We start from the raw sequence: 69246 nt of genomic DNA, 5'->3' as shown, positions 1-69246 counted from the left end.
GAATTTTGTTTTAAAATACTCTTAAATTTTCATGAGTATTTTAGTGTATTTGAAAGTTGATGTCTATTTGGTCTCTAAAGTTTCAAAAGTGACACTTAAGTGTCCGAAGTTTATTTTAGAATATTAGTCGATGAATTGGTAAAATTAGGTGAATTAAAATAATACATATTAATTTGTATGTTAATAATACTATTATGGTGCTTATACTTGAAAGGAATTGCTTTAAAATGTTAACTTTTTGGTTCCTACTTCCTGTGGAATTAATAAAACTCGAAAATAACGTTTGTGTTAGATATATCTTACCTCCTTTCTCTCCTTCTTCTCCTTTCTAACTTTCCTCTTCTATCAAACCATTCAAATCCATAAAATTTCTCAAAAATCTTCAGACCCATCATTTAAATTTAGGAGGAAAGCTATGTAAAGTTTGTTGTTTTTTAATGGATTAGAGTTTGGTTCTTTGCCATTCTAGGAGCTACACATAGAGATCCATTGTCCATTGAAGAAATAAAGGAACAAGAGGAAGGAATTAAAAGAGAATCTCCATTTTTCCATAAATATTTGGTTTCTTTGTGAACTTCACATCAATTTATACTTCCTTCCTCAACTCTACTGGTGATGGGATAATTAGAGTTATTATAATCATTTGATAATTGGATGTTATAGTTGAGTAATAATAGTTTGTATATAATGGATAGATTGTTTTAGTTTTAGTTTGAATTAAAATTTGGTACACGACTTTCCTTAAAAAAGAATTAATCTATAAGTTATCATTTGAATTTGAAGTATAAATGATAATTATTTGAAGCAACACATTTGTTTATACATTTTAAACTATTTCAGTTGACAATTTGAAAAATAGAAGAGAAAATTATACATCTTTTAAGTGACATTTTAATTTTCAAGATTTTTTTAAAAAGAGTTTCTAATATATCCATGATTTTTGTGCAAACAAGAATTCAAATTTGTATAATTCTACATTCATAATTGAAGTTCATTAAAATTAAAATTTACAATTACAAACTAAACATAATTCTGATCTCCCTCTACAACGTAACATCCTCACCCTTCCATCGTCTACGTCGAATACGTCTTCTATCCATGTATGCAACTTTGAGTTGTCTTGTTTGATGAATAATATGTTCTATATTTTTCAAGGTTTGATCACACATTGAACTCAAGCCTTGTAAATCGTGTCCACCGAGTAATTTATGTACGTTTTAAACAAAATTATTTTGAACGATTGCAAATAATGTAATTAAATAATATGCATGATATAAAATTAGAAAACAAATCATATTAAAATTCTTACAATGTAATAATAGTAAGCGTCATCAAATGCGATACAGTTGACTCATGTGTTCTTCTCCTTGTGCACAATGATCATGACATGTATGACACATCGTGATATATACTCTATTAACGATCGTGCAATAGGCTCCTTGTCCACCACTAACCCCAACTAGATCACGACATCCTACAACGTGATGATGCATTTTCCACAAGACATATGAAATGTTTGGAGCTCCAGTTTCCAATAACATTCTACTAAAGTAGTAGTGAGGCGTCAATTCAATTGCATGAATCCCATTTGAGAAACTTCAAGAAATCCAGCAACCTCTACATATGACGCAATAGGCTAATCAAAAGAGATAGTATGCTGTGATGTTGCCTCTCTCTCTTCCGACAACTCAAACCCATAGTAGAAGAAGTATCCCAGGCAGATTGTAAGCAATAGGACGATTGTTGATACAAATTAATAAGATTAATAGGACTAGATTTCATGTGCAAATTTCCTAAAACAAAAATAAAATAAAGAACAGTTAGAACATAGAAATATTTCATTAGTAACATAAACAATTTCACATCAATGTCTTGTTGTTGTGTATCCGACTTAACCTAGTCGTGGATGGAATACGGGAGGTGCTATCATATTTTTACTATACTTATTCCCTATATAATTTTTGACATTATATTTTTAAAAAAATGGATTTAAAATTGATGGGAAAAAAATGAGAATGAAATTAGTGAGAGAAGCAGATTTTCATTCACGTGAAAATTGAACTAAAGAAGAGAAGAAGAAGAAGAAGAGAGAGAGAGAGAGAGAGTCGGCAAAAAGAAAAGAAAATTAAAAAAAGAAAAAATCCATTTTCCCTCTTCTTCGTTTGGCTCTAAGAAAACAGACACACAGTGAACATTCATTCATACACCAACACTGCATTGTACTCTCTTATCTCGCTTCAACCAAACCCCATTGTTATTTCCTCATCTAACCAACACTTTCTACCTCTCCTTTCAATTTCCCTTCTCACTCTTCTTCTCCTCCGTTTTTTCCCTTCTTTTTACATTTCTTTTACTCGATCCCTAAAATGTCGTATGTTGTCATCCACAGTGTTTTTCCAGCACCACAAAAATTCAACTCCTAGTTTCTTCATGCCATTTTCTCGCTTCGCTAACTGGGATGGGGGAAACAGGTGGCGCTGCCTTTAGGGCGGAGGTTGATACTTCCGCTCCCTTCGAGTCTGTCAAAGAGGCCGTCAGTAGGTTTGGCGGAAGCGGATTTTGGAAACCCTCTCATTCTCATACTCCTACTCATACTCAAAGTTACACCCACCTATCTGAACCTGAGGTTCTTTCTTCTCATTCTTGAATGTGGGATTTTGTTTGTATTTACAGTTTCTGTTTCAAATATTTCTGCTAATTTATGCATTGTTATGTATACTGGCCGTTCTTGTTGACCGTTCTTGTTGTTTTTTTGTTGTTGTGTCTTGGAGGTATTCTTTTGAGGTGTTGATATGCTTAGTGGGGAGTTCGTAGATAGGGTAAAACTAGAGGTCTGATTTCCAGTTTGAGTTGTTGTCTATTTGCCATGTGCTCTTTGCATGCTGTGCAAAAGCAGATTGGATTGTTCTTATCTGAAAATCTTGGATTGCTTTCTTTTGACTGATTTTCCGATGACTCACCATTGAGAAATTTGTAAAGCTTACTTCTCATTCCTAGAAATGATCAATGATTCTACATCATGAAAAGTTTACTGCTCTTTCTTAGATCATGTTCTTTCTTCTCCCTGTTTTTTTTTTTCCAAACTTTTTTTAGGTGGGTGTCGGCTTGGGGGTCTCCGTTGTAGTGGCAGTGGTAATTGGTTAGGATGTTTGAAGGTAGCCAATTTTAATTTCAACTCTTTGATTTGACTGTTAAACTGGGGTCTTATTTCTATGGTAACATCATAAAATCGAAGTGATTTTGTGTTAGAGCCTTGAGGTCTAAAGATCATAAGGTGTTTGAGGTGAGGGTTTAGATTTGGTTAGGTGTAGCTTAAAATGCTGAACTCATGTTTGCACCTCGAGTTTGTCAAGCTGTTTACATATCATCTACCAAACTGCTCCGGGTGCTCCACCCAAATTCAGATCATCATAGTTTTCTTAAACCTGGGCTTCCTCAACTTAGATTCAAAGCATAGGTTTTCAGAGTCCTTCCAGGCTTAAGTTTAACATTTTCAATCCTAAGATGCCAAACCTCCATGCTCAACATTACAAGGCCTATGATGCCAAACACATACTCCTAGGGGTGTTTGAGTGAGAGTTTGGGTTTTGGTGGTTTCATATTGAGCATGTTTGTCTAAAACCATGTTTGTCTCGTGCACTTCTCAAGCCTTGAGTTTGTTGGACAAACCTATATGACTCTGCAATACTTAAGTGCATATTTGGTATTGATTTTGAAATTGTTAAAATTACTTTTGTCATGTTCAAAATTACTCTAAAATATGCTCCTCAGTTCCAGTCACACAAATCAATCTAGTGTTTAATTTTACACTTTTAAATGCAATTTTCATATCAAATCAATTTTGAGTGATTAAAAACTGTCTTAAAGTGATTTTAAAAATGAAAAAAAAAAGTGACTTTAGCAATTTTAAAATCACTCTCAAACATGTCCTAAACCTACTCCAAATGGTTCACCTTAGAATTCCGCAAAGCTCAAACTAGGTTTTTCAACCCAAGGCTTTTTAAACACTTCACTGTTTCTCTCGAGCATTACATTGACAGGCTCAATTCTGAATCCGCACCCTCCAAGGCCCCAAACACTCTCTTAATGTTCTTTGTGCTTGGAAATGCAATGTGCCTCTGTGTAGATTAGTGGGTCTCTGAAACGGTTGTAAAAGATTTATTATTGTGATTGATATTACTCAGAAAATAGCTATATTTGCTTCTCTCAACAATCATATCCGCTAATCCAGCGTTTCTCTTTTCTCTTTTCTCTTTTCTCTTTTCTCTTTTCTTCTTCTTCATCATCAATAGGATGATAAAGACGAGGTTGACATTGACGCTACAATACTGGAGAAGCAGGCAATGAACATGGAGAGTGAATTGATTGTCAAAGAAAGGGAGACCCTGGAAGTATTAAAAGAACTTGAAGCAACCAAGAGGATCGTGGAAGATTTGAAACTGAAGCTGCGGAAAGAAGCATTTGAAGTCAGTGTGACTCAAGACACAAAGAGAGATGATATAAATGCAACTGCTGCTCAAGAAGCAGTTAAGGAAAACCTTCGGCCTACTGACAGTCAAGGTCAGAATGAGCAAATCTCCCCTCCAGCACCCGGTTTAATTCTTATGGAATTGGAACAGGCGAAGTTAAATCTTACTAGGACACCTAGTAATATTGCTGATCTTCGAGCTTCCGTTGAATCTTTTAACAAAAAACTAGAGAAAGAAAGAACTGGACTTGAGAAAATTCAAGAGAGATTAGCCCAGAATTCGTCCAATATATCAGCCCTTGAGAAAGAGCTAAACCAAACGAAACTGAAATTACGAGTGGTAAAAGATGCCGAGGCAAAAGGTTTTCCGGATAACCCTTTAGAGATTTCAAAGGAGCTTCATGAATTGAGTGAGGAGGCAGAGAAGTTTAAGAAAATGAGGGAAGCAGCCAGACTTGAAGTTTCGAGAATGGAAATTGAGATTGAACAGAACAAGGCCATGCTAAAAACAGCTCAAGTCAAGTTGGTTGCAGCCAGAAAAATGAAGGAAGCTGCTAGAGCAGCAGAAGCTGTTGCTCTCTCTGAGATCATGATCTTAACCAAGCATGGAAATCCATCGAGTGACTTTTCACTAACTCATGGAGGTGAAAGGGTAACACTTTCGTCAGAGGAATATTTTACTCTTACTCTTAAAGCTTGTGAAGCTAAAGAACAATGCAGAAAGAGAGTTATAGACGTCATGCAACTAGTTGATGCTGCAAACACATCGAAAATGGACATCTTGAATCAGGCAGAGAGAGCTTCTGAGGAACTCAAAACAAGTAAAATTGCACTGGAAGCTGCTCTGAGCAGGGTGGATGATGCAAATCAGGGAAAGCTTGCAGTTGAAGAATTGCTTCGCAAATGGAGGTCAGATCATGGTCAGAAAAAGCGTACCGTTCAAAACTCTACCAAGTTTAAGAATGCTTGCCCTTCTCACTTGAAAAGAGATTCTAGGCTACTTGATGTAAACGGAGTGAACATGGTGAGTGACGAACCAACACCTGTCTTGAAGCCAACTCTTTCTATAGGACAAATACTAAGCCAGAAGCTACTACCTTCCGAAGAATTTGAAACAGTAACACTCCCTGAGAAAAGCTCGGTTGGAAGAAAGATGTCTCTTGGTCAGATGCTGAGCAAACAAAGTGGTGATGCATCTTCTTTTAAGAAGGTTGAAAAAGATATTAGCCAGAAGCAGACATTTGGAAAAAGAAAGAAGTCGGGATTCGCTCGGTTTACCCTGCTGTTGGCGAAACAAAGTAAGAAGAAGAAGAAACCTGCAGTTGGTAAGAGGTAACCAATTAGTTTAATTTAACGTTGATATCAGGATCATTATCCATAGATGGCTTCTAAGTGCCCTCTCGTTTTTCTTCCCTCCTCCTATTAGGTTAGGTATTACTTTAGGATGGTGTTTATATTTTGGATAGTTTCTAGATGGCTTTGTCTTATATATTTTGTATGTGTTGTTCAAAGATTGTTATTAGCATAGTGCAAAGTTCACAACAGAAATGCAGTCTTAGAGTTCTAACCATTTCAGCTTTGTTGAATGGATAAGTAGCTATGGCTTTATTAATGTTTTGTCAAGGTCAACAATATGGGATTAAGTTGACCCTTCGTTTTGTATAACGCCTTCGTCTAAGTTAGTGAAACAATTTGCCATGGGCAATGAACGTTAGACTTGAAAACAGGTGAATTTAGGCTTAGGGCTCGAGCCGCTCCTCAATTTTAGACTTGTTATATAATATATATTTGAAGAAAATCTGATGTATTAATATTAATAGTTGGCTATAATTAAATTAGTCTTCCAACCCCTCTAGAACATGGTTTAAGTCTCACACTTGACATTTTATTTTTCATATTATTTGTATAGAATCATAAAGACCTTCAACAAAGTTGCTCATTTTTATGCATGTACAAAAACTTAGGCCTATTTGGTTGGTAATCTAAATTTTATTTTATGTTTTTAGATTAGTTGTGTGAAAATTGTTTTTAAATTTCGTGATCCTTAGTGTAATTTTTTAAAAAATAAATTATATTTTTATTTCCTCATATTTTCGACTTCAAATTTTGCAATGCAAAATTATATAAAAAAAATGTATTTAGAAATATAATATTATAAATCCAGCTATTTTTTTAAATTTTAAATATATTTAATTTAAAGATGTTTTCAAATATAGTAAAAGTATAGCTACCTTATTTACAAATATTTTTGAATTTTACTTCTCATATGTGATAGATCTAGATAGAGTTTAACATTGATAGATGTCTATGTGAGTTTATCTTATCATGGTCTATCATTTATAAAAAATGTAATTTTGTAAATATTTTTAACTATTTATGTATATAAACACACATGAATAATTATCTGTCAGATTTCCTACCAAGCTCTTTGAATTCTTGTTTCCTCCAATTGAAGAATTGGTGAGGAAGGTTTCTCCATTAATTGCTCCAAATAGTGCATAATCTTCCAAGGTGGGTTGTAGAGTAATTGCTTCAAGACATTGATTGCTTCAAGACATTGAGTATGGAGTCGTGTTGATTTGAAATTGATAGCGATTTCTCAAAGATGCGTATATAAATATGAAACATACTTTTGTATAGTTATTTTATTTTATTTCATTTACCTCCAACTACCGTCGGAAAGAGCCTTAACCAAATCTCCATAAGTAACATTTCTTTCCCTCTATTTCTTCTATTCCTATCATCCCAAATACCCCAACACAAAACACCAAAAGTTCCAAATGAGGACGAGAATGTGACATGATTGTGTGTTGTAAAATAGAAGTTACAAGTAGGGTTAGAGTTTTGGTCAAAGTTTTGTCATGAGTCGATGCGTGGATGATTTTGAAATGTAATCTCAATAAAGAGTCTAAATTGTTCACTTACAAGTTTAATTAACCAATTATATGTTAATAGGATTTTTTTAAAAAACTAAATTTGTAGGAAAGTATTGATTTATACCCTTAGGAAAGTTCAAAGCTTAAAGTTATATAATTATTAATTAAAAATTTTAATGAATACAATCTTCAAAATTTAGAAAATAATTAGATAGATTTTGTTGTATCGAACGGATAATTTAAGTAATATTAGGACTAAGAAGAAAATCGAATAAACGAAATGATATTGAGGGTACAACTGAAACAAGTAGAGTAGAAATCTAGCGAAGCTATTTTGCAAGACAAGATCCTAAGAAAATGGAAGAAAGGCATTTGGGTAAGAACGTAAATGCCCTCTTCAACCTCAACATATGAAGCCAATGCCCATTTTTCTTCTGTAGGCTCTTAAAACTCTTTTAACTCTCTCTCTCATTTGCCCCTACTATGTCTTCCTAAGTCTAATTCAAAAAACGATCAAAAAAGGAAGATAAAACATTATATGTATAGAACATAATACCCTAGGATCATCTGCTTTATATAAAACATAATATCTTAACTTCATTTTTCCTCTTAAATTACTATATACTTTATGTAACAACTAACTTAAGAATCAAAATCTCTGCAGCCGATACCATATAAGTATATTAATCTTGTTGTTTTGTAGGTAACTTCTTTTCTAGAAGATAAATTTACGTTAAATGAACTTTACCCAAATTCTGCTGGAAACAAATTTAATTTGGTTCACCTAAATCATTTTTGCAATTAGAATGTATTTTTGAAATTGAATTCATTGACATACTATTTTTCTACAAGTATAGTAAAAAAACATATTTTAGTTTAACAAATGAAGATGGAAAGTTGTAACATTCGTTCGTTAGATATTCAATTACTGTTTACATATCAACCTTTGTATTTACATTTTCATTTGATCTACATTAACATAAGTGTTTAATCAACATTTTTATTATATCATATATTTAAAAAATCTACCAAAACATAACTAAAATACCAGCAACAAAATTGTACTCAAGTAAATAATAAACATGTTAACTCGCTTAAACATTTTAAAAAATAAATAAAATTTAGACATTATTATAAAAGACATTTTAAATAATAATAAAATATTAAAATTATTTATCAAATATAACAAAATTAAACTTTATAGTTATATTTTATAAATATTTTGATTTTTGAGTTAACTGTAACAAAAATATATTTTATAAATAGTTTTTCTCGGGAACACGATTTTAAACTCGGAGATAAAAGATTGTGAGGAATAGATAGATATGCTCAAGTTAGCACAAATCCAATTTGGTTAGAGTCTAATTTAGAAATTGATTAGAAGAAAATTTGAAAGTATAATTAGATATTGTGAGGAGAGAGATTGTGTTGAAATTGAAAGTTGCAATTTGTCAAACCAATAGTTGAAGAGGAATTCATTCTATCGTCGACGAAGAAGGGACAATCATAGCCTGGCTGTCTAAGCGAAGGTATGTATGCATTTCTCTTCATTTTGATTCTTATTCTTTTCGTTAATCCACAATTCTTCATTCCGCAAAGCGGATAATTCATGTGAAGAAGAAGAATAAGAAGATTTAACGATCATCCGTGTTCAATTTTCCGATCATCAATTTCTTTTTCCTTTTCTAGGGTTTTTTTTTGCTTCCCCCATTTCTTTCCTTCTCTTAATTTTAGCCTTACAAATATCTTTTAATCTTTTTGTTGCTGTTCGTCAGTAGAGTTCATATTGTGGTTGAATCGATAAACGTTGACTTCGAAAACGTTATCTAATACATTTGAGATTTATTCTTTTTTTTTTTTGGTTAATTGTTGTCTTTACAGGCATCAGGCGCTATGGATTTGAGATTTGCAATTGTTTTTCTTCTTGTTCTGGGTGTTGCTTGTGGTTGTGAGGCTAGAAACTTGGCGTCATTTGGTAATTCTTTCGGCGTACTTTTGATGATTCTTTTTGTTGTTTACGATTGGCGAAAGTTATGTTTCAGTTTCGGTTTTGATCTTTTAGAAACCTTGATTTTATTGTACCAAGTCCTCGTGGTTACTAATTCTTAAAAGAAAATTGTTATGATGCTTAATGGATTGAAAATTGATGTAATAACAAAGAAGTCATTTAGGGGTGATTAAAGTTATTTATTATGTGGGTAAGATTACAAGATGTGAGTAAGCTTTTGATTAATTTGGCGGATAGGACTATTTCATAAAATTAAAATTGAGAATTTCTAACTCAATGGATGTTGTCTATTTAATTTTTCATATCACTTTGTCCATAAATTTAGATGTGATCACAAATATTTGATTGAAAAGACTTAGCTAAAGGATGAAATTGAAGCTTTGGCTTTGGCTACTTCTTGTGGGACTTCCTCCTTTTGGAGAGAGTTCTTTTCCTCCCTCTGTCCTATTCCCAATCCTCAATAGGGTTGACGTATGGTTGTTGAGTTGCTCTTTTGGTTTTAATAAATTTCACTATTTCAGTTTAAAAATAAACAAATAAACAAGTAAATGAAGCTTTTAAAAGTTTTGGAATGAAGTTATAAAGGGATTTTAACACAAGAGACTAAATGATATATTCTAGCGTTAGAATTCAATGGTTCTGGCTTTTTATCCTGATTTTTGGTCATTTCCCTATTACTCACTACTCGGTCTTTAAGAATTCCAACAAATACAAGGGTTGTGTGAAGATGATTTTCAATTTGAAAAGGCATTCAGCCTTCTGCTTTGAATGATATTTTATTGCATCAGAAAAAGTTACCATTTCTGCTTTTTCAGATTCTGAGTTAAGTTACCTGGAGCAAGAGAAGGACGTTGAGGCTTTATCTGAAGCTTCCAGCAATTCAAAGATATGTACGCTTTGTGAGAGCTTGATCAGTCAGGCAGTTGAATATTTTGCTGATAACCAGACCCAGAGTGAGATTATTGGTCTTCTCCGGCAAACATGCGGTGTGGCGGGCGTGTTCAAGGAAGAGGTACAACTTCACGTTCCCATCTTACATTTTTTATCACACAAATATTCATGAGTGTGGGTTTGAAATGATAGATAATTATTTCCCTTTTAAAACGAAGGAAATCTTCTAACCAATTCTACTAGGGGTTGTTTGGCTGACCGACTCTTAAGTTGGCGACTTGGTGTTAACCACTCAACTTCACTAATAAGTGTGGGTCATTTATCGAGAACTCACCCCAAACTTCAACTTACTAACTCTAACATATTAATCCTGTGCTTATTAACCCAACTCAGTAGGCCAAACACCCGCAAGTATTTATATCTTCCCCATTTGTCTGAATTGAAGGGACAAGAGAGAATATAATTTTCTGTTAATAATATTATATTGTCTTCAAATCAACTTTCAGTGCATCAGTCTGGTGGACAGCTATGTGCCTCTCTTCTTCTCGAAGATTTCCTCAATTGAACCTTCTAGCATCTGCCAATCAGCCCACATCTGTGAGCAAGTTACTATAATCTCCTCGCTGTTTCAGGACCATAACTGTGAATTCTGTCATCAGACTATTTCAAAAATATTGGATAAGTTGAAAGATCCTGACACACAGGTTTGATATTACACACTCTGCTAGTTATGTTGTAACGAACGTATGTTATGGTGTTTACTTTTGGTCAATAGGAAACAATATTTAAGGATTATAAATTAACATACTTACACAGATAGATCATAGGGAAAGGTACCATAGATGGAGACAAATCTACAACTTTTCCTTGAAGATAGTAATTGTAATATTTGGCGAGGGTAGGAGAATTAACAAAATATTGTGAAAACTAAGATGTATGTGATGGCGTTCAAATTTTACAGATATGCAGTGTGGTCAGTAAGAAATGAACGGACTTAAAATTTGAGTAGGCTGAAAGAAAACAATTTAGTGCTATCCTGCCATTCTGTTGGGGGGTTTTGTGTGGTCTTCACCATTTTATGGGAGCATTGAATAGAATAAAATTGAATGGCTTTTGGCTATCAACTTAGAAGTATGGAGGATATGGCTTGCCAAACTATTCAATACTCATGATAATATCAAACCTTGCCACAGATTCTATTATTGTTAAGAAACATATATCTCTTGTGGGCAGTAGTTTCTTGAAGTATTTATGTATGTGCATGTGTTGCATTCTCTTTGCTATGAACTAAACTTTATCATTTACCGGGGGGGTGTAATGAATGATTAAATGATGTCCTGTGTACTGAAGGTTCCTGACATCTTGCTTATTTGCTTTCTGTCTATCAGATAGAGATACTTCAGACGCTTCTGAATATGTGTGACTCTATTAATTACCGCGTGAAAGAGGTAAGAAAAATTTTCGATGTCAATGCTTCCATTACCTGCCCACATATCTTTTCTGGTTTTCCTGTTTGAGAAGAGTAAAAAGCATATATTGTTCATGTCTGTGTCTATTCCCCATTTTTATCCATTTGAAGTTCATAAGTCATCTAAAAGATAAGTCCTTTCACATTTATGTATCCAAATGTAACCCGGCTGAGAGGAGATTATATTCCTCTTATATCCAGTCTTGAGTCTAGATCCCACGCCTTAGAATAAGTTCATGATCACCCTCATTGACCTTGTGGGCAGTGAGCAGTGTGCAGAGTTCTCTAAACCAAACCATGAGGTGCACTGAAGCTTTAAGTTTAGGGGGGCAAGGTGCAAAAAAGACAATTTCTTCTAAAAGTTTGTTGTTATTTTTGTTTATTTTATAAATGATGTGTATGATTGAGAGATAGCAACTTATTTTCCTTTAAGTATACAAGGATTTTGGGGAAAAAAACAGAAATTAGAGGTAGGGAAAAGGTGATTCGGGATATTTGGAGTGAGAGGAATGTTTGGGTGTTTAGAGGTAGGGAAAGAAACCCTTATTATTATTGTCTATCCTTTTTTTCCCCTAAAAAACAGACCTCCCACAGCCACGATATCCCTCATTTCTCCATGCCCAAACCTTGACGCCCAAATGGTCACACCCAAATCTTACCCATAAAATCATGAATTTTATGGTGTTTAACTTGTTATTTTGATGTTTTCATATGAAATATTTCACATACATATTTATAATTTTTAATAAAAATAATGCATCTCCAACATGCCGTGTCATACTTTTTGAAAATTGGCATGTCGGTGTCGTCGTTTCGCATGTCGGTGTCTGTGCTTCCTAGCTCTTACCCATGTGTTTGACATCAACACAAGGGGTAGAATGACATCTTTAAACCTTACTAATAAGTCTCCAAGCTTTCAGTTTTGTGTCTAACATGTCATTGACCCATTTGACATTTCTAAAATTCAAAGTCTATTAGACACAAAATATGTTTATGAACTTATTTGACAATTTTTAAGTTAAAGTACATAATAGACACAAAATTGAAAGTTTGTAGATGTATTAAATACTTTTAAAAGTTTAGAGACCTGTCATATGTCTGAAAGTTCATGGATTGAATTATAATTTGATCTATTTTAAATTATTAAGCTTTCCACTTGAAGGCTTGAACAGATGACTTTCGATATTATACTTCTAAATATCCACAAGTGTTTACCATCAGCTTCTAGTACTGTTTCCCTCCCCCCAAATCCAAAAACTAGTTCAATCACTGTGATTCTCTCCCATTCGTATCTAAAATATCTCACAGCCCATTACATAACTGATGTGGGACAATAAATGACCAATATGTTATATTGATGTTGTGACATTTTTTTTTATCATTGAGCAGTGCAAGAAATTGGTATTTGAATATGGGCCTCTGATCCTTGCCAACTCGGAGAAAATTCTGGAACAAACAGATATTGGCAAAGCAATACACGCTTGTCCAGCCAAACCTCTTGGTGACAACGCTGTATCATCTGTTGGAACTGTGCCTTCGCTTGCCGACGCCTGAATTCGCGTGCCAGACATGATGGGGGGATCTACATATTGTGTATGAAGGAAAATGGGTAAGACAATGACTTTTTGATTGCCCCCCTGTCTGTTTACGAATCTGATATGATTCACATCTGTCCATGGTGGTCTGTGTAAACATGTACATTGATATGTGGATATATATGATTGGCTGTTGCATTGTCGAGTAAATAATTAAAGATGCTTTGTTGGTAAAGCTGTTCAATTTGAATTTTTGATGTAGACTTTGCTTGAGATGGAACTTGGAACTATTGTTGATAATGCTCTGCTTAAATTAGAAATTAATGTTCTTTTGCTTTTAGTTCTTGTGTTGTTTTGGTATTTAGCCTTTTGAACTTTGGATCGGAGGAATAACTATTTTTGTGATTTTGAGGCAGAAATAGATATTTTAGGGTGATAGGTTTTCTACTTCTTCTAACGTGTTAGACGTGCGAAAACTTGAAATGTGTTTAATTTCGATCAGATCAAATCTGTAGACAGGTTGCACCAATTTTCATATGATTATTTTAATGAAAAAAAAATTTAAAAGAAAAAGACTTTGATATCTGGTTTCGCATTTTAAAATCCTTCCTAGTTAAGCACTTGGGTCAAATGCACTATATCAGATTGTTTCTCACAAAAGCACTTTATTAGTGAGGTTGTAGGTCTCATAGTGTAAACACCTTGATTCAAAATGAGGAATGAAGTTCACTAGTGACTCCTTGAATCAAACACCTTTGTATTTTAGAAAATTAGAAAAGAAAGTTCTAGAGATGTAACTTAGTTTGAATATGATATTTGTCTTTTCTTAACGTCTAAAAATTGTAATGAGTTGCAAATTCTTTAATTAAAATATTATTTTGAAGTAAAGAATGAATTGGAGTTGGAGGTAGAGATAGAAAATGGAACAAAAAGTGATATCCATCTCCACCGCGCATCTATAACTTCTGAAAGGGAATGGCGGCCACGGAATTTAAGGTACACCGAGTGGTTGGTTTCGTTGAAGGAAGAAAACAAAATTGGAAAAATAGGACTAAAAGGGTATTCAAGTAAATGACTCACACCATGAGGAAGACGACAAAATAAGAAACAAATAGGGTAGAGAAATGGAGAAAACGGGAAGGAAGAGACGTGTGTGTGTCTGTTACCCAATACGATGAATGGTGCAGCCTGGAGCTTTCTCGTTGTCCTTACGTGTGTTTTGATGATTGGTGGGAGTCATCAAGTTAGGTGACGGGTGTTGAAGCCTTCTCTCATAAACTGCTCACTTGGTCACTCGTAGTACCCAAACCCAACACCTCTTTCTTTCTTTCTTTATTATTATTGTTATTATTTTGAGGCAACAGCGAGACAGTACTCTACCTAACCACACCTCATTTTCCTCTTCATTTTTTCTTGGAATTACCTTTTTCTACTCCCAATCCTTTCATTTGATTTTTTCCACCAGTATTTATAGATATGTGAACCTTTTAATACTCGGCACATATTCAACCATTTTCTAGTTTGAGGGGACAATTTAGTTTTTCTTTGATCCTAGTTCAGTGCATGTTTAATAAAATAAATCAATTTTTACTATATCATATAAAATTAATTTTTTAAAAAATTAATAACATGTTTCATAATCATTTTAACTATTTACAAGTTATAATACAAATTTATATATATATACAACTAAGATAAATGTCGATAGAAGTCTACGATTGAAGTATGCTAATAAAAAACTATCAACATTTATCGGTGGTAGAAATTAATAGAATTTTATAGTTATAGAGGTTGATAGAAGTATGTCAAAATCTATCATTAATAAATAATATTGATAAAAGTTTATCGGTAATAAATATGAGACCAACAACGTGAACCATATGTTTTTTCTTGTTCATTTAAATGAATTTGTGAAAATTTCTCCATTTTTTTTCATTTTTTTCCCTTATATAAGAAAATTTTGTAGTGCCTAAAGAAGTTTAGACATGTGGTTTCCACCAGAGACAAGATGTTGAAATTTGTTTCTATCTCATTTTGTTAATCTTTTTTAATCCAATTTGATTGACCACAACTCTTAACAAATCTGCTTTACTTTCTACTTTCTACTTTCTAAGCCAAACAATTATTGAATGTATAATCAATAAGTTATAATATTATATATTAAATAATTAAAGCTTTTACGAATCTTCTTTTGTTTTTCTTTTGTAATTAAATGCACTATTTTAACTCTTAATCTATCTTTAATTTTCTCATTAAATTAAACCCGGACTTCCCAATTATCATTTTTCTTTACAAAACCAAGCTTTTAAATATTATATATCTACTTTTATTTTCAAATATAATTAAATAAACTAAATATTACTATATTTATAAATATTTTGAAATTTTTTATTATCTAAAATAAAATTTCCTATTTCATGTCATCTAAGTTTATTTACATGTTTTTATTTTTTTAAGAAATGATGTCAAGTTTGAAAATATTAATTTTATGTTTTAAAATTTGAATAAGAACGTAAGGTTGTGTTTTGAAGTGATTTTGAGATCAAAATCATTTTTTCTTCGAATGATATTGTTTCGAATGAAGTAAAAAGTTGATTTTAATTAGAAAAATAAAATAATATCAAATTGATTTGAGAAAAGATAAGACACCGCGGGACATTAAATTGTGAATAACACAAACAATTATATACGTTTTGAATTTTCTTTTAATATCTATATATAACATATATCAACTATGCATATAAAAACTTATCTTTAATTAGTTAAATAATTATTTTTCAAATAAAAAATACAATTAGTAACGGAATAATTTTAAATTAACTTTTGAAACTAAATTGAAAGGAAAATCAGTTATAAGAGTTTGGTAGAAAAAGAAATTATGTTTTGTTATTTTGTTTCTATTTTTAGAAAAAGGAAAGTTTGGTACATAATAAAGTTTTATTGTTGAAAAGTCATTTTACAAAATGAATGATAAGCTCAAACTCTTTTTTTCTAAAAACCAATACCTCTCACTATCACTTCCAAACAAACCAAATCTTATAAAATAAAAGTGATGAGGAAACAAGTGTACTTTTAAAAGATAGAAACAAAACAATAAATTGGTCATTAAAATGAGTATAAATTTCGTAGTTAAATTTAGGGCAAATGTTATTGTTTAAAAGAATAAGAATATGTTTTTTTAATAGATGAAAAATGTTGGATGTTCTTTTATTTTCTTTCCTATTTTTTTTTCTTTTTTAACATAGAGAAAGGCATCCAAAATTGAAGAAGGAAAAAGTCCCAACACCTCCTAAAATCTTTCAAACTTTAAGAATTAAAAAACCAAAGGTATTAGAAGAGTTTTTTTTCCCTTCAGCTATTAACTAAATATCTGTAATTGTTAGATTTAATGGAAAATTTTAACTATAACCTACAGTTTTTTTTTCTTTGAACAATCGTAATGTATATATAACTATTCATACCTTCTGTGTGCCTATTTTGAACACAATATGTGATTATTATAGTTATACGATCTACATTTCATAGTCGTCTTCTTTTCTACCGTCTTTTGAAACTATAACTTAATTATAACTTTTTTTAATTAGAATTAAAACTTATTAATTTAAAATTTAATTTATATAGAACAAAATAAAAGATCTAACATTATCGTGGGTTGAGTTACATGTCGATTCAATTAATCATGACTCTACCTCAAAGCTTGATAGTAAAAACAAATAACAAATGGTGGACCATGCACAATAAATAGAGGAGATGAAGAAAATGATCAAGGAGATGAGTTAGACACAGAGAGATCCGTGATCACTTGGGGTATTCACTTTTCAATGTTTAATTTGCTTAGTTTTTGCATCTGTGATATTCTAATTATACTTTTATGTTATTTGTAGGTTTGACGTCTGTTAATTACAGTGCACTAGAGCATTAACTTTCGAGTTTTTTTTTTTTAATGTATTTGTTTTGAATTATGTAATTGTTTTTTTTTGTGTTGAACATATTTCATGAATCATTTTGTAATGAATGAAAATATTTTCATTTTAATCATTTTACTACAAATTTTACTACATTGGGGCTTAGTTAAAATAAAAAGAAAAATATATTTAATAATAAAATAAAAAAATAATAAAAAAAAATGACAAAATAAATAAAAGATTTAAAGCCTTCTGCGACGCCACGCTGCGGAAGCCTTTTGCGACGTGTTGACGCATGCGTCAAGGAAATCTTCCTCGTTGTTGACGTGGTCTACGTCGGAGAAAGTATCATCGATGGGCTTTCCTCGACGTGTCTGCCGACATAGTCCCTAACGTTGCGGTAACCTTCTGCAACGTTGGTGAGGGTTTTCGGCAACGTGTTGCTGCACAGAGAAAAGTCTTATTTCTTGTAGTGAAAAGACGTACCAAAGTACAACTAACTCCTAGGTAGTAAACATCATAAAATAGGTTGAACGACAAACCTCAGTGTTCCTTCTATTGGCACTATTCGCACAAGGTTTCTAAAGAAACGTATTTCGTAGAGTTGAACTTGTGTTGATGTTATGTTTGTGTTTATTTGATGCAAAATAGTTTGATCTCTAGTACTTGATTTTTTGATTTTTTTTTTTTTTGTTGATTGCTTAGGTTTGATATTCAAATTGAAGTCTTGAAAGAATATTTGTATCTCCAAAGAACTTGAGCTTTAAGGAGTAGTTTAAAAAGTTTCTCCCAATTACAAAAAGCAATTTGTTAGCACAAGGTTTTCGAAGAAATATGTTTCGTAGAGTTGAACTTGTATTGATGTAGGTTACAATGCGATGTGGTTCGATTTCTAGTACTTGATCATCTTTTTCTCTATAGGTTAAATGCTTATACTTGATGTAGTTCAGTTTCAAGAGCTTGGAAGTTTTTTGAATGTTGAGAAAATTCTCTTTAGGCTCTGAGAAGTCTAAATTGTTGGACCTTACAAATGGAGATAAATTTTAGTTATTAAGTGGACTTTATCGGCTTGGGCTTGGTTGACCTTTGGATCGAACCCCTGAGTCCAACCATATAGATTTTGACCTTATTTAGTATTTGTGCTAAATTAAATCTAATTTTGAACTCAATTGAACTTTAGCCTAAATAAATAATATTTAATTGGATCAAAATAATTAATTTTATCCAACAATTTTGATGAAAACACGTGGCTTCACTAGAATTTATCAGTTTATGTATTTAATTTCAATTTGGAGCACATATTAGCCTTTAGTTAGTCTAGATTTCCATAGTTAATTTGATAAATAAGGTTCACTAAATAAAAGTGTTAAATGTATAAATAGAAAAACATCACAATCCATAAGATATACATTATCTCTTTACTGGATGCTTACCATTCTTGCTTGGTACTAGTACTAGCATAATGTGTGTGAAATGAGTACCAAATTGATATTAAGTTATAAGAAATGAGCATCACATTGATATTAAGATAATGATTTATAAATACATGCAAATCCTCCACAATCAAGTCACCTTAAACATGATTCAAGCATATCATGAAAAAGTCATACAAATAAGGGGCGTAGATCAAGCATTAGCATACATATTTAAATGGTTTGATTAATTGAATAATGAGTTTTAAATGGCCACGTTTTGGTTAGCTTTCATTTTATTATGTACCATTCCAATAGTTTCTTTGTACAAAGTCTAATTTAATTTAGATGTGAAGAAAAGGCATCATCAATCCCAATGTTAAATCTCAAATCCCAAACCACATATTTTAAACTTAAAGAGAAGAAGAAAGTAATAATTTAGTCATCAAATTGACAGAAACGCGTAATAAACTATAAAGTTAGATCTTAAACTTCCAACCATATATTGTTTTTCCTTATTTTCTTAAAAAGAAAATAAGTTTAAATACCGTTGAACCCTAAAATAAAAAAGAAGAAAAGAAGAAAAAGCAAATATTAAAAGTTAAAGAGTAATGAGTGATGAGCACCACACAAATTCAAATGATGGGAATGAGATGGCAGAATCTGTACTTTGATGAAAGTTGGAGGGTCTTTTCGTCAATTCATTACATATGTATGAGACGGTTATGGTGTCTTTCAAAGGACCACACTATTAAAATCGAGTCCTCTGTCCTCTGCTTATCAATTCCAAACTTGTGCATTTTCATTTTCATTTTCATTTGCGTTTAGGGTTTGAGTTTTTCACAATTTCACCTTTACCTCAATTCCATTACCTACATTCTCAACCTTCTTCCCTGTTTTCTACCTAGTTTTTTCAAATTTCATCAACTCATTCTCGATTACTCCAGTTTCTCGGTAAGTCATTGTAATTAGATGATTTTGATGTCGAGTTTTTTTTTTTTTTTTTTTTTTTAATTTTGTTTCAAGGTATTGAAATCTGATTTCTGCGTCTATTTATTGTTTATGTTCGATTTTTTTTTTATTATTATTTTTTGGTTTTGGAGATTGAGAGGATATGAAGTTTCTTGATGTGTTCACTTCAGCTCACTGTGTGTATTGGCCAATACGGCTTTGTTATTGTATTATTTTCAATTAAGCACTGCAATTATATGATTTTGTTTTGGTGTTCTTCCTATTGATTTTGTTTATTAGATGTTTTTTTTTTTTTGAAATATTGTTTATTAGATGTAGATCTCGGATTAATGATATTTGATGCTGAAGTTATGAATCGGCATTTCTTTTATTTCTTGTTCTCTTCGTGTTCTGTTTGGTTCCGAGAATGAGTGGATATTGATTTTTCTACATCTCTTCTCTCTCTCGATTTGTCAAAGTTATGAATCACTGAGTACTTGTTAATTTGGCTTCTGAGTTATTTTTATTTTTTAATCGGTTTAATACTTTCCATCATTAATTGGAAACATGTGACTGTGCAACCTTATTCTTGCACCATGAGATTTTTCTAGATTAATATTTTCCTCTGTCTGCATCTATATCGCTATTGTTGGCTTCGCCGTTTGGTTTGTGTTTCAGGTCGCGAGTTTTCTCTCTCCTGGGAATTGGATGGTTCATTCATTCTTATTTCATGTTATATACGTGATTATCTTGGACTTTAATCAGTTATATCCATGTCAACTACATATTTGAATATAAAAATATTAGATTTAGTGTTATGTGATTTTCAATTTTAATTTCACCCAATTCTTTCTGACTCGTCTCATGTTCTGCAGTTTGATTCAAGGCACTTGGGAATGCTGAAATATGTGTGTGCAAGTCGAGCCTTTCTTCTCTGACGTTGATGATGAGGCTATTCACCATCGTGGATGCGCTCTTACGCCCTTCATGAAATTGGTTATTTAATTCGTCAACCGTACAGATTGGGATGCCAAATGCTCACTGCATCTTGCAATACAAGAGAACTTGTATTCAAGCATAGCGATAGCGAAGATGGTTGAGTTTATATCTAAATATTAGTTGACTGATTGTTTTGTCCAGTGGTAGTAGCTGTTACTATTTTGTTTTAGTGAAGTACTTTTGTCATGGAGAACAAAGGGGCTATCTTGATGGAACGTTATGAATTAGGAAGGCTGCTGGGGCAGGGGACCTTTGCCAAGGTTTACTATGCTAGAGACATTAAAAGTGGCTTAAGTGTGGCTATTAAAATTATTGACAAAGAAAAGATCTTGAAGGTTGGAATGATCGATCAAATCAAGAGGGAGATCTCTGTCATGAGATTAATTAAGCATCCCAACGTCGTTGAGCTTTATGAGGTTATGGCAAGTAAAACCAAAATTTACTTTGTCATGGAATATGTCAAAGGTGGCGAGCTATTCAACAAGGTATCCAAAGGAAAGCTTAAAGAATCTGTTGCACGGAAATATTTCTGGCAGCTGATCAGTGCTGTTGATTATTGCCATAGTCGAGGGGTATGCCATAGAGATTTGAAACCGGAAAATTTATTATTGGATGAACATGGTAATCTGAAGGTTTCTGATTTTGGGTTGAGTGCTCTTGCTGAATCTAAACGCCAAGATGGACTTCTCCATACTACTTGTGGAACCCCTGCTTATGTCGCTCCAGAAGTCATTAACAGGAGAGGTTATGATGGATGCAAAGCTGATATTTGGTCGTGCGGAGTGATTTTATATGTTTTATTGGCCGGTTATCTCCCTTTCCATGATCCTAATCTAATGGAGATGTATAAGAAGATTGGAAAAGGAGAATTTAAATTTCCCAACTGGTTTGCGCCAGAAGTGCGCAAGCTGTTGTCAAAGATATTAGATCCTAACCCAAATACCAGGATATCAATTGCCAAAATAATGGGAAGTTCTTGGTTAAGGAGGGAGTTGAATGTGAAACCACAAGTTAATACAGCAGAGGAAGTGAATGAAGGGGATCCTTTGGATCTTGATGCAGTTTTTGTGTCGACAGCCGAGGACAGAAACTCTGTTAAAGATCAGAAGCCAGAAATGGAAAAGCCATTGAATTTAAATGCTTTCGACATAATCTCCTTGTCATCAGGTTTTGATTTGTCAGGATTATTCGAGGAGGCTGATCTAAAGAAAGAAGTGAGATTCACATCAAACAAGCCTGCTTCCGTGATCATCTCAAAACTGCAAGACATTGCAAAGTGCCTGAAATTGAAAATCAAGAAGAAAGACAGAGGCCTACTGAAGATTGAAGGGTGTAAGGAAGGTCGAAAAGGAGCGGTATGTATTGATGCAGAGATTTTTGAAGTTACCCCATCATTCCATATAGTGGAAATGAAGAAGTCAAACGGAGATACATTGGAATATCGGAAGATAATGAAAGATAACATAAGACCTGCCCTGAAGGACGTTGTGTGGACCTGGCAAGGTGAACACGAACAGCAACGGAGACAGCTATTACCAGCAGAACAACAACAACAAGGACATGAAGCTCAACAACAATCTTCTAGTGATTCATTATAAATAACGCAGGACTGGTGGAGGCGTCTTCCTAGACTATGAGGTACCATATTCTCGGCCCTATCTTTTGTGTGTTATGGAACAGGCTATATAGGAAACATTTTGTAATAATAATATGTTATTTGTTAACATTACTATGTCTGAAGGATTATTGATTTGTTTGTGTTTTAAGTTTCTTTCTCCATATCTTGACTTGTAAGAGTAGACTGGTAGAATGATATCCAAGTTCATAACATTATGTATCATATGGAGATCTTGAATAAGAGTAGAATCAAGGGGTCCAAAATTGTAAGCTTTGATGGAAATTAAATGATTAATAAATAAATAATTCTCTTATGAAACAATATAAGCACTATCAAATATAACCTTAATTTTGCAATTAATGGCTTTATCTTCAGAAATAATTTGAGAATTATTATTATTATTATTATTTTAATTAAAACTTGAATCTATTCGTTTCACAATATCTTATGTAAAATTGTGATTGCCTGAATTCTTTTAGATGCTGCTTTACTATTTGGTTTATAGCTTCACAGTTCCATTTGTTATTATTATTATTTTCTCAATTCGATTTTAATAATTTTAGGTCAGATTAATGGGGTGGAGGTTTAGGGTAATGACATTATCATTGGAAACTACGATAGTTTTAACCTACCATCATGGTATTACACCCCTTTTTTTCTTTCTTTCTCCAAACCTCAATCTTTCACTCCCTAAACCTCCAATTTTTCTTTCTTTCTCAAAAACTTCAATTTTCAGGTTTTTTTTTTGTCCAATTTTCTTTCTTTTCTCCCAAATCAATCACTTCAATTTCATGGCTGCCTATCTTCTTCTTTACCATGAAAGTTTCATTTTTCTTTCTTCTTATCTCAAGCTCCACTCCCATAACTTTCATTTTTTCTCATAATATATTTGCAAATTGAAAAAAATATTACTCTACACTACAAATCGAAAGATTTGATTCAGCCAATTAGGTTTTCTTCTATGAAACTTGTTAGGGTTTTAATATACACATAATGAAAAAACTTGAATTTGGACGGAGAAAATAGAGGAATTTAGTCCAAGAGCAATTAAAGTTGCAACAAAGAAATGGGCTAGAAGTATGGAAATTTCCTTTCAAAAAATGGGAGGTTAAGATTTGGAAAATAAAAAAACCAATTGAGAGTTGGGGAAAAAAAGAAAAGCAAATAAATAGAGATAAAAGAAGGAAACAATTTTTTTTGTATTTTGTAAACTAACTCTATCACTTTGGCTCGTCGAAAATTCTCGCTGGCAACATGACTAGAGTTTTGTGGAGATTTGTTGCCGAGAGTTGGAAGGTTGGTTGATGAGTGGCTTGACTTTGGTTCAGGAGAGCTTGAAAATTGTCTTCGTTAATTTCAGAAATTAACAAAAAAGAAAAAAAGAAAAAGGTGCAATCCATCATTTTGTGTTAGTCAAACTAACTGTCTATAATTTGAGAAATCATTTAAAACTATTTTTCAAATTTTGAAGCTAAAATATTTATTTTAAAAGTTCAATAATCAAATAGACATCAATATCAAATCTCATGAGTTAAAAGAGTCCATTTTATCCTCTAGTAAATTTAAAATTTTAAAATTAAATAAAAATCTAAGTCTTAACTGATATCAACTTTGTCTCTTCCTCCCACCTCCTACTACTACCTCCTCACTCTTCATATTATCATCCCTTTTCTTCTCCTTTTTCCCATCTTCTACTCTCTTTTTTTGAACTATCTCCTTTTAATGTGTTTATGAGAAAAAAAATTATAAAAGACAACAAATTCTTATTATAATTTCAAACAACCGCTAAATTCTTCAACCACTCCCACTCCCACTCCCACTCTCGCTCTTAAATTTAATATCCAAGAAAAATCGTGAATGACATTTAAAAGATTCCAATTCTTCTTGACTTGACTTTTGACAGTGTTAAAATAACAGTAAAAAAAACTATGAAATCATTTTCTTTCGTAACTAAAATAATACAACTTAGTTGTGTATTCCAGTATACAACTTTCATGTGGTGATGTGGAGTAAAGTCGTAGAACCTGTACACAATTTATATTAAAATATTAGACACAGTATACGACTTTGAGTAATTGTGTACGGGTTACACAACTTTATTATCCTACTTTTGTCAATTCTCTTTCTTCAACCCTATTTTTGTCGATGACTATTAAAATAACATCATCAAATTCCCTTTTTCAAATTCACTCCTCGTTGATGTATGAAAAACAATGATTGAGTTCGGTTTCATACTTCGGTTCCTATGGCCCAGCCCAAATTTGACGCCAAAATTCAAGGGCCTATTAGAGGAAGCCCGGCCCATTAATCCAATGGTAAGCACGAAATGTCTCTTTTCTTTCGTCTTTTTCTTTACTGCAATATGGCATTGAGTTAAAGCTCCCTTCGATAATCACAAGCCACAATGATTATATTTATATATGTTGAAGCATTTTAATATTTAATAAGTATTTAAATTACAGTTTGGTTTTTGAGAAATTAAACTTTAAATTTCTGTACTAGAGAGATTAAAAGTTCATATTCTAACTATTAAATTTCTATATCTAAAAATCTCTTTCAAAACACTCTACAAATACACATAATCTATGTAACATCTTAGACAAATGGTAAATGAAAAATTGTATATATAAAGAATAAAATTGTGTTTATTTTCTCCTCATTTCCAATTATATTCTATATTTTTTTAAAAAAAAATTTGAATTCATAGCAAAATTTCTACACCAAAAAGTAACTTGCATTTTAAAAATATCTATAAAATTGTAGATCTATGATTAAAATAAAACCAAAACAAAAGGTCAGTCAAACGATGGCAAAGTCTACCTATACAACTTTTATTAAAATTTATATTTCTACATATTTTATTTCTCCTATTATAAAAAATGAAGGTTAATTATTTCATTTTTTATAGCAAAATAAAAAATTAATGAGACATTATACAAAATCTGATGTGTGATGTGTCACATATTTATGTAACTGAAGTGGTGTGACGTGGATTCCACGTAGTGTTAGGTTAATATTAAAATGTAACTGTTAATTTCTTTTAATAAAATTAAATGATTAAACTATAATATAATGTAGATATATAATAATATTGCCATATAAAATAAACATATATTCAAAGTCAAATACATTGCTAACCTTATGGATATTGACGTAAGTTACGTGTAAAAATATAAGACAATTTTAAATGATCAAATGTGAATCTTGTAATTTTTTTCTTATTTCTCGGACAAATAGTGTGAATCGTGTTTTAAGCAATGTAATTACACATATTTAAATATATATACACTAAGTAATACAAGATCAAGAATAATACAATCACATATAATAATCAAATCGATACGTAAAGAAGATTAAAAAAAAGTGATATATGATTGATCTTGTTAGAGAATCGAGACTTGAACATGTAATGTTTCTAAATCACCTATTATGATATCAACTTAAATAATCAATTCATCCAAAATCTTAAGTTAGTAGTTAAAGACAAATTTAATTATATACTACTAACAAAATCAACGTATGCGTATTTCAACTAATCTTACGAGAGAACCCACATGATCTTATAACTAATAGAAAAATTCAATTAGATAATAAAAGAATTTAGAAAAAAATAGCCTCTAGCACTTTTTTTTTTTTTTTTTTTTGCATATTATGAATATGCCACCTATGATAAGTAATTAATGATATCTGATGAGTATTAGATGGATATTAGACGGTTATCGAAAGACTATCAGAGTACTATCGGAGGGTTATCGCTTTTAAAGTTACTACTTTTGCAAATTTAAAAAATGTTGTAACATAAGGTCTATTGTTATAAATTTTTTTGCAATTGTTATAAATCTTTTTGCTATTTTTGCAAAAGCTTCTAATTAGTAATCTCTTTTAAATCAGAAATACTACTCATTCAGCTATCACTATTACTAATAACTAACAGTAGAATAGGAGTCGCACTCTACCCATTCTGCCTAGAAGAGATGTCTTCTCATTTACTCATTTTTTTTATTGGGATACAATACAACGTTCAACCTTTTAGTACATTTTGCTTTTTTGTCGTAGCCAACTAAAGGTCAATCAAATGTTCTAATTCTATAATAGAATATGATTAAGTACTTTTCCTTCTTTAGTTTTGGAGAAGAGTCCTTCGTAATGAGATTGAAAATAGTATACTAGAATACTATCAACCAACTTATAATATGGTTGTGTGATGATTAACTAATTAATAACTTATTTTAGTTAATGAGTCCGACACTATTACTAATTGTTAGAAATTGTCATAATTATTTCTCTAGCAAACCCAAACACGTCTAAAAGTTAAACACTTGGACACAGATTTTTCTTCATGGTCGATCCATAGCTTAGCCTTCATACTTAGCTGAACAAAAATCTTCTCTTATTCCTAATTAGTCCTTGACACAATAGTTTCTCTCTTAGTCAACGTTATTGGTCAAACCTTCGTGAATTCTACAAGTACGTCCTATAATCTTATTGTAATTTTTATGATGTAAGTTGATCACTTTAACTCTTATATGATTGAGTCTATAAGTCGATTTTTCATACTAACGGTCAAATAACTCACTTATCTAAAAATAAGCTAATTGACAAACATCCTCTTAAACCTAAATACTTAACTATATTCCTTACCCACTAGAAGAATCAAATTGAAAGTGGTAGAATTCATGTTAAAGTTTTTAGATCATCTTTTCTATCATTTAATCCTTACTTAAATTTATAATTTTTTAGGAGTCGGACTAGGTTTGAAAAGATTTAGGATGATAATTTGTAAGGATGGAGGTTGTGTGACAATAATATAAAAAGATGATAAAAGTTTTCATTCTAAATCACCTGTATCCAAGCAAAAAAAAGAAATAATAATTGAAGTTTTTGTTAAAGTGATCTCAACTTTCGAAATAAAAGAATGAGAATGGGAGAAGTTTGCCCAATGGGGAATGGAAGGCATTAATATTACCGTCCCCATCTCCTTTATCTTCTTGTCATTAATAATTGTTATAAATGCATGTGACATAAATTCGTTGCCATTCATGAGGGTTGTTCAAATAATGGGGGCCAAAAAGTTGACTCAATTTATTTTACCCAAAGGATATATGTTATTTCCGATATTCAATTTATTTGATGGAAAATATTTTATTTCGGATATTATTTAATTAAAAAATCTTGACTCTTATAAAACTGATATTGTTATATGATAGATTTCTACTTCTTTAATTTCTATATTTTTGTATAATCTAATAATCACTTATATTTCTCCATAACTCATTATCCACCCAAATCCCAACTCCAAGAGACAGATGCATTTTTTTAACTATTAAAGACTTTTTCTTTTGTTCATTTAGATTCTAGTTTAGGTAAAATCTATTTTTATCATATATATATATATACTCTAAGTCGTTTTATAAAAATATCTAATACTATTCCAACTCATTCAAAACTTATATTATTATATATAATATCCAACTTTTATAAATGTAATTTCAAATCTATTTTGAAGTAAAAATTTTATAGCTAAATTAATTTTAACAATACAAATTTAAGGATCACAACAAATATAAAACAATCTATTTTTGAAATAAGTGGCGAAAATCCAAAGATAATCCGTTTGTTTCAATCAATTTTAAGATGGAGCTTCATGTTATCCAAACCAACCTATGGTATCAAAGCTTCTAGTTAAAAGTAATCCACCAAAACACCTAAGAATGATATCTTGTGACATAGTTGCTTGAATTGCTCCTTTTCTATTCATAAGGAAAAGAAAGTTGGTAACAGAGTTATGTTAACCCTTGGTGAGCATTAAAAGTTACCTCTTGCATGTTTGTGGAGAGAAGTATAAAGTTTGAATGAATTATTTAATGAAATTTATGATGATTAAGTTATTAAAATATTTTGGCCCCCACACTTTGTAAAAAATCTTCATATCCAAATTATGAGGCTCTAAGTTCATCAAACATGATTCCTTCAATTATTTATTACCTCGTTTATTTATTTTTAATTATAACAGATCCTAAAATCCTTCATTTCTTATTCATTTTAGTCCCCACATCTCCCATAAACTCCAAAATTAATAATCCTTTCCATAATATTTATCTTTTTAGGTTTACGTCTCCTTATATTTTTTTTTTCTTTTTTTGACTTTTTTTTGACTTTTCTTTAAAAAATGCGAAAATAAAATATATATTTTGTATTAATCTAATTTATTTAAAAACATCCTATTGTTAAAATGTCATATTTCTTGTTTTTTTCTCTCTTGTCCTTCTAAATTTTAAAAATAAGTTGATTGTTTTTTACTCAAATTTGAAAATATATATACACAAAATAACCATATTTTATTCTCTAGATTTAAACAATAATGTTATATTATTTATTGTATATTATTATGCCCATTAACATTCATTAACCCAAAATGGCCCCTAATAATTTAGGTCATATTCGTTTTAAAACATTAGTGCACATACGGGTAATGACAAAAATGATGATTCTTTTTTCTTTTTAAATTCAAATATTAAAAAAAAAAAAAACATTTCAATCCATATAGTTTGAAACTACTTGTGTCTATCTAATTTTAATCAAATCTTAAAATTAAATTCCATCGATTTAGTCTAGATTAAAAATTTGATTTATGTAATTGGATGAAAGTTTGAATTAGTATTTATAATTTTTAGATTTTAGTTTTTATGATTAACTTTCTAAATAATCTTTATAATTTGAATGGTAGGACTAATTTCTAACTTTCTTTTGATCACCTGAGCAACATTTGCAGTTACTTTGTTTTTTTTTTTTATCTTTCATCTATAAATTAATTTCAAATACATATTCATGGTTGAATTAAAATTTATCGTCATTATCTTACTAAATTTGAAAAAAAAAAACATATTAATCATCAAACTTACTATAAATACTAACTTTTAAACCAAATTTATAATTTGAAAGATTTATGAACTATATAAAACAATATAAGTTTGAACATGAACTCGAGGCTACCAAAATAAGATTTGATCATAAATAAAACAAACAGTTATCTTTCTTCTTCTTCTTCTATTTTTTTTCTTTCAATTTTTATGGTCGGTGGATGAATCACTATGCAACGTCATCTATTGGCTATTTTCTACTCATTCTAAAAATGTTAGATTTAGAAGATATTTTTGTAGAATATTGAACACAATGTGTCTCTGACTTCAAAATAAATATATATTAGATTTGAATTACCATTAATTTACTGTTTCCTTATTTTATGCTATTGAAAGGGAGGTTGAATTGGTATTTTTTATGACAAATGAAATGGACAACTAGCAAGAAATGCATAAAACATATAGAAGAGTTAAATAAAAATGTGTTAGCTATATCGTATATGACTAGAGCACGATTTTAATGGAAATTAAATACAAAAAAATATATAAATAATAAGGCACCAATAATATAATGAGAGAGTTTATATGTATATATTGAGTTTATATATATAGATAATCAGTTTATTTTATGATTTATTATAGGTGTGTTTAATTAGGTTGAACATTTTAACCATTTGATACTGATGTGAGTAATTTTAACTAAATTTAAAGTGTACAACCACTCAAAAAATTATTTATAAAAGAATGAGTTAATCGAAAATAAATTATTTTGAGTGAAACATTTCAAGTATAAACTTTATTTAGAAAAAAAGAATTTTTTTTAGTGTGTTTGCTTTCGAATCACTCTCAAATTCTCATAATATATATATGAGAACATTCAAAGTACTCTAATAACGCTAATAATCTCTAGTTTTAAAAAAATGCACACTTAATTAAAGTTGTATCATATGTTGTACAATGTGTTAAAAACTAAGAGAAAAACTAGGGAGACGTTATAAAGAAAACAGAACCAACACAACAGAAAACTTTGGTAATCTAGTTGTCGATGACACAACATCTACATCCGGAGGACCTTAGATCCATGATAAGAGATCATATTGCTCGTGTAGTAATTGACTATTACAATGTTATGACCTAGAGTACAACACTCTAAAAATAGGTCACTGTGCTGAGTATGAACCAACTATGTGAATTATTTGTACAATAACAATTGTCATAACATTAATAGGATCACTCCCCCTTAATCAATATTCACGTCCAATCATAGGTTCAAGCATTCTTGAATAGCTTTTTGATCTCTTATACTCGAGTATGCAGTATCGTAACACATATGTTCTTGAAAGCACAAACCGAAACGTACCACTCGCCTGAATATATCACCAGCCATGCAAAATCAAGAATAATCTTTTTCTCTCAAAACCCTTCGTTCAATAATCTGAAAGAACGGTGTACTGAGAATAACAATCCAAACCGTCCGAGAATAATGGGATATCACAACAAAACATTCGAACAGACTCAACAACCAAATCTAAAATCCAAAATAATAAATAGAATACAATAAAAGAAGTATGACGATATCATAACATAGTTTACCTTTTCATTTTCAATATATATAGGTCACAAACAAACATCACCTAATACTAACGACCAACCGCTATTAGTTATCACCTTTTCGACCCGTCATACCATCGTCACCACTCATACATCATAATCCTATCTATATAACCATGGCAAAAAATGAAAGAAAAAAACAATAAAAAGTAAAAGCTTATTTCATGAAGTAAGAATCTTTTTAAAAGTAATTAGCATAAACAACTTATTATCTAAAATGTAAAGAAAAAGAACATAAAAATGAATTTAAAAAATATGATGTACGAGATTGTTCATTGATCGTTAACTAGGAGTTATATTAGAAATCTGAACCCTACTGGGGATAGAGAAGTGTGAAGACGTAAGTTGTTTGGAAAGGATCTAAAAGAATATGCCCAAAGAAATTAGAAATATATATCGTTCTCAAAAATCTTATGGACATCAAATATTCTCACATAATTTCCTCATTCAAATTTCAATTAAACTTGATTGACTGGTGGGACCTTATTACTTTTATGCTATCTTTTTTTTCTTTCCCTCCCAATATAAACACTATAAACTCACTTGTTCTTTCCTACCTACTATTCTCTTCTTTTTCTTATATTTTTGGGAAGAAAATATATATATTACATACTTTTTCTGCTTCCTGTCATCCACACATGTATTTTTAAAAATCTAATATCTGTTTGTTTTTGGAGAACTTTTTCATTCTTCATTATGTAAAAGAAGTGACATTGAAGTTCTAATCTCGAAGTCAATAGTACAAGTTTTATGTTGGTTGAGTTATGAGTACTTATGTTATCAATGTATCAAAATTTCATTGATGGATTTGTTTTAAATTTTTTCCCATGTGAATAATGTGAAACTATCGAACAAATTTACAAAATATTAATTATTGTTTTGAATTTGATTGTTATTAATTTCGACATCCAATCTTTTCTCTAGACTTTTTATTAACTAAATTTTGTCAAGGAAAAAAGAAGTATAAAAAGCCTCTATCAACTCAAAATTCAAAAGACTTGCTCTTTTTTTAAAAATAAAATAATAATAATAATACTTTTGATCCCATTAAATTAAATTAGAGAAGAAACAAAAGAAAAAAGGCATAAAAGATAAAGAAAAATTGAGCCAATAAAAACTTTAAAATAGACATGGATTTAGAGATTAACAACATTCAAATTCAATTCACCCCAATGAATGCATGCAAAAATATGTAGAAGTGTATTTTAATCGGACCCAATTTCATTTTCAAATATTTTTTAAGAATTTATATTTAACACCTTTAGTTATGAGAAAATGGCAAGAAAAAAAAGTTCATTAATGAACAATATAACCTGTCGGTGTTGGAAATTCTAACAATGGATTCAAAATTAAATGAACATTTTATTATATTTTATAAATATTTTGTTACCATTTCTTTTAAATATTTTTGAAATATATTTTTCTTTCTTTCAATTCATAGATTGGATGGGAAAGTAATTTTTGTGGCTGACTTATTTGTAGGTATAAAAAAAATCTTGTGTAGAAGGTTCTTAATTGTTTGCCCTTTGTATGATAATTTGAAAAAGAGACGAAATTGTTTTGAATTGTAGCAAACAAAAAGATAACAAAAACATTAATTAAAAAGGGAAAGGGAAAAAGAGTTAAGAGGAAAGGGCAGTGATGGAGTCATTTTTGTGACGCTGCGTATAGGAAGCTTTATAATCAATCAATGAGCTATTATCCCTACGATTTGACTTCAACAAAACCAACAGTTCAACCTTTCCGATACTCATCACATCTCTAACTTATATAATTTCTCGGTCGATTACGATATTTTATGTTTTATAAATTTATTGAAATTAATAAAATATATGTTTGAGATATCATTTGAATTCTGTTTTTAAAAACTGTTTTCTAAGTGGTATAGATTTTGAAAATATTTTTATGATATTTAAGACTTTAAATACATAATTATTAAAACAAAATTTAAAACATTTAAAAAGATAGACTATGATGTTATAAATGTAATTTGTTTTTTTAATCAAAATATGTCTAATGTAATGTGTTTGTTTTTTTTGGATAATATTAGTGAATAATTAGCTTGGTTTGGTTAGGTTGGAATATAATGAGTTATACAATAAATAGACTCAACTCAATATAGAAAAATATGAAATAAAAATCAACACAAAATAATTTTAACATATTGTATTATAACTTCCAAATTATTTGAAACTTGTGGTTAGTTTTTCGATAATGATTTTAGTTGGTATAGTTTTAAAATTTTAATTTTTGTGACTTGCCTTTTAACTTGTTTGCAATGGTTTAAATTACAATTCAATTTGTTTGATTATCTTGAATTTTATAAGGAGTGAAAGTTGTCCAAACAAACCAAAGTGTTACAAATTAAATTTTAAGATAAGTTATTTCAAAATAAATTTATATGTTTAGTAACAATCTAAGATGTATTTTTAAAAAATAAGTCTGTATAATAAATTGGTTTATGATAAAAAGTGAAAGCCAACTTTTAGAAAAATGAATTTTGAGTGTTTGATGGTTAATCTCTCTCTTTCCGATGAGACCGTCACCAACCAATTCTTTTGTAATTAATAAAAATTCTTTCACCATAAGAGACCAAACCAATTTTTACATCAAAAGTACTCTTAAAAGAGTTAGCAAAACACATGTGTCTTGTATATTGAGTTTTTATTAGAAGAGTTTAAATAAAAGAATATTTTTTAAAAGACGTTTTTTATCTAAATAATTCCAAACAAACTGAAAAAAAATATAAATAATAGTTTGGAGTTAGGCATCAAGAGACAGTATAAGTAGTTATAATAGACTTTGGATATATACTACTTTTAGGTATACAACAGTACAAACAAAACAAATTTAGAGCAATAATTGCAAAGTATATATAAAATTCCATCAACTTTGGATTCCACACAAAAAGGAGATAAGGACTTGTCATATAAATGAAGAGTGCACCTCTTAAACTTAATATATGTCCCGCCATGTTACCCATTTCTTACGTGCATCTCATTGTCTCGTTATATTCCATATCTTAATATTATTCGATAAAACTTTATGTAATGTAACTCTTTAATATTTAATTAATTGACACATGTCTCATTCAACCACCAATTAATTAAATTTTTTAAGTTCATCTCCATTTGATTAATCTTTTTCTATTATAAATTTGTGGGTAATATTTCTTTTAAAAATTATTCGCTATATATCATGGTTATTTCAATTTGAATATTTTTAGTTAGCTTTTTTTTTCTTCTTCTCATTCTGTCCCAAATATACCCTTAGATATATACTCCAAATCTTCTATATTTCTTCATGAGTCATGGTGCATTATTAAAATTTGAAATACTTGTATGGCTGATAAGTATTGACCTTAATCTCTAAAAAGATTGAGAAAATTTTGAAATACTCTCCCTCTTAAGACATTAAGTAAATGTGTTAAACTCCTAACCTAATATAACCTAATATAGTGGTGGGAGCACATGAGTTCTTTTGAACTTTTTTGATGTGAAACAATTGCATTTCTAATATTTTATTAAAATACAACTAATTTTATTTTTACAAGATATTTAAAAAATTTACCGCATTTGTTATACCAATTTTTTTATTAGCAATGATAATTATATTTTGAAATTAGAGTACTATAATTTAGTCCACCATACCCACCTTCTAAGTTTTTTTTTTTTTTGTCGCATGTTGCTAAACCTTGCTAAAATTTATGTTGTAAATTTTCACCTACTTGGCTCACCCAAAAGTTATTCAACCTTCGACGACATAGCTTCCACCACACACCTTGCATAACTAGTAAGTCAATGCCTCGTGTTGAAACTGCTAATATGACATCCTTCATCATAGTATAACGCAAACATGCCATAAGGATGAATTTCGTCTTCTTTAGAGGAAGTCGTCGTCTCCCTCTTATAAGAAAGATTACATCAACAATTGATCATCTAAAGCTCTTTGATGAACCTGCTACGTTTTTCATATGCTTAAGCTTAACGTTTATGCTTTTTCAACAACATTTTATCTGCATGAACTTCTTCATAAACTGTAATAGACCATCGACAACATCACCAATTAACTTGAATTTGAACTTGTGTGACCCATTTTGTATTAACACATCATTGGCAAGTATGAGACATCCTATTCAAGAACACACAACAAGAATAGGGCATGTTATTCAAGATCACACAGCAAGAATAGAGCATCTTATCCTAGATCACACAACAAGGATAAGGAATTATATCGCGTAGGGTACAAAGATAGTCTCATTTAACTTTTTAACATTACATAAGCATTTCCATCCTTCAAATGATGCCAACATCATAATAACAAAGGTCACCTATCACATGTTACAACATATTTACCATATAAAATCATGAGTAATTGGTTTTAAAATCATTTCTTTTTGTTAGAAGTTAAAATGTTGTTCCACATGAGTAGTTTATTTCCTCATTCTAGTTTTTTAGTTCATTCACATGTCACTCATTTTGAAAATTTAAAGCAAGAGGAACTTCACGTCATCGTGGTTTTCATAGAAATAGATTTAAGGATTTAAATACATTCGAGAAATTCTTTTTAATGAGAAGAACCACTTACAGTCATCATTGACTGGCTTCTAGCCTAGCTTCCTTGGCTAAAAAGACTCCCTTATGCTTCTCGAAATCCTTGTCGAAAATGAGCTCGTTTCTCGTCTTGAATCCTTGGATACTTTTCCAGGTCCTTCTTAACAAATTCAGGGTAAGAGCAGCTTTAAATGACCTGAATTCCTCCATTTATAGGTCTCTTCGACGAGTTTTTTCATGCTGGAATGATTTCTCTCTTGCTGAAGACGAGAAAGTGGTCTAATCTCAAAACGTCACATGTCTGTCTCAACCCATTATCATGAATTCAGATTGGGCAGCGGGGTCCAATCAATCACCGACCTACTGACATCTGGGTCTAGGTAAAGTAGCTTGATTTGCCCATTTGTTTGTTGTGTAACTCTCTTTGCGTAGAGGTATTTTCATCGGATAATCCTTTCACAAATCACATTTTATTAACAGAAGTCTCTTCGCGTATTATTCTTATTGCAAGGCCTTTATCGCGTTGGTAGTATGCGATCAGGGTCTTACAGATTTAGTTATTTCTGCCTGAAAGAAGTATTGTTGTCCTCTATTAATAAATACATATATATATATATATATATAACCTTTGTAATTGACTGCACGTTATCTTTTAAAAAGTTAAAATAGTGACATTTAACTAAAATATGAAGGAAGGGATAGAACTAAAATGAAAGAGTTCCAATTGAATAGAAAAAGATATGAATAGAGTTTTAATTATTTACATTTGTGAGTGTGTGGTTGACAAAAAAAATCCAAAAAGAGAACGAATATTGAAAGGAAAAGGTGATAGGGCAAGCACCTGATCTGTTTGGGTTGTGGTATTATATGAACTTATATACATAATGCCTTACGCTTCTTTCTCATCCTCAAAGTGGCCCAAAAATAAGCTCCACCATAAATTTTGTTTGTGGTACCTTATAACACTCCATAGATTCTTCCCCCCATCATTTCTTATATTTATATCCATTCAAATTTATTCCTTTTTCCCTTTTTTCGTCGGACCTACATATATATAATTAATAATTATGCTTAAGCTCTACTACTTGGATAACAAATGTGTCCTTCTTGCTCATAACTAATCCCTACCTTAAAGCAATGAATGTACTGACGAAAAAGAAAAAAAAATAAAAGCATTGTCAACCCTGCGACGATGTCAATCCTAAAGTTAGCCAATGGAAAGAAGAGGTAGAGGCAAAGGAAGAGGGAAGAAAGAAAGAGGAGTTTTTGCTTTAATCGTCATTTTTATTATTTTAAAGATAAATTGCACATACAACTCTATAAACTATGGGGTTTGTTATAAGTATATCTCATCAATTTTGTTTACCTAATTTTTTTGGTTTATTACTGTATTTTTTAATTTGATCAAATGGGCACATCCTAATTTGTTAATTGTTGCAATTAACATCTTTAGTTTAATAAAATTTTAGTTACTTAGTTAGGTAAATATTTTATTGAAGTAACCTCCTACCAATTTTAAAATACACGAGGAAAATTGATTGAAAAGAATTGAACTAAAATGTAAAAGTTTAGGGTGAAGCTACACCAAACTATACATAGTTTAAGTAGTTGATGGATAAAATTAATTATAACGAACCTTAATTCAAAAGTATTTTATGCAATCTTTTCCAATTTTAGTTTTTTATGTTAACATAAAAAGATAATGGATTAAAATATCACATTAAACGATTTACTTTGAGTTTTTTTTTTTTTTTTCAATTTTAGTCTTTTTTTAAAAACTACCCAACTTTGGTCCATGTAGATCTCATTTAGTACTTCGACAAAAAAAAAAGTTCCCTAAATTGGTTAAATAATTAATAAGAAGAAGAATGGTAAAAAAAATTGACAAATATTTACGAACATATAGCAAAAATTTCAAATTCTATCAGTGGCTATGATAAAAGTCGATCAGTGGCTATCACAGATAGAATCCAAAATTTTGATATAGCTTGTAAATATTTTAATTTATTTTGCTACTTTTGAAAATTCCCATAATAAAAACAATAACAATAATTTCTATATAAAAAATACACCATGAAAATATTTTTTAAAAACTTTTACGTGAAAATCTCATAGCTAGAAAATATTAATAAACTTTTACGTAATAAAATATTAATAGAGACTAAATTGGTTAATTTTCATAAATAAAATTAACAGTCAAAATATTTACGGTCCACGTAACAAAATGAAAAAGTCCATTAAGCTGGTCGTTTTTTAAAATATTCCAGATTTGTCATTCCTTTTCATCGTCTCTCTTCTCTTCCTCTTTTGCGATTTTTTTCCTCTCATTTCTTCTTTTCTTCGGGCATTTTTTTTCTTTTTGTACCATTTTTTTTCAAAGTGTTATTTCGTCAAAAATCATGTACTAAATATAAAATATCTTTTTTTTTTAAACTATTGGTTGTTAAGATCGTCTACCAAATATAAATGATCTTGAAAGAAAAAAACACCATATAAATTTGGTGTATACAAAAAAGTAGCCAAAACGAAACGATCGTTTACCAAATAATCTTTCAAAACTGTTTAAGATCAATTCTAAATGATCGTGTATGAAGAAAGCTTGAAAACAAAAACGTTGAGGTTTGACTACCTAAATTTAAACGATCGTATACCAAATATAAACGATTGTGTACTAAAAAATAGTGAAAAAATAGTTTAGATTTGACCATCCAAATTTAAACAATTATATCTAAACGATCATGTACAAAAAAGATTATTTAGCTAGATTTGGTTAACCAAATTTAAACGATTGAATCTAATTTGATCGTGCAATACTACAAATTTGGCCTTCATGACAAAGGACCATCAAGAAAAATATTTTGCTTGATACAATGTTTATCTTGACAGATATGTCAAGAAAAGCCTCCTTATTTTGTTGAAGAAATACAAAAAAAAATGTAAAAAAAAAAAATGGATTCTTGATTTCCTTGGGCAAAGTTTCCTTAGTTTTGTTGATGGTCCATACATATCAAGAAAACTATTTCTAGATGGACAATAAGTTGACTGACAATGCTCATCAAGTTAGTTATATTTTCTTGATGGACGAGACTCATCAATGGATGATTTTTCTTGATTTACAATGGCCACAATCGAAAAAAAATTAATACATTTTTTTTTTAATTTCTTGATGGGTTTAGAATTTTCTTGATGGGTCTAAGGTTTGTTAATGGACAAATCGAGAAAAATGAAATCTTGATGGGCATTGGCCATTAAGATAAAAAATTATAATTTTGAATTTAAGATAAGATCATGGGCAAGGTCCATCAAGAAAGAAAATGCCCATACAGAAAAAACTATTTGTCTCGAAGTATGAAATTCAGTCCATCGTTAACGGGCTCAAAAAACACGATATTCATCCGTAATATTCTTAAATCTTTACTATTTTTTTCAATTATTACTTTTTATTAATCAATAATACATAATTACTTTTTTAAAAGTTAACTGTTGTAATTATAATTATATTGAAATAAGTGTCTTTACTAAAATTAAATTAGTTATTATGTTAAACTGTAATTCATGTAATAAGTTGAGTTGAAAGTTTGTAGTTTAAGATTTTTAAAGTTTGTAGAAGTTATAAAAGCTAACCAAAATGAGTTTAGCCTAACTAACACTTGTAGTAATTGTGGATAAAAACTAAAGATTTTGGGTTCAAATCTTAAAATTATTTTATAGAATGTAAATATTTTAACGTTTTGCTATTTTTTTAAAAGACCCCGATTAAATTTAAGTATTTTATAATATAAAAATTAAAATTAAACCAAGTGATGTTAAGTATATTAATTTAATAAGCTTGTAAATGGGAGTTAGTCCCTTTGTAAAAAATGTAATTAATTATAAAAATATATTTTCCCAAAATTTTCCACTCTTTAAAATGTTATATTCTTGTTATGGTATGTAATGAATATTATCAATCCTTGTGATAGGTTTGCCAAATTATATGACAATATAAATTTATGGAGGGTGATGTATAAGAAATTATGTATATATATTAACTTTGTGGCTGAATTTGTTTGGTTCTTCTTTTGGACTTTACTTAAAAGACATAGTATACCAACCAATTAGAGGATGTAGGCCTTATGGGTTGTATATACTTTGAATATTCTCCACTTTTTTTTAAATCTGTGATATGAGATATCATGTTGAAATTTTCAACAAATGAAGGGCACATGTCTTCAAAGTGTTTAGAATGATAGGAGTTCTTTTATTATTATTATTACTTTTCACTTGCAAACAATTTTTTTATATTAAGTTACACTTAAGCTATTATGTGTGTCATGTGCAAACCTTTTACCCTTTAACTTAAATAAGTGTTTGTTTGAGTAGATTTAAATGACTTGGAGTTGAGAATTCAAACCTCTTTCCTTCAAGATAGAAGGTCATGTTAATTACTATCGAGCTAAGTTCGTTTTACTATTTTTATGTTTATTTAATAAATATAAAAATATGATATAGATGTAATGGATGATAAACTTCTGTTATATATTATATTAACTTTTATCTTCATCTATAAGCTTAAACTTTTAAGTCAATTGGTGATTTAAGATGGTATCAGAGCAATTGGCTCTCTTGGAAAGATATGTGTTCAAATTTTTGCATTGTTATTTTCTCTACATTTAAAATTGATTTTCATTTGTTTGATTTTCTTCATATGTGAAGTACACAAGTGAGAGGGAGTGTTGAATGATATAATATTAAGTTTGCCTTCACCCATTAGCTAGCTTAAGTTTTTCGGTCAATCAACGATCTAAGATGTAAAATAGATAATCCAAGGAGGACTTGTGTAGTTTTGTGTTCAAACCTCCGTGTTGTTGTTTCCTCTCCAAATAATACTCATTTCTACTTGTTAGACATTTCGTACACTTCAAGCCTACAAGCTAAGTGGAAGGGAGTGTTAGATATTATATTGACTTTTATTTTCATCCATCAACTTAGGATTTTAAGTCAATTGGTGAATTAAGGGTTTGAAAGAAAAAAATAACTAGAGTTGAATTGATATTGAAATTTATGAGTTTTGAAAGATTTATTCCATGGTAGATCTTGATCGGGGCATACCTTTGTACATGATTGGGTTGTTTTTCTATTGAAGTTGTTAGAGTTTGAGATTTGAGTGTATTTTTTTTTTTTTTCATGTTTTCAAAGTGTGTACCAGACTAACACAAATTTCCTAAGAAGATTGACACTAGTGGGTTGGCCACTCGAGTCATGGAAGAAGAAAATATTCTTGAAGGAAACTCTCAACTATTAACTTAAGTTAAACTTGAGAGTGGGAGCAACTTTTATGGATAGTATTATCAAGATATATAGGTCAAGACTAAAAGTCTAAAAAGATCGAATGACAATGGAATGAGGTAGCTTAGAGAGCACATGAGAGAACCTAGCATGAGGTTAGAAAGCTCATAAGGAGACTTAGATAGAGCTTAAAGAACTTATAAGAGAACCTAGAATATGCCAACTTGTAAAGAAGCTGAAGTAGACTAAACAATCTTGCGAGAAAGTTTAGTGTGAAAACTTAAAAAATCTCATATATAGAAAGCTTACAGTGAGATCAAATGACCTATAAAGAAGCTTAGATAAATTTTTAAGAAGCTCAAAAGACCACGAAGGAGTCTAGGTTAGCTTAAAGGACTCGTGAAGATACTTTGGAACTTTGAGAGAAAACTTTTCTTATCACTTTTTAACGTGAATATTTACTCTCGTTCAAAGTCATTTGAACATTAGGTCATTTAATATTTACTCGAAAAAACTTAGAAATAATTCTTATAAATAAAAAATGTGGGATTGATCTATTTTGTGGTTGATGTCAACACAAATGAGCATGTCGTTGCAAAACACTAATTTGTTATGAAATATGAATTATAGTTTAAATACAATTTTAATTTTATGAAGAACATGGGTTAAGATAATTCCCAGGCATAAAAAAGAATTAAAATACAAATTAGACAATAATATAATGTTGAATAAAAAAAATATTCCTTTAGAGGAGTCCCATTCAACATTCTTATTATATATGTTATGTTTATGGCTTTGTCTTATAGATGAAGATCCAAATTAATTTTAAAATAGATTCCTTTTCTGAAAAAACAACAATATATTAAAAATATTTTTGTAAGTTTTAAATGAAATAATTTACATAAAACAAAGTAAGGCGATATTTCAAATCCGACATGTGGGTTGTAATGTCAATTTCTAACTCCAATAAAAAGGACTACTCATCAAGTTTGGTTTACCACTTTCAGACTTTTTTTAAACAATGTTTAATTTTTATTTTTTTTAAATGAAAAATTAATGAATATCCCTCAATTTTTGCTTCTTTTTTTTTTCCAAATGTGTTTAGTATAATACTTCCACATTCATATATGTGAATTTAAGATTACAAACTAATCAAAACTTTACACTAATAATTGTATCTATTTCAATTTTAAATGATTATTTAAAACCAGTTCAAAAAATACAAAAAAAAGTTATTTTAAGTTCTACCAAAAAAACCACATAATTCTACTTAAACAAATAAGAAAATTAAGTTTAATCAAAGTTGATTGAAGTTTTAATTGATATAACCTACCACGTTTAGACAATTTGATTTGATTTAAGAAGAAAATATTTTTTAAAAACACATTTTTATTTAAACTCATTTCATGATAAATGATAAATGTTTAAATACAATTTTTGGAGTAGGTGTCAACCAATTCATTGTTTTTTTCTAAATTAGTTATTTTTAAATTAAACATACAAGTGTATTCCAAATCCATATTGATTTTTTTGAGAAATTTAATCTTTTAATCACTAAATTTAGGTAAGTGTGTATTTTTCTTCATAATTTTTCCTATATAGATAATGTGAATTAATTAGAATATATAAGCTATATTATTCAAAACTAAAATATAGATCTAAGTTCATGCATACATCCTGCTCTCAATATAAATTTTTTACATACATTTTATGAAAAGTGAAAAAAAATAAAACATTCAACCAAATATTTACAAATCATAAAGAAAAAAGTCAAGTATAGTAAATTTTGTATTTTAGTGGTTTTGTTGTATAAAATATAAATATTTTGTTAATTTTTTTTGTTTTTTAAAAAGTACCCTAATTTTAATAGTTAAAATAAAAAAAATTGATTTGAAAATTAGAATTGAATTGTTTCACGTTTTCAATGATCTTGGGACATAAATTATATAAAAAGTTTGAAAATAAAAATCTAAAACAATTGAAAATATGTGTAGTCTACCAAATAGAAATTCAATGAATTTGGAAAATGACAAATGAATTTTTTATTGAATATCAAATTATGTCCTTACACATTTTCAAATTTAATTAGGTTTTGTAGGTTTTTCATAAATAGAATAAAGGATAAAATGTGTAAATTTTAAGTTTGTCTTCCCTTATCATATTCATTCGATTTTTTTTCTTTTATTCTCCTATGATATTTTTTCTTTCTATAGTCTTTTTCTCTTTTTTTTTTTTTTTTTTTGCCATTTTTTAAAAATATTTGAGTTTGTCATTACTTTTCATATTCTTTCTTCCACAATTTTTCTTTTTCTTTTTATCCTCATTTTCTCTTCTTTTGTAATTTTTTTTCATTCCATCGTCTTTTTCTTTTTTCGATAATTTTTTTCAAATTGTTATTTGATTTAAGATTATGCTATTTTTTTAAAATTGTTATTTGGTTTTAGAAGATAGTATGCAAATATAAAAGAACATGAAAAAAATCTTTAGAATATTGGATTACCAAATGTTCCAAATATAAACTATCGTATACCAAAAAATCTTTAAAAAAATTGTCGAAATTTGACTACCCTAATTTAAACGAACAAATCTAAACGGTTGACTACCCTAATTTAAACGATCGTGTTTCAAATCTAAACGATCATGTGCCAAATCTAAACGATCACGTACCAAAAACTCTTGAAAAGAATCATTTAGATTTTGCTACCCAAATTTAAACAATCGTGTCACATCTAAACAATCGTGTGTCAAATCTAAACGATCGCCTACAAAAAAAAATATTGAAAAAAATCGTTTAGATTTAGCTACTCAAATCTAGCTAGATCTAAACTATCAAATCAAAATGATGGTATAAGGAAGAATACCCAAACCTAAATGATCATTTTCCAAATATATCTTGTGCGTTTGATACCAATTAATCATGCACCATTTTTGGTATTTTTCATTGTGGATTTGTGGATTTTTTTCGTTTTCGAAATTATTCTATATCGTGTAAATATTTTATCGTTTTGTTATATCTTTTAAAAGATCCATTGTTTTATCGATAATTATCGTCATTTGTTCGAAAGAAAGAAATATGACCAAACAAATTAAATCATAAATATTTATGCCCTAAACAACGTTTTATATATTGAGATTTAAATGGTTAAAATATATTTAACAATTGTAACTTTGTAAAGACTTATTTGTGACATAGTATTTAAAATTTTATTTTAATAATTATGGAGTGGAGGCCAAACTTTATCTATGATAATAAATAATTTAATGTAATAAGTTGTAAGGTTTCATACATTAAATTATGTTTGGATTATGGATATACAATAATGCCATTATTAAACATTATCTTTATTTAACAAATCTGAAATTTAAATACGAAAAGAATACATGTTTATGTTTGGCTAGGTAGAATAGTGTTCGTAATTAATTATGTTAAAAAAATTAAACATAAAAGAGGTCAGTATAAACATATTTTCAGTAAGGGACGCACTACTAGTCTCGCTATCTATATGTTAACTTCTCGTTAGGATTTCGTAAGGAAGTACCCCAAAACTATTGTGCTTCCGAACACACGATATTCAGTGATCCCGTAAGGACACATCTGAGCTCTCAGTGAACACGAAGGAAACACCTAAGAGAGTCGGGTTGTAAGTGATCTCGTCGGACCACTCATAAAACATAACATGGTAGACTAGTAGTCTTATCGAGCTCACATCAGTTATAACATAACATGACAGTCTAGTAAGTCTCGTCGAACTCACATCAGTCGTAAAAAAGTAACATATCATGACAAGCTAGTGGTCCCGTCAAACTCACATTAGTCATAAAAAGGTGGTGATCTCGAGAGACACCCATATGGGTACGACCCTAATACACCAAGTTAACAGAATACTCATCCATAGCATGTAGCATATCATAAACATCATAACATAGTATGGATATCAATCATAACGTTCGTATTATGTGATTAATATTTCATGCATTATAATATAGTCATATCAGTCAAAACATATCAGTCATATTAGTCATATCAGTCATAACATATAGATCATATCATCTCCGTCATCCATATCAGTCATACTATGCATCTTAGCTATATTAATGCATAATGAAAAATACATACAAATTTTTAATTTTATTTCTGAAGGTCTAGTAGTAGAATATCTTACTTGAGATTAGCTAAACATATTTATTTGCTGATAGTAAAAATTCTTCAATTAATTCAATTTTAATCATAAAAGGTAATTTTAATATCTTAATTAATAAAATTAACTATTGTCTTTCATCCAAAAATTCACCCAAATTAACATACCCAAAGTTGAGGTTGGCACCAATTCCACCTTAATGAAAAAAATTCGTCATTTAAATCTTCAAGATTTGCCAACAGTACTTTTTAAAGGTATGTAACCAAAATCAATTCCAACATGACAAACTTTTTTTCTTTTGTTTCCCTTTTCAATTTAATTATTCAAATGTTATTTATAGACTCAAATAATAATAATTATCATTTTTTTTCTTTTCCTTTTTCTTATAGGGTATATATAATATCATATATACATATATTTTTATTCTCATTATCTTTTCTTTACATAAACAATAGTAATTATATATTTCATCATATAATTAATTTTAGTTTTTCACCTAAACAAAATCCACTCTCTTTCTTCCTCAAATAAATTTTCCATCAAATCAACTTTTATCTTTAAAAAATAGTTATATTTTCCAAATATCAAATCTTCTCTCTCTTCATTAAATTTCATCAAATCCAATAAATTTTGTATAAAATATTTCAAATTAATGTCTAATAGTTCCAACTGAATTAAATAAAATTAAGATAGTTATCAACAAACTCTAAACCCTAAACCCTAATTTTTTTGGGTGTTACATTAACCTTCAACGACAAACTTGTAGTTTGGAAAAAGAGATCACTACAAGAAATAAGAGTTTCCCCGATGTAGAAATACATCGCCGAAAACCCTTACCAATGTCAAGAAAGGTTACTGCGACGTCACGGACGACATCAGCAGGCACGTCGGGGATACTTTCCTCGACATAGCTCACGTCAACGGCGGAGAAAATTTTCCCAACACACGCTGCAGCACGTTGTAGATGGCTTTCGTGACGCGGCATGGCAAAAGTCTTAGTCTGTTTCCAAGCGATTCATCGTTTTTGGAGAATGAAATTGGAAAGAAAAAACGGACGAAGATTAGCGATTCAAATAAGGGAAAGAGAGAAAGTACAAGGAATGAGAGAGGGAGATGAGTGACTCAGAGAAGTAAAACATTGAGAAAGTAGAGGGAAGGAGAGATAGAGAGTGAGAAATAGGGGGACAAGGACACTTCTGACGGCGACGGGCAGACGACAACACGAATCTCCTCGTTTTCTTCTCTCTCGGCCGATTTTCTCTTCCTTTCATTATGCAATTGGTTCTGTGTTGAAGGGGAAAGAAATAGAGTGGACTTTCCACGACGTCGAGTAACCCCAATGTCGCAGAAAGGTTAAATAATGAATTAATTATATAAACATTCTCTGACGTGACCTGCCACACGTCGCAGAAAGGTGACCATTGTTACTTCAATACGTGCACTTAAATTTGCAACTTTCAGGGACGTCTGGTTCTTGTGCGTCATGAAAATTAAAGGTATTAAATTCAATTTTAAACTTTCTGCGACGTCTGATTCTTGTGCGTCGCGAAAAGTGAATATTTAAATTTAATTTTAAACTTTCCACGACGTCTTACTGTTGTGTGTCACAGAAAGTAAAGATATTAATTTTAATTTTAAACTTTTTGCAACGTTCTATTCTTGTGTGTCGCGGAAAGTGAACACATTAAATTTAATTTTTAGACATTTCGTGACGTCTTGTTTCATGCGTTTGCAAAAGGTGATCAACGGCGACGCACCTTTCACCGACGTTGTTTTTGGCGTCGCAATTGTTCTGATTTCTTGTAGTGGATGATCTATTAGATAAGAAAAGAAAACATCAATTTGTAACTGCCATTGAACCTTTGATGCTTAAGTTAATGTTTACTAAAGAGTTAGAGAGCAAGCCTAAGAAAAAGGGAGAAATTGAAACTAACCTTTGGGTATGTCTATCACCTCTTATTTCTAACATGGTCGATTATAAATTCTGAACCTGAAGAAGAGTAGGAAAGGTTGATTCGAATCGACCAAATGAGACTTGAATCATGGTCTTTATGAAGAAAATGATCTTCTGGAATGAAAAATGTATGGTTCAATCTTCGATTCGTCAATGAGGATAAATTAGATCAAATGGCTAACTAGCCTCATCCTTGACAATGGAGGACAAATTTGGATCATTTGATACAATCCGCTTCTATGTTGAGGTGGGCAAGTTTGCCCTTTTCACTACAAGAAGAAAGGTTCGCCTGATGCACACATGTATAGACAAATTCACCAAAACACGTCGGAAATACCTTTCCCGGTGTCAAAATCAACATTGACATTACAACGTCGGGATTGGCAAAACTGACGCTCGAACACGTTGACATCGACAAAACGTTTGCCTGATAGGAGCTTCGCTGACTCACACTATATGTGTCTAAGCCGACGTATTTTCTATTTCGAGGAAACATTTTTGTAATATTTTAAATAATTATTATTTATTTATTCACTATTGCGATCAAATTCAATTTAAATCAATCAAATTCTAAAAACAACTAACGTAATATTAATAAAAAATTATTAAAATATCAAATCAAAACTATATTAATGTTAATTCAAATTTTAAAAGTACTCTTTCTTTTCTTTCTTCACTACTTCAGCAACATATCGTACTTCTTAAATATACAAGAAATTTAATATCAAACGTACAGACAATCTACAATATATACATACAATATAAACACAAAGTTCAAACATAGTTTTATGTCATTTTGAATAACCAAAAACATACAAAGAACAACCTCTTCAACATTATGCATTCTTCAATCTTGAATTTCAACTTCAATCTAAACTTCAATCTTAAATCCTAAATCCTAACAACACTAAAATCAACTACTAAATCAAAATCTAAATACTAAAACTAATTTGAAATCTTATATTCCCTTCATGCACGAAACATTTCTTAACTTGCACTATTTATAGTAAACACTCAAACAATATTTGAAGAATCAAGAGCTCTTAATCCATGGACTTCAACAGTAACAACAAGAACAACATGGTAAAATCTTACTTTTATTTTAGTTAAAGTTTCCATGGATTTTAACAAGAACAATTGAACACTTATTTCTTCAACCTTAGACATACAACAAGAATTTATACATACAAACTCATACAATTTTCAGATAAATTATACATACAATCTAAATTTCAAATAACACATAATATCAATACAAACGTTACACACACATTTTCATAATTTCAAAAAAAAAAAAAAAAACAAAACAAAACTTATACCTTGTGGTTAGCGACGACGGAGGACGAGAGAGGAAGAATCGGCGGTGTGTAGCGAACGACGCTCGACGACTAGCGACACGACGAAAGACGGCGGTGGCGGCGGATCTCCTTTCTTTCTCTCTGTTTTCTTTATTTTTTCTTATTGTTTTCTATGTTCTATGAACACATAATAAATAGGGTCAGGAATTGCAAGCAATTCGAAGTCATCGACAAAATAAGACTATCACTGATGCCATAAAGTGACACATCGACATTAGTATAACCAAAGTTGACATTTCATTAATAGCGTCAGAGAAAATTAATTCGTAAAATTTATTATATAGACATTCTCCGACACGGTCAACGCGTATGTCGGTCTTACTCTACAGAATTACCGACCCACTGTACAAACGTCGAAAAATATGTAGCATTTATATCATTAATTAAACATTTGTCGACGTCTTGCTCCGCTGCGTTTAGGATAGTTTAGCGATCTCATAATTATGTCAACCTGTCCTGACATGTTTCTCTAGTGTGTCAGGAATGCTCATGAATTAAAATAATTTATTAAACTTTCCCCAACGTGTTTCTCCACTGCATTGGAAAAAAGTTTAATGATAAATTTGAAAAATGAAAATAGCGGACAAACTCGACGTGATGGATTACGATGTCGGCCTTGCACATTGAAGCCAATGCCGCATGACCTGGGTCAAAATGGGTTTATTTTCCCGACATTTTTGTGTATGCCAACATCCATCACAACGTCGAAAAACCTTCGTTTTCTTGGGGTGTGACGTAACACCTCTCACTTATTCCTCCCTCAGCTGAATAACATGTTTTTTACACTCTTCCTAAATTGTTGATTCATGGTTTAACAATAATCTAATTTTTGAAAGGTAATGATATTGTGGTACATAAATTAATCCAAAAGTAGTTATGATTAGGTTTCAACTTCCATGCGCAACTACTTTTATCCCATTTGTAAAGATGGGATATTATTAGCCTATTACTATACAAAAACAAACTATGTGGTTCTTGTAGATAGTTTATTATTAAGTCTAATCATTTTAATTAAATCCATAAAAGACATTCTGAACCAATGAAAGGTTATATTGTGTGGGATATTTTTTCTTCACTTCAACAACAAATTGATGCAAAATTATGGTTAAAAACCACTTCTAATTCTTAAATTTAATTAACAATTTAATTCATAAAATTTATGATAGAAGTAATTATCATAAATTAACTAAAATAGTTGTTTTTTTGGACAATAGAATGGAAGAATTTAGACTGCATATCTCTTGCTGTCTTTGACATATAAATACTTGTCATTAGATACCCTACTTAAATAAATATAAGATATACCCATAAAAATGCAAAAAACAAAAAAAAAAAGTTATTTATTCAAGAAAATGTTAAGACAAAGAAACCAATTAGGGTGAAGTATATTTTTCACCAATAATTTAAAATTCATCTAATTTTTATTTAGAATTCTTGGTTTATTTTAAAGTAACAAGTTCCACACTTCATCACTTCATATTTGTATTTAATTTAAATTTGTGCTTTTAACGTTCCAACAATGACATGCATGGCCTTGAAGTTTCAATTCAATTTTAAAATGTATTCAAAATATGAAATTATTTTTTATAATTTTGATTTAAGTTGACGTAAGCATAGTTTAATTAACTAATATGAAAATTAGACTATCACCTCAAGATATATATAAGATTTCTATAATAGATGTGTATCCAATCCATTACTTTGTTTAGTTTAATTTGTTAGAACGTACGTATATCTGATAATACATTTTAAGATACTCGAGCCTTGTTTTAGTTTTCATAACGAGTCATCCAATAAATTATATTTTGGGTACATCTTTCATTCATATGTTTATAAGATTTTCATCTCAATGGCATCCTCTCCCATGTTGACATTTTTTTATTTTATTTATTTCAAATTTTCAAAAAAAAAAATTATTTAAAAGAAATTTATTGTATATAGGCTCTAAAATAACATCGATTATATTAGTCTTTTATTTTATATATTGTATTTTATAAAAACAATGCACTAATATAACACATAAATTAAAATTAGTATAAACTTAAAATTAAATTAATAATAACTAAAGTGGATGTGATAAAAATTTAAATTATGTATTAGACTAATAAGTAAAATATGTTTAACAATTAGTATGGGTTTTATTCTTATAATTAACATGTATCAATTAAGAACTTCTAATTTTTTCCGAACAAAACTTAAACATCTCTCATGTTTAGGTATCAATATTTTTCGAATTTGATGTCGAAGATTCTAATTAATTATCTAAATTTTTAAATTCAAACACTTATTAAAGTTTAAATGTTTAAAATGAAATTATATTCTTTTTATGCATATAATATGTAATTATAAATAAATCAGAAAATAGCTAAGGGATATGCTTCTGTCAAAATCATATAGAGATTTTTTTTTTTTTTTTTTAAACTTGAATGGTGTGTGTTAGTCAACAAAGTTTAGGACAAGTTTAAGGAATGCATAAAGAAGTTGCCTTTATTTACAAGTCCTAAATTCTCTCTAATTAAAAGTATAATTTTATTACTTTGACAGTGTCTTTGATTAAGATTCTTTTACAACTCAAATTTGACATAAAGTTTAAGTAAATTATTAAAATTAACATAGTTACCAGGAATATCAACTTAATGTCTTTTTAGTTGAAAGAATTGCATAACTTAAAGTAATGATATACAAAAGGAATATTGTACTTTACCAATTGTGTTCTAGCATTTTCTATGAACAAGTCCAAATTTATCACATGTTCTCTTTTGATTTTGGGTCTATTTATTTCCTTCAAATTTCTAATTAATATTCAAAATCTAGAACTTTATGATTGAAACAAAATTTTAGATCGTTCCATAATTGTTTCGATTTTATAGTTTTTTTTTAGACTTGGGTTTGTATTCACTATACAATAATTTGATTTTTTAATTAAAATAATTTAAAAAAAAAAACACGCACACATACATGATTTAAAAATTATTTTCTTTTTTTAATTTTGATTTTGAAAATATTCATTAGATTTAGACAACAAAACACATTAACCCATAATAAATAGGGATATTTGTAGGCTTTAATTTCAAAAACTACGACACAAATTGTTATCAAGTAGGAAACTTTTAAATTTATTTATTGTTAGAAATGATTTGTTATTGAAATGACTTTTACATTTGGTAATCATTTCTTAACATTATAATTTTAAAAATGTTTTAATAGTTATACATTCTGTAATTTCTTGATGGTTTCAATTCCAAACTTTTTAATAGGTTCGACTATTATATATCTAAACGGTTTTTCTCACTTTATTTTCATCTTTTGTTCGTGTCTAAGCAACTTTTTTTTTTTCACTTCATCCCATTCTATTTATTGTTGCACTAGAATTTTCCACAATCTAGAGTTTGTAGGAAAGTGATTGGTAAGTTGGTAAACTAAATGGATTCAACTTCCTATTTTACAAAATCATAAATCGACATTAGAGTATCCGTTCAAATTAACTTTCCTCTATAAAAAGATAAAATAATAATAATAATAATAATGATAAAGGAAATTGTAAAAAATGGTAAAATAGACCAACTATTTTAATAAGTTTTTGTGGTTTTTTTTTTTTTTTTTTTTTTGCAATAGATAAATAGTTTGTAATTTATTACCCTTGAAAAAATCCCTAATAATTAGTAATAATAATTAATAAGAAGAAGAAGAAATAATAATAATAATAATAATAATAATAATAATAATAATAGTACTAATGTATGTATGTATTAAAGCATAAAAGTTACTCGTTAGTATTAATTACAAAATTTTGATGAAGATGAGCAATTAAAGAAATATTTTTCAAAAGGAAAAAAAAAATCCGGGAAAAAAACTTATATATGAAACCCGGTCATATTCCTCCCAAAATCCATACTCTCGATTGCATCCTCCTCCTCTGGATCCGATTTTTCCGATCACAAATCCTTCAATCCGACCGGTAGATTAAACACTCAAGTTGAGGTCTCAATACATCTTTCCAAATTTGACGATCTTGCTCTATTTCCCTCACTCTGTTCTTAATTTCAACAACCACCAATTCCTCCGTCAGCCGGAAAATATCAATCACCACCACGAATCCACCGTCAAGTCCTTCCACTTTCATTCCCCAACCGTTCTTCTCCACCGCCGCATTCTCCGACTTTGTAACCTCCTCAACCGTCACAATTATCTTCTCAGGCGATTCAGCGGACAGAAACCGCTCAACGCATGAAGAAAATTCCGTCTCTTCTTTAATCAATCCAGTCAAATCAAAACCGGGTGAGAACGAAATTAGATCAAAAGCATTCAAACATTTCGCATTGTTCACATCACCGTAAACATCGGAAGCAGAGTCATCGAGTTCTTGAAACTGAAACTTCTCCTCTTGAAATCCCTTCACAAACCACGGATCTCGTTGAATCTCATCAACAGTAATCCTTGACTCAGGATTCGTATCAAGAAGTCTGGATATAAACCGTTGCAGATCTGGAGACGTCCACTTGGGGCAACGGAAATCGCCTCTGTAAATCTTCCGATACATGGCCATTAAATTGGAATCGTTGAAAGGAAGATATCCAGCAGTAAGAACATAGAGGATTATACCACAAGACCAGACATCGATTTTAGCGCCGTCGTAGCCTTTCTTAGCGAGAATCTCCGGTGCGACGTAAGCCGGAGTTCCACAAAGCGTATGAAGCAATCCATCAGGACGAATCTGATCTGCAAGAGCACTAAGTCCAAAATCCGAGACTCTGAGATCGAAATTGTCATCAAGAAGGAGATTCTCCGGTTTCAAATCACGATGAAAAATCCCTCGAGAGTGACAATATCCAACGGCGGTAATCAACTGCTGAAAATACCGACGACTGAGATTCTCACTGAACCTTCCTTTAGAAACTTTCCCGAAGAGCTCACCTCCTTTAGCATACTCCATAACGAAATAAATTTTGGTCTTGGTGGCTAGAACTTCAAAGAGACGAACGACGTTGGGATGACGGAGACGGCGCATGATAGCGATTTCTCTCTTAACATGCGCCGTGAAACCGCCTTTGAGAACCTTGAGTTTGTTAACAGCTTTAATGGCGACACTCTGTCCTGTGAGGACGTTTCTTCCATGGTAGACCTTGGCAAAAGCTCCACAACCGAGAAGCTTGCCGAGTTCGTATTTGCCGAAGAGAATTCCCTCGGGCAAGGAGTCGGCACGGGGGAGTCCCGGGGGAGGGGTGTCGTCGTGGAAGGCCGGCATGGGAAGGGAGAAACAAGAGTGCAAATGGGAATTGTTGTTAATGGGGGTTTAATAATAGAGGGTGGGGGTGTGGGGAGAATTATTAGAACTCGTTTTCCGCCATGGAAATAGAGGAAATGAAGAGAGAAGATTGAGTGAGAAGAGGAAATTGGTACAGAGAGTCCAGGTTGGGGAAGAGAAGTATTTGAAGGCAAAACCGTGGGATCCACCAATGACATATGAGATCAAATTAATAGAACACTAAAAAAAGAATTTTGCACAAATATTACCCTATTACTTTTAAAAAAACAAAAACAATTTTAACCCACATTTCTTTTCTTTTCTTTTCTTTTATTATTTAGCTTTCATTGTTTCTAAGCTTTTCTTTTTTTCTTTTTATCTGAGGATTATAGGAAAATTATCTTATTCTTATTTATTTAAGATATGTTTTTAATGAATTAATTTTCACCCAGACATTTTTTTTAATTTGTAACTTTAGGATAGAAAATGATGTTATTAAAACATGGTATTTTTAAAAACATTTTATATATTTTTCCTTACAAAATACAAACTTTATGTTATAAAGTGACATCTAATTTTAGTGATTCTTTTTTACGTCAACCACTGAGTGTTACAAATTTTATAATACAAGAACTACATTGTTACATACTAAAGTTAAAAAATTAAACTATTCCAAAATGAAAATATAGAGTTTAAATTGTTATCGACTAAGTTTAGAGACTAATAAGAACCTAAACCAATATAGAATTTTTAACTATTAGTTACATTTTTTTTAAGTATAGAAAGTAATCAATGTGGAGACCAATCATGTACGGGTGGAGATTCTTAGGTCTCAAAAAATGAAAGATGAAAGATAAAAAAAACAGTGTTGACAAGAAAGTTTGATTTGTTTAAGTAACAGTTTCGTTTGATAATTATTAAACATGATAATCAATTATTTAAAATTTTATTCTAAATTTTAAGTGTATACAAATTTTATATCCAAAAATAAGAAACATGATATAAAATATTTAATTTGGTGAGAGTTTTAAATTCACATGAAAGTAGCACAAATGTATGGATTATGATAACATAGTTAGGTTAGTTAAGAGGTGATTTTATAGCACTGGAGAGTAGAAGCATTTGGAGTTGAATTAAAAATGAAAAATAAAATAGAAATAAAAGGATGACGTAAGAATGAATAATTGGTAAAGAAAAATATTTTAAGGTGGGGTCAACCAGTGACATAAGCATAAAAAATTGTGGCCAACCACGTGCCAGGCTTGATTTTTGTGTAGGCATGTAATGGTACGTTTTTACGCTCGCTTACTTTTCAATCAAAACTTAAGAGTTTCCTACTTCCCTTCTTTATTTCTTCAAATTATGAATACCAATTTTTTTTTTCTTCTCCAAAATTAAATTTATATTATAAATATTAAGTAAGTAGATGTTCATTCTCGGTTAAGTTTAGTATCCATGTACCCATGTGTCACTCTCCCTCTCATCTAATTCATGTGTCTTGTGACTTGAAAATGTCGATTCTTAGTGGTCATGTATTTCACATCTTACTTGCCAAATTGATTATAAATTGTCTCATATTGTGAGCGTTTGAAAAATAATTCACATTGGTGAACTTTCCAAATAGATGTAAGTGACATTTCAAGAGGATTTTCTAATTTCTTATTTTCTTTATTTATTATTTATTTAATTTATATGTTAGGTTTTTTCAAAATAGAAAATATTGACAAACTATTTACATTTGAACAAAACCATTCATTACACTTGATTTTTCAATGAAATGTAAATATTTTACCAAATGTTCTGTTTTTACATTTTTTTATACAAATATTATATTTTATTATTTTAATTTTTTTTTCGTGTTTTTGTTTACCTCATTTTCACAACATATTATCAGCATAAGCTCAGTTGTCTCCTCTGTCGAAGGTAGGTTCTAACAATATATTGTTTCCCCCTACTTGTTATAAATAATAAAATAAATATTATTTTGGATCTTTGATATATATTAAATTTATATTATTTTATATTAATATAGGAATAATTATTTATCATGAATGATTGATACATTGAAATGTCATTAAGAATATGAACATCAAAAAACAATTATTCTACTTTTTGGATAAGCTCCTACATTTGCAATACGAGAGAAATATATTGAAGAATATTATGTACTTATCTTAATGTGTTCTCATGGTTGAATGAAATAATGAGTTATTGATTGAAAAATCATAAATATTAGTCGACTAAATAACCACCATTTTTATGAAATGAATGTTGTAAATTTTAATAGTGGTGGATGAAAATAATGAATCTAGACCAACTAGAACAATCTCATTCCCTGAAGTGAATGTTGTAAATTTGATAATCGTAATTAAAGTTATAACCATAGTAAAATAAGAGAATTACTTTTCGTGGTTGGTTGTTATAATAATCCAAATCTCAAAATGATTACATGAAATGATGGTCATAAAAGAAAAGCTCCATAAGAAAAAGAGAAAAATGTGGAAGCAATTTTTTCATATCAAATTAATAATATATTTGGCCGATTAGTATAACAAATGTGGATGTTGTAAAGTTTTGAATCTCCTGAAGAGAAAATTGACATATTTGATAAAATAACACGTGTTTTTATTTTTGAATTAATATAATAATTTATATTTTTTTATATATATTCTAAGTTTTTTTTTCTAGTTGTAACTATTTTGTTTAATGTGTGCGTGCTTGATAACTTAAAAATGAGCAATGAAACTAGTTATATATTTGGCAGATGGTGCAACTCCACACACATTACGAACAAGTAAAAAACCAAATTAACAATGTTGGAAGCAAAAGTAGAAAAAGTAATAGGTTTTGCAAAACGAATTGAAGGATTTAAAAAAGTAAATATTATTTTCACAATTGATAATGTATTGTTCTCTAGTTAATCAAAGATAAACCTATTGAGTATTAAAGACATACGTTGTAATGACTATCATATTGAGACTGATAAAAAGAATGAGATATAATAACTTTATATAATATCTACTATCTCAAATGAAAAATGTGTATTGGAAAGGTTGTCTGCTTTATCTTCTGGATTATATTATACTCATATATGAGTAATTCAAACATATGCAACAATGAACCTGGACTTTATGAATCCAAACATGTTTACAACTTAGCATGATCGATTGGGTCATCTAGAATCTGTAATCAAAAGAGAATAATTATTGAAATTTTATTTAGAGCCAAAAAGTACCGAAGATTCTTCAATCTAATTAATGACTATGTGATGCTTGCTTTCAAGAAAAATTAATAATTAGACAATCACTGGCTAAAGTGAGAATTGAATCACCTATATTTTTAAAATGAATTGATGGTGATATATAAGGGTGATCATAAGTCGATTAGAGTCTTTTTTTTTTTTACAAACCCACAATCGAACTGAACATAGTCGATTTAGTAAATGTTTAAACCGACCTCCACACTAATGAGTAAGAGTAGGTCGGTCGATTTAATACTTAGAGATACTTTCTAAAAGTTCTCGATTTGAAACTTTCTGAAACTGACCTCGACTGGCTTCTTTCATTTTCCGACCGACTGACCGATCCTTGCAATTCAGCCATTTACGAATTTCCCAGTGCCTCAAGTTTGGGATATTTTATAATATATTGAGGTGCATTTTTTCTCTTCCTTCCAATTCTTTCTTATATTCTTTTCTTTTTTTAGTTTATTTTTACCTTGCCATATAGGTTAAACACCAATATGTGAGTTTTATTTTATTATTATTTTTATTCTACTCAATGTTGTTCTTCTTATTTGTTTTAAAATTTCAATTTGACAAAAAAAAAAGACACGACGAGGGATTTAAGTTTTGAAAAACAAGTAGTTTTTAATTTGGTTTTATTTGATTCAAGCGTGTTTTGATTATGTTTTTGTGTTGGAAAAAAATTATAGTATAAATTAACAAGATTTCTAGATTATTTATTAATTTAATAAATACGATAAATATTAAGGCTAATCATATCAAAAGACACTAAAACAAATCTTTTAAAATTTTAGAGACCATAATTTGAGGAGCCACAATAGTACAAGATACAAAGTCTACCATCCAAATAAGATTTTAATCCAGTTTATATTTATGCAATTATTATAAATTTTTTTCAAAAAAAATAGCTGATTGAAACTTATAAAGTGCAGGTATCTTCAAAAATGTCAAATTAATGAAATCGTCAAATACAATGGATTCACGAACAACTTTTTAAAGAAATCCTAACGAAGAGTTCAAATTCTCAACTTTCTCAAAATATTACAAGTTTAGTTGTTCCACTCTCAAAATCGTTAAAAGAAGTATATAAATTGTTTTAAGTTATCTCATTTAAATTTTTGTATTTTCTAATTTTAATTTTTCTATTTATTCCTATGGAAGAATTTTAGATACTTTTCTAAAAAAATGTAAGTTTAAAGTTCAAATGAATACTATTATTAATTCATGACTTCAATTGGTACTATAAAATTTCGGGATATCAATTAAGGTTTCCCATTTTCTTAGTGGAATATATTCTCTATTTCATCTAAATCATCTCTACTTTTTCTATTTGTTTTAGAGAAAAATAAATTAATTAGTTGTTTGTATACACGCGAATAAAAGTTGCAGATACTTTTTTATAAAATTGAAGATTTAATTAATCTCACTAAGAGATAATAAAGAAAATAACCATAACACTGATAACAATTTTTTTAAAAAGGTAGAATTTTCGTAGAAGTTCATGAGATGGCTAGATTCCTTTGAATTCAATTATTGTGGTTCATTAGATATAAGAAAAAGAAAAAACACTAGTTTAGATCCTGTGTAACTTAATTCTTTTTATACTCTCATTTGAAGTTTAAGCTCCAAGTTATTCAACGAGTCTCAAAATTTAAAATTAAAAAAGAAATGAATGTAGTTTATATTCAAATCTGTAAGAAATAAAAAAGTGGTTTTGAGACAAGAAAAATATGATGGAGTTAAGCAAAGAAAATGAAGAGATTGTGCGTTGGATGTGATGTTATGTTGTTCATATTACAATAAAAGAAAGGAAAATAGAGAATTAGAAAGTTAAGTAATTAAATTAAAATTAGAAAAAAGATCAAAGTGTTGATATGGAAGGCCATACCTTTTTCTTTTCTGTAGCTTTCAAAATTGGTTTGAGATGTGAATATGAAAGTTAAAATTTGAATTCATATGCATTTGAATTTTGAATGTATAAATCAACCACCCAACAGATTTCTCTTTTCCTTTACGACTTTTATTTTTTATTAAATTATTGTGCTTTATTTTAAAAACATATATAAAAGAATAGAAGCAATTGTGAGCAAAATAATAATAAATACATAAATACATAAATGAGTTCTAAAAAAATAATAAAGCAAAATATTTAGTGAAATGAATATACATTAAAGATTGAAGGCGTTATTCACAAAATTTAAAGCACACAGAAATTTCCTAAAGAGAAAGATTGTCGTTATTTATTATTTGTTACGCGTAATATCCATGGTGATGCCGCTCCAATTATTTCAACTTACACCTATTTCAAACCAAAATTCATTGAATCACAATTCACACGCCTTTTTTTTTTTTTTAAATAAAGAACTTATTATTGAATTTAATTTTTTTTAAAAAAAAGAATTGAACTAGGACTTGTTTGATAACGTTTCCATTCTTTGTTTTTTGTTTTTTGTTCTCCGTTTTTTTTTTCATAACAAAAAATAGAAAAACATTTGATAACTGCTTCTATTTATTGTTGTTAAAAAAAAAAAAGAAACATAAACATATTTGATAACCGTGGCTTGTTTCATGTTTCTTATTTCTTGTTTTCTTAATAATATAATATATAAAAGTATATGTCCTATATTAAACATAAAAAAGAAAATTTTCAAAAAGTTTATATCATTAATATAAACAAGTCTGAATGCACAACTAAAACCAATAATAACATAATAATGTATCAAATCTATCATTTGTCATCATCTATCAACGCCACTTTTCATTCCGATAAGTGGCTTAGTTATTGTTTTGTTTTAGTTAATTAGTTTTAGTATTTAGACTTCAAATTAGCTTTAGGTTTTAGATTTTAAATTAGTTTTAGTATTTCGATTTTAAATTAGTTGCACGCTTTAGTATTAAATTTAAATTTGAAGTGTTGTTAGAATTTAAGATTGAAGTTGAATTTGAATTTGGGGGTTATACTAAATTTGAGGTGAGGTTATATTGAATTTTAGAGAGTTATGTTAAATTTGAGGAGACACTGCAACAAATTTGGTCTTTCTTAATGCATGCAAATTTTGATTTCTTGATGGTAATGACAAAGGACCATTAAGAAAAATATTTTTCTTGATACAATGTTTATCTTGACGGTCATGTACGTCAAGAAAAGTTTTCTTATTTTGTTGAAAAAATATGAAAAATGTAAAAAATGTGAATTCTTGATTTTCTTGATGGACAAAGTTCCCTTAGTTTTGTTGATTGTCCACAAACGTCATGAAAACTATTTCTCCATGGACAATAAACATCAATGATAATATAAATGATAATATATTGGGATAGTTGCAAATTTAGCAATTAAATTCAAAATAATTAAGTATATAGCAACATTTTAAAAAAATTGCAAATATAGCAAAATTTGTCAAATTCTATCATTGATAGAGTCTATCACTGATAGACCATGTTATAAAAATTGGTCTATCACTCATAAATCATACGAGTCTATCAGTGATACAAGTCTATCAGCGATAGTTTTGCTATATTTGCAATTTTTTTAAAATGTTGTTATATCATTAATTATTATTCATCAAATGGTCATCCATTACAATTACCCTATATATTAGCTGATTGACAATGCCCATTAAGTTAGGCTTTCTTGATGGACGAGACCCATCAATGGATGAATTTTCTTGATTTGTAATAATGACCATCATCTGGATAAAAATTGATATATTTGTTTTGGATTTCTTGATGAGTTTAGAATTTTCTTGATGGATCTAGCGATTTTTGATGGACTTACCAGAAAAAGATCATGGACAAGGTCCATAAAGAAAAATGATTTTTTTGATGAGCATTGTCCATCAAGAAAAAAAGTATTTTTCACGAAGTAAGAAATTCAAACCATCGTTAATGGGCTTAGAAAACACTCTATTCATCAATAATATTTTTAAATCTTTACTATTTTTTTTCCAATTATTACTTTCTAGTCATCAATAATACAATATTACATTGTGGAGTTCATTATTTCTATGACTTTGATTTTATTCTTGTGTTCTTAACCTTCACTGAGTGATACATATAAACTTACAATCTTGATCGTTATAAGGTAGAAGTAAACAATCGCATAAGAGGGTTTGAAGGTAGAAAGCTAAACGACTCCTTAGGGAAGTTAGACTATCTTTGCTTCATTCATCCTTTGATGTTGGTTATGTATTTTATTTCACATGTACATTGCTATAAACGAAGTGTTAGGAAACAAATGAAGTTGTGGGAATAAAAAGGTGATGTAGGGTAAGCGATATATATACCTTCCTTTAATAATAGAAGATATTTTTTTTTAAAAAAAAAAAATAGGGGATCTCTCGATACACAACATAATGCGTCAGGAAATTATGGAGAACTCCAACGTCGTATATACGACATCGAAAGTGGTATTATTCTGATGCATTTTTGTACATCTTCCAACACATTCGTCGAGAGATCTCCTTTTTCTTGTATTGCTTTCTTCAAACTCGTTTTTTGCTTCTTTTTTTTTCCATTATCATTTTCTTCAACACCAAAGTTTGAATTGGTTCCAACATCATTCCATTGGTCTGCTTCTAGATTGTTAGTGCCTGATAATAGATCCTAACTGTTTCTTGTCATACCAGTCAATATATCTTTTTTAGTCTTTGTAAACTTGTCTTAATTTATTGAGTTCGTTCAATTGATCATGATTCATGTATTAGCATTTAGTTGGTTTCTCATATTATTCCAACTAGTTTTTGTAAATGTTGTGGTTGATCGATTGCCTTTTGCAACCTTTTCAACCATTAAGTCAATAAATAGAGCTTAACTCTTGTCCATGCATGACCCTCACTTCTTAATCCATCAAATTTCAACAACTTTATTGACGCAACCTTCTTCAAATGATTTTTGTGACATGTAAAATGTAAGATTAAAATTGAAATAAAAAAGAAAATCAATAAACTAGAAAGATGCTAATTGACCTATTGTTTGCCCACGAATGAACAAACTTTAGAGAAGTTATCAATCACTTCATTCCAAAACAGAGAAGTTCCCTTTCTCTTTCTTGTCTCCATCCATCTAAAAAATAAAATGCTTGCATCTCTTAATGAGGATTAATGGAGTAATATAGTAGGGGAAGGAGTTTTTAGCATAAAAACAAACAATTGGAACACCAAAGAAATGTGAAAAAGTAAAATAAATTGAAATTTAGAAATCACAATAAAACTTTCCAAAAATATGAAAATCAAACAAATTATTGAATCAATATTAATTAGTTGAATGCAGAGATGAGTTTAAAAGGAAGAATCAACTCCAAAATGATTATATTTCCAATGTGTCAAATGTAATTTAGATAATCTTTCTGCTTCTTTTACCTTTCCACGAGTGCTATCATTAATTATTACCATTTCTGCTCTAAATTCTCTCTTAAAAAGACAAATTAAAAGAAAGAAAGAGACAGAAATGAAAGGGAAGATTAATGGAAACTTTTGCATTATATCATTAAACGAATTACTACAACAATTCACCAACTTTTCAACGGCAAAATAATCCTGAATTTTTCTTTATTGATACAGAGACGAACAAACATGGAACAGACAAACATTTTTCTACTTTTGCACACAAAACTAAACAATTCAAAGTCCCCCCCATAGTTTCATATTTGTTCCAACTTCAATAGTTTAAACTTTCATTTCGCTCCATAGTTTTTCTTCTTGGTAATTGTCTTACTTCAATCTTGGCAACACGTCACAAAGTAATAACCTAACTCCGACTTCCTAGTTTCAAAATATAATTAATAATAAACTTTGTTCTCAATGAAGCTTAGTATACTCCATTTTCTTTAAGAAGAGAGTTCTTCATATTTTTGTTATATATATTTTCATATGATCCATTATTTGATTGATTCTAATTAAAGTTCCCAATAATATATACACATATTAAGAATTGGCTTATCTAAATAAGCCAACCAAATAAAGAAAATGAGGAAACAAAAGGGATGAACATGAAAAAACTCAAAACCATCGTCTCATGGGTTTTGCTTAGTAATATGTTTCAACTAAACCAAATACATCAATTCAATAAAACATCATTAAAGCTGAAGCAATTCTATAATACTGTTTCAGAGGCTAATGAAGAGTTTGTTTTGGAAATTAGTTACAAATGCCGAGCAGAAAGAATAACACTAAATAAAATTTGCTCAACAAAAAAAAAAAACTTTAGGTCACAAAGTTGCCTTCTTCCTATACACTTCAAAAAATATACATACAAAACATATAAAAAGAGCATCAAAATACCATCCATTCTGAGTGAATAAAGGAAGTAAACAACCTTTAGCAACAGTAGTTAAATAACAGAAGAAACTACAAATAGAACGTTAAGTAGAAACAGTAGAGACACACAACGTTGTTAACCCAGTTTGATGACATTGCATCTACATATGGGGAATCCTTAACTCATTATCAGATATCTTATTATTTTGATAATATTCAACCATAATCAACATATTATGATTTTAGTATACAAAGATTCTCACTAACTTATTCACTAAGTATTAATCATGATACAAATCGCATTATCACTACAATTCAAAGCTTTGACCACCAAAATCTTCGATACCAAGCTACATTCTTATCATCAACAAGAAAGTTAATCAAAGGAGTCTCCCCCTGAACTTTTGACCTTCATCGGATTTCAACATAACACTTCAGTAATCTGTCTGCTAACGAAGGTTCTTCTACTTTAAAAACAACCAGCTACTAAATACATTATCAAAAGATAACTTACAAGTTGTCGAAACAACATAAAACTCTTAACCGGAAGAACTACGATCAAGATAACACAACGTTCTTTTCTTAAGACAAAAAACAGAGTAAGATAACTACTTCGAGTACTTTCTTTTTGGACACACACATATTCAGTTAAAGGAACGAACTTTTATAGAAAATTTCAACGCTATGTCCTTACAACAAATGAAGGAAATATTCAAAATAAAATATCCAGAGACAAGGGAAAGTCTTTTCTGGAAACCTTCCTCCCAACATTCTCTTTTTGTCATTTGTTGAAAAACAAGGAAAGACGTGAACAAAAAGATACGCATACCCACAAATTTTTCAACACATTCCACTTTTCCATCAATTCAGCACACCAAAATACCATCAAATTCAGCATACCCGGTATTAAACCACCAACACTCCCACTCACTTGTGGGCTTAAAATATTTGAAAGACCCAACAAGTGAAATCAATTTTACCTCACTTGTAGGTTTGAAATATTTGAAAGGCCCAACAAGTGAAAATTGATTTTAATTGGAGAGGAACCACAATGGAAGGCCTTGAACACATGACTAAAATCAATTGTTTTTAAAATTTCTACTTTCAATTAATTTTTCTTTATTGATTTTAATTGTTTTTTCTTAATTTACGTTTCTTTTTTTTGTAGTTTAGTTTTTATTTGGGTCTCTAAATTTTAGTATCTTTACATCTTCATTACTTCAAACTTTTTTTACTAAAATGAAATAGGAGACATTTCTAAATATAGTAAAATAAATCAAAATTTTATAAAATATAGCAAAATTTTACATTTATTAATGATCGATAAACTTCTATAGTGCCTAGAATCTAAGATTTTTTATATTTTATAAATATTTTATTTCATCTTTTACAATAATTCTCGATAAAATAACAATGATGTGAAAATTTTAAATTAATTTATGAACATTGATACCAAATATTGAAAGTGAGTACATTGAGGGTAACCAAAGATAAGTGATTTGATTTAGAAATTTAGAGATAAAATAAAGAAGCAAAATTGCAAACTTGAGAGAACGAGTATACTCCATTTTAAAACTAAAAAACCTATGAAAACTAAACTCAAAATTGAGCCGTAAAAGTACGATATTTAAAACTTGTGAACTAATTTTTTCCTTTTTTTTATTAATGAGACTATATCTCTCTTACCCATGAAGGTTATAATTTGTGAACTAAATAAAAATAAAACTCATACGTAACCACTAATATGGTTTTTTATTTTAAAATTAATTAAGAGAATAAACAATTTAGCTCTATCAAATTTTAAAATAAAAAAATACTTTTAATTTCATAAATTATCCTTAAACTAAATAGTTTATTATAATTATACCACTTTTAAAGATTTATTTGGTAGCTAAATTAAATTAAATTAAATTATTAATTTTAGGGGCATAAAAAAAGTTCAATTATTGATGGGTTTTTCCCCCTCTCTCAATCTAAGTGTTACAAAGTCACAAGCTTCATTAATGGAGAAAAATGCTTACAACTTTTTTAGAAAATGAAAGAAAAGATCATATATATTATTATTATTATTTCTTTTGGATGAAACTGCACTTTTTTATTTGATGTGTATTTGAATTGACAGAAGTAGCTCTGCTGTCCACTAAGTCGAAGGAATAATCGCATGCTGGCCTACACAAACCCCATATCCAAACACACCCGCCTTGCCCCAATTCGATTTTTCCTTTTTTTTCAAATTTTTATTTTACCTTCTCTAATATATCTTTTATTTACTCACTCCAACTTCTTTCTGTATTTTTTTTTTATAGACTCTGTCAAACTTTCTTCAATAATAATTATTCGTGAAGAAAAAAACATAAATATGATTGTTTCCAAAATTAATAATCACAACATACAAGTATTCTTCTTTTGTTTATTTTGATATATTCAAAAACAATTTTAATTTTTTGAAAAATCAACAACGATAGGTTAGTAAGAAAAGGACTAAATTTAAGAATTTAAAAAACACATAGATTATAGTTAGATATTTAAAAGCATATGGATTAAATTGAAGAACTAAGTTATTATATTGTTATTTGTTATGTTTTCTTTTTCTGTGCACATCAACTAAAAGAATATCTTGGGTTTGGTTGCTTTCATTTTGTCATTGCATGCTCATTTTGAGCAAAACGATTTCAAAGATTAGGATTTGTGTGTAGGCATTTCCCTATTAATAAAGATCAGGTGAAGATGTGTGTATTCATCATATTTTTTGAGCTACAATTTTAACAATATACTTTTGAATTTTTAGTTTTACTCCAAAATTGATGAAATAATAATAACTTTAAATATTTTTTCAAAATTTTAGTAGTAGAAGTGGCATTGGATAATAATAGTTTTTCTTTTTTTAAAAAAAACAACTATAAATCTAGTAGTTGAAACTAAATTTAGTATTTATTAAAGATAAAGAGACTATAATGAATATTTAAAAATATAGAAAGGTATAAACTTTTTTTTTTTAATTGCACTATTAATACACTACCTAGTTGGTTGTCATAAGAAACTTTAATATTAAATGAAAATTTGTGTTAGTTTTTTATTACTGAATTGAAAATAGTTTCTTAAGATAGAAAGATGTAATAATTTAACTAATCATTGTGGTGGAGAAGTAGAATAAGAAGTACTTTATATTCTGTGTAGATAATGTTGTCACCTAGTCTAAAACATAATTAAAATTTATGAGTTGATTGATGTATGCATTCTAATACCTTTGTCATTAGCATTGCAATCACAATTATAGATGGCTGTTTTAATAATATTGCACTTTTCTTTTTATTTCTTTTTTATTTATTTCATTAATTAGAAAAAGTTCATGACAATCATTAAAAAAATTAATAAAATAATACTTTTGCCTTCCTTTTCTTTTAAAAAAAATTCAATACAAAGTTTTAAACTTCCAACCTTTGTAACTAATTAGAACTATATTAATTTTGATAATAAAAAGAAATAACTTCGTTACGTGGTAGTATATATAACATATGCAAGATACATATTTATAATATATGAAGTTTTTTTCTTAGAAAAAAGAGAGATTACAACGAGTATATCAAATGAATTTCAGATAAACTATTTTACTTACATATTGAATTAACTATTCGAAAATAAAACGCAACATAGACACTTATGAAATTGTTAAAAGCAAGAAGAAAAAAAAGTATTTGTTTAGATATATCTTAACATCTATGGTGTATAAATCATTTGTACATAAGATATACTATTTCGATTTGCATAGCTACGATGTGAGATAATGAATGTTCAAATATTTCTCCCTTGTTAGATAATAATTTTTCATAACTACTGGTCTTTCAAACAAAAAAGATTAAAATTTGTTTCATTTTTGTTTTTTATATTTTCAAATGTCAAATTTTATTTCTATAACTTTAATAAAATTTGTTTAAATTTAGTTCATTAAAATTAATATTTATCGAAATTGATTAAATAATAGCAACAATAATTTTAGAAAGAAAATACAAAATTTATCAGTAAAAGCGACTATAAATAAGACATGAAAAAACTAGGACTAAATATAAATATAGAGAGTAAAATTGGAGGGTTAAAGTGTTTGTTTTTAGTGTTACTTAGAATTAAATTTATTATGAAATATATCAAGTTTATTGAAAGGAAAATAGCACCACACATCAACTCCAAGTGTTAGAAAAAGAGAAGACTCATAGGTATGTGTCATTATTTTATTGCAATGCAAAGGAATAAAGTAATAGTTGTAGGGCCAATTACAAAAAAAAAAAAGTGATTTATTATAAACCACAAATTATTTGGACTTGAGAAAATCAATCATACAAAGTAATCAAACCAATGTCTGAAACTCTTCTTTGGATAAACATTGTTTTGTTTTTATTTTTTTCATAAATTTTCATGACATTAACCATTCAATTCTCCACACCCATGTATTTTTTCTTTCTTTACGTTAACTCATTAACTCATTAATTAATGGATTTGATTGTTTCGAAAATGATTGGTAGTTCTAAGGATGATTTTAGTAAAAGAAAATTCAATTCACTTCATTTTAAACGTACGTTAATTAAGATTCGACGATCTTATAATTACTGTATCATTTTGAAGTATATAGTTTGAATTTGGATGTGAAGTAAGATTGTGTTGGGTTTGGCCAACAATCATTAATTGGCTCCAAAAAAGAAGTAGAAATTGAATGGTCATATTATTGGTCCACTTTCAAGTACATAGACCTAAAATACACTCTTATCTAGTCAGTTCACTTTATTCTATAAAGTGATTTTGGCCACTCTTGGCAAAGCACTTTTAACCACGCTATCAATTCAAATTCTACTATTAACACCATTTGTCTGATACACCTTTCTCACCTAAACCATATATGTACTCAAATAACTAAAGATTCACTTTTATCAAATAAAAAATAAAGATTCATCATTTGTGTTCATCATCCACTATCCTATTCTAAACTATAATTTTTTGTTTTTGTTTTTTCTACTTTTAAATAATAACAATATTGTTTTTATATAAGACGGAGAATCGTGTGAATATTTATTTTGACACTTTGAACATCATAGGAAAAAGATTAATAATAGACATTAATTTTAAGATTTGTTCATATTTTTATATCAAAATGATGTGTTTCTGAAATATGAATTAGATGGAGTGATAATTACTATTTAATTTTTCTTATAATATATTATTAAGTTACTACATTGCAATTATTAAAAATCTATATTCATATAGATGTTTCAATATAGAAGTAAACAATAGTCATGGATATTCTTTTTTAATTAGGATTGCAATCTATTTGCAGTAATAATGTCACCATCAAATTTATGTAGTTTTACGAATTGATCAGATTTTTATGAGATTGGAAAGATATTCTGAAGGGGAAAAAAACAGATTATTTGTACAAAAACAAAAGAGAACTCAGAGGATAAGTGAAAAAAAATGGCAAAAAAGGCCTTTTGAGAAGAGGAATCTAATAAAAGAAGTATGGGAGATTAGGAGTGGGCAGTGGATAAAATAAAAACCTTCTCCATATACAATGGAACTCTGTTTTTTTGAACTTTGTGTGATTCAGATGATCACTATTTGCTTATTATTTTTCTCATCTCAATCATTCCCATTTTTAAATTCCCAAACACACTTTTTAAGGCATTTTCAAATAAACAATATTGGGAAGTGTGACAGTTTGTTCATTTCCAACTTACAATTAAATTAACTGATCCAATCCATCCATATAAAACTTTTCTTACATTTCCCATCTCTTTCATTTAGTTCAAAAGAAAAGAAAAGAAAACAATAAGGTTATTGCTTCCAAGTCTTCAATTATATTCCCTTCAAGTTCCATTGCCTTGTGGTGTAACCTTTAAGAAATGTTGCTTAATTTGTTTGTGTAAGCAACACTTATAGAAATTATAAACAGTATTGCTTCTTTAACAAATTTCTTCTCTTTTTTTCTGGTGCTTTTGTGTTTTTTCAACCTATAAATATTAAATAAGTAATTCTTTTAACGTGTTTTAAAATTATTAGTGATAACCTTATAGAAAAATATAAGATCTTTTTGTTCCGAATATGATAATGGAAGGAGATTTGAACCATACAATTCTTTTATTGTTGACATGTATAGTGTATGCTAGTTGAGTTATAATTTTTTTTTATTATTAGTGATCTCATTCAAAAACCTATTTTTTAAATTAATATTGATTTTAAGATTCTATTTAAATTTATTTAAAAAACATGATTAACAAATGTATTCCAATTTATTTAGAAAACTTGGTTTAACATTTTTGGTTTAACATTTTTATTGTAATTTGATATATGGGATGTTGTTGTTGTTTTTATTAGGATATTTAATATTGTTTTTCTTTAAATGAAAATTATATTAAGAGTTACTCATTTTAACAATTTTTTTTCTCTAAAAAACAAGTTGATTGTACTTGATTGAAATTGTTTGTAAAAAGTGGACAAAAGAGAGTAGTAAGGGAAAGTTGCTGTTGATAAATTTTAAGAGGAAAACTTTGTTTCTTGATTATTACAAAATATAAATGGAAAATTTTGTCAAAATAGAAATTTAAATTGGGGATAGAGATGGAGATGATGTTATCTAAATCCTA

At 29.3% G+C, this 69246-nt stretch overlaps 4 protein-coding genes across 5 annotated transcripts; 3 read left to right on the top strand and 1 right to left on the bottom strand.

Annotated features, from left to right (window-relative positions):
- The first annotated feature begins 2076 nt into the window (after window positions 1-2076).
- LOC116406389 (WEB family protein At2g38370-like) lies at window positions 2077-6210 on the top strand. Its single transcript, XM_031890103.1, has 2 exons — window positions 2077-2626; window positions 4293-6210. The coding sequence occupies exons 1-2, from the start codon at window positions 2459-2461 to the stop codon at window positions 5802-5804; spliced, it is 1680 nt and encodes a 559-aa protein (XP_031745963.1). The 5' UTR covers window positions 2077-2458; the 3' UTR covers window positions 5805-6210.
- Window positions 6211-8614: 2404 nt separating this feature from the next.
- LOC101209315 (proactivator polypeptide-like 1) lies at window positions 8615-13586 on the top strand. Of its 2 annotated transcripts, none has more exons than XM_004149876.3 (6): window positions 8615-8873; window positions 9226-9319; window positions 10168-10364; window positions 10750-10947; window positions 11632-11691; window positions 13101-13586. In XM_004149876.3, the coding sequence occupies exons 2-6, from the start codon at window positions 9238-9240 to the stop codon at window positions 13263-13265; spliced, it is 702 nt and encodes a 233-aa protein (XP_004149924.1). In that variant the 5' UTR covers window positions 8615-8873; window positions 9226-9237; the 3' UTR covers window positions 13266-13586. The 2 variants fall into 2 exon arrangements, with proteins under 2 accessions (XP_004149924.1, XP_031745964.1); XM_031890104.1 differs by lacking the exon at window positions 8615-8873 and adding an exon at window positions 8901-9034.
- A 5740-nt stretch (window positions 13587-19326) lies between these two features.
- LOC116406388 (CBL-interacting protein kinase 2-like) lies at window positions 19327-22452 on the top strand. The gene is made up of 2 exons (XM_031890102.1): window positions 19327-19517; window positions 20390-22452. The coding sequence occupies exon 2, from the start codon at window positions 20699-20701 to the stop codon at window positions 22109-22111; it is 1413 nt and encodes a 470-aa protein (XP_031745962.1). The 5' UTR covers window positions 19327-19517; window positions 20390-20698; the 3' UTR covers window positions 22112-22452.
- A 29135-nt stretch (window positions 22453-51587) lies between these two features.
- LOC101208826 (CBL-interacting serine/threonine-protein kinase 14) lies at window positions 51588-53298 on the bottom strand. Its single transcript, XM_004149874.3, has one exon. The coding sequence runs from the start codon at window positions 53117-53119 to the stop codon at window positions 51821-51823; it is 1299 nt and encodes a 432-aa protein (XP_004149922.1). The 5' UTR covers window positions 53120-53298; the 3' UTR covers window positions 51588-51820.
- Between the last annotated feature and the right edge of the window lie 15948 nt (window positions 53299-69246).

The sequence above is a fragment of the Cucumis sativus genome, unplaced genomic scaffold (assembly GCF_000004075.3).
Source record: "Cucumis sativus cultivar 9930 unplaced genomic scaffold, Cucumber_9930_V3 scaffold94, whole genome shotgun sequence".
Taxonomy (NCBI): Eukaryota; Viridiplantae; Streptophyta; class Magnoliopsida; order Cucurbitales; family Cucurbitaceae; genus Cucumis; species Cucumis sativus.
The sequence above is the reverse complement of the archived record's forward strand: the minus strand, read 5'-3'. Positions and strand labels throughout refer to the sequence as shown.

Excerpts from the sequence above, each read along its gene's own strand:
- LOC116406389 (XM_031890103.1), top strand. The coding sequence starts at position 2,459 with ATGGGGGAAACAGGTGGCGCTGCCTTTAGGGCGGAGGTTGATACTTCC. Across the intron at positions 2,627-4,292 it reads CCCACCTATCTGAACCTGAG|GATGATAAAGACGAGGTTGA; the intron begins GTTCTTTCTTCT and ends CATCATCAATAG.
- LOC101209315 (XM_004149876.3), top strand. The coding sequence starts at position 9,238 with ATGGATTTGAGATTTGCAATTGTTTTTCTTCTTGTTCTGGGTGTTGCT. Across the intron at positions 9,320-10,167 it reads TAGAAACTTGGCGTCATTTG|ATTCTGAGTTAAGTTACCTG; the intron begins GTAATTCTTTCG and ends CTGCTTTTTCAG. Across the intron at positions 10,365-10,749 it reads CGGGCGTGTTCAAGGAAGAG|TGCATCAGTCTGGTGGACAG; the intron begins GTACAACTTCAC and ends ATCAACTTTCAG.
- LOC116406388 (XM_031890102.1), top strand. The coding sequence starts at position 20,699 with ATGGAGAACAAAGGGGCTATCTTGATGGAACGTTATGAATTAGGAAGG.
- LOC101208826 (XM_004149874.3), bottom strand. The coding sequence starts at position 53,119 with ATGCCGGCCTTCCACGACGACACCCCTCCCCCGGGACTCCCCCGTGCC.